The following is a 72,089-nucleotide window of genomic DNA, read 5'->3' on the forward strand; positions in this document are numbered from 1 at the left end:
AAATCCACACACCTATGGACACCTTATCTTTGACAAAGGAGGCAAGAATATACAATGGAGTAAAGACAATCTCTTTAACAAGTGGTGCTAGGAAAACTGGTCAACCACTTGTAAAAGAATGAAACTAGATCACTTTCTAACACCACACACAAAAATAAACTCAAAATGGATTAATCATCTAAACGTAAGACCAGAAACTATAAAACTCCTAGAGGAGAAGAAAGGCAAAACACTCTCCGACATAAATCACAGCAGGATCCTCTATGATCCACCTCCCAGAATATTGAAAATAAAAGCAAAAATAAACAAATGGGACCTAATTAAAATTAAAAGCTTCTGCACAACAAAGGAAACTATAAGCAAGGTGAAAAGACAGCCTTCTGAATGGGAGAAAATAATAGCAAATGAAACAACTGACAAACAACTAATCTCAAAAATATACAAGCAACTCCTGCAGCTCAATTCCAGAAAAATAAATGACCCAATCAAAAGATGGGCCAAAGAACTAAATAGACATTTCTCCAAAGAAGACATGCAGATGGCTAACAAACACATGAAAAGATGCTCAACATCACTCATTATCAGAGAAATGCAAATCAAAACCACAATCAGGTACCATTTCACACCAGTCAGAATGGCTGCGATCCAAGAGTCTACAAGCAATAAATGCTGGAGAGAGTGTGGAGAAGAGGGAACCCTCTTACACTGTTGGTGGGAATGCAAACTAGTACAGCCACTATGGAGAACAGGGTCGAGATTCCTTAAAAAACTGGAAATAGAACTGCCTTATGACCCAGCAATCCCACTGCTGGGCATACACACTGAGGAAACCAGAATTGAAAAAGACACATGTACCCCAATGTTCATCGCAGCACTGTTTGTAATAGCCAGGACATGGAAGCAACCTAGATGTCCATCAGCAGATGAATGAATGAGAAAGCTGTGGTACATATACACAATGGAGTATTACTCAGCCATTAAAAAGAATACATTTGAGTCAGTTCTAACAAGGTGGATGAAACTGGAGCCTATTATACAGAGTGAAGTAAGCCAGAAAGAAAAACACCAATACAGTATACTAACACATATATATGGAATTTAGAAAGATGGTAACGATAACCCTGTATGCGAGACAGCAAAAGAGACACAGATGTATAGAACAGACTTTTGGACTCTGTGGGAGAGGGAGAGGGTGGGATGATTTGGGAGAATGGCATTGAAACATGTATAATATCATATATGAAACAAACAGCCAGTCCAGGTTCTATGCTTGATACTGGATGCTTGGGGCTGGTGCACTGGGATGACCCAGAGGGATGGTATGGGGAGGGAGGAGGGGGGTTCAGGATGGGGAACACATGTATACCTGTGGCAGATTCATGTTGATGTATAGCAAAACCAATACAATATTGTAAAGTAATTAACCTCCAATTAAAATTTAAAATTTTATATTAAAAGAAAATTAAAATTTTTTTTAAAAAGCATCAATTCTTCAGCGCTCAGCTTTCTTTATAGTCCAATTCTCGCATCCATACATGACTACTGAAAAAACCATAGCTTTGGCTAGACAGACCTTTGTTAGCAAAGTAATGTCTCTGCTTTTTAATATGCTGTCTAGATTGGTCATAGCTTTTCTTAATCTATTTGCCATGAAGTGATGGGACCAGACGCCATGATCTTAGTTTTCTGAATGTTGAGTTTTAAGCCAACTTTTCATTCTCTATTTCACTTTCATCAAGATGCTCTTTAGTTCTTCACTTTCTGCCATAAGGGTGGTGTCATCTGGATATCTGAGGTTATTGATATTTCTTCCAGCAATCTTAATTCCAGTTTGGGCTTCATCCAGCCAGGCATTTCACATGATGTACTCTGCATATAAGTTGAATAAGCAGGGTGACAATATACAGGCTTGATGTACTCCTGTTCCAATTTGGAACCAGTCTGTTGTTCCACGTCCAGTTCTAACTGTTGCTTCTTGATCTGCATACAGATTTCTCAGAAGGCAGGACAGGTGGTCTGGTGTTTCCATCGCTTTAAGAATTTTCCATAGTTTGTTGTGATCCACACAATCAAATGTTTGCATCCCCCCAAATTCATATGTTGAAATCTAATCCCCAAGGTAATGGTACTTGGAGGTGGGGCCTTTGGGAGGTGATTGGGTCATCAGTGTGGAGCCCTCATGAATGGGATTATCACCCTTATGAAAAAGGCACCAGAAAACTCTCTCATCCCTTCTGCCAAATGCAATTGCAAACAACAATTCTGTAAGAACAGGGATCTCCCCAGACACTGAATCTGCCAGCACCTTGATCTTGGACTTCCCATAAGCCCGCCCAGGCTATAGTATTCTGATAGCAACCCAAGTAGATTCATACATCCATCACTGAGACTCCACCCCCTGGATGAAGTCCCAGAAGTGGAGCCTCCGTGATGGATGAACTTAGGAGGGACACATATGTTTAGTTCATCGCACCCATCATCTATGTCCACATTACCCCAGAGATTTCTCCTTTCCTTGAACTCACCATTCTCTTTTGTGTCTCCAACTGTTGCTCCTTCCATGTAGAACTCCTTCTCAAACAGGCAAATCACTGTTTAGCCTTCCAAATCCAGATCAAATGCCACTTGAACAGTGCAGCCTCCCCGAGCCTCTGAGGGAAAACAAGTCACCCCCTGATCTGTACCCTGCAACCCTGTGAGCACACATCTCACAATGCAGAACCGGGATTCTCTTTCGCTTCTACCCCATCAGGACCTCTGAGAGCAGAAACTGACTAACTCCTCTTTGCATCCCTAGGGTGTCTCACTCAGACCAAAGTTGAATTGAGACCTCGAGGATCTCTTCACCGTTTTCCTGGATTATTTTCTTCTGTTGATCATTTCTTCGAGGCAGAAATACTGAACTATAAATGATCCCTCTCTTGTTTCCCATTATCAGGGCATCCTATGGTTATTTTTTCCCCTCTGTAATTCAGTGTGAAAACCTCCCCACCCTACAAAACTCTGTCCTTCTGAGTTTCTGCTTTGCTGCACTGACATGTATTATTCAAACATTTCTGAAAACATGTTCTTATGCTTGTTTTTGCTCCCATCAACCAGACAAGCGCGTTTTGGCTGAGAAACTAAATTTAGTTTCTTCTGTAGAAGTTTAAGTGCCATTTAGAACAACTGCACAACTAATGTATGGTGGCAGTTCCAGCCTCATGTAGAATTTGCCAGCACAGCAATGTGGAAGATGAATGTGTCAGCCAATCACTCCCTAAACCCCATTCAAATGCACTCAGCACTTGGTCCTTGGTCTTCTGCAAAACGCTTGGCATTATTTTCTCTGTAAGAATGGATTCCCAAAGAGACAACGAGTAGGAGGTAGAAATCTCAAGTCAGTCCTTTAGTTCCCAGATATGTAAGAGATGTTTATATTTTCTATAATGTGATTTAATTTCTGACACTTAAGATTCCACTCTGATTGATTAGGAGAAAACTTTGCTTCAGCCTTTGCTGTGGCTCCCAAGCATGTACATGGGGTTGAGCCACAATTCTTGGATTTTATACAGGAGTGTTTTTCAAGAAGTCTTCTGGTGGTAAGGTTGGGGGTGGGGTGGGAGACAATGCAACTTGTCCTTGGTCAGAGGTCTCTGCATCTTAATGTTGCTGCTAAATCACTTCAGTCGTGTCCAACTCTGTGCGACCCCAGAGGCGGCAGCCCACCAGGCTCCCCCGTCCCTGGGATTCTCCAGGCAAGAACACTGGAGTGGGTTGCCATTTCCTTCTCCAATGCATGAAAGTGAAAAGTGAAAGTGAAGTGGCTCAGTCGTGCCCGACTCTTCCCGACTCCATGGACTGCAGCCTACCAGGCTCCTCTGTCCATGGATTTTCCAGGCAGGAGTACTGGAGTGGGGTGCCATCGCCTTCCCCGATCTTAATATTAGGCGGTCCCTAATTCTTGTCCACAGAGTCTGTCAGATCTGGTGGCTTCTAGGTCTTTGGTTTCATTCTTACGCTGGGGGTCTTTTGCAAGGCTCTCTGTTGTTCCCTGTGGCCGTTTATCCAGGGCTTTCATGCCCTCCTACAGTGACGGTTCGAATGATGCTCGAATCCCTTGACCATGACGCACAGACTTCTCCCTCCCCTCCCAAGCCCAGGGATATCTTTCTCTACTCTGAGATGAAGGAAGCCTTCTTTGATCAAGGAAGTATCCTCTTCTTCGGGTCTTCTACAGAATTCTCCTAGATCTTGTAGAAGTCCTACCATTGATCACGGTAAGAAAGCAACCTTACAGGCTAGTTTTTGCGATCGACCCAGAAACATACTATCCCTGAGGCAATGAGTCAGCATAGAATGACCCTTTGCCTAAACAAGAGAAAAGAAGAGAGTACATGCAGGGAGAAAATAATGTAAGTTCATATTTTGAAAGTGCCTATCCAGAGTCAGGGCAAGGGGTACAGAGATGCTTTCTCATCTTAACCTCAGTAACACATTAGATCAAACACTTCTGCCAGTGGGTATGCTTTCTTTATGTTTATATGTCCAGGTATGATGCCAATGATTTTTGTTAATGCTCAATAATTCCTTATGTGACAGAGAGACATCTGTGATGCCTGTGATGTAGTTACCATCGTAGCACAGAAATGCAGAAGAGGGACTGCCAAGCAAGTCCTAGGCTGTGTACTTAATGTTACAGTAACTTGCTGGTTACCCTCCAAAGACTTCCTCCCACTGACGCTTTGCTGGACTGTGTATGAGCGGCCCATGTCTCCCGCTCTGTCACAATGGGGCATCATGTTTGCAAGTGGGTTGCTGGATGGCATCACCGACTCGATGGACGTGAGTCTGAGTGAACTCCGGGAGTTGGTGATGGACAGGGAGGCCTGGCGTGCTGCGATTCATGTGGTCACAAAGAGTCAGACACGACTGAGCGGCTGAACTGAACTGGGACAGGAAAACTTTAAGATGATGATTCTCAACATAAGAAATGTAAATGACTCACAGCCATTGGCTTTGAAGAAGTAAGACAGGCTTACAGTTGAGAGCTAAAAAGGATGTTTGGAGTTGAAGGAAAGTTGTTAATTTCACACAAACAAACCAAAAAAAAAAAAAAGATAGAGAAGCATAGCAGACGATTAAATGGAGTTTTTAAAAATCTTGACTCAGAATTTCAGTTAAACCTCAGAACTTAGAGAAAGGCCGGGTAAGTACGTTGCTTTCTAAAGAGAGATGACCACAACTCAACTTTTCAGCGATCAGAAATAAAAGTTAGAGAGTCAATGGAGAGGATTCTTTGAATTCAAGTGAAGAGGACAGCAAAGTAAGATAGGGGAGATGATTGCCAGAAGGAAACCTAGCACCTCATTTCCAACTGGACCTTTGCTCAATTACAGAATATCCCAGGACCAGACGATTGCCCAGCAGAGTGCTGAAGGGAAACTGACCTGTGTCCTCTGAAACTTGTAGCTCCAGGGACCAGTGTCAAACACTCACCTAGGTGAGTCTCAAGGCAGAGGCTGCAGGATTTTCCCTCCTCGGAGAACTGGGAGAGAAGGTATCAATGAAGGAAGCTACAAGTCCACTCTCTGTTGGAGCAAAGGACTGTAAGTTTCCATGGACCAGGAGGAAAGCTCAGTTATTAGTTCTTAAAAAGACTATCACCTTTCAAACTGAGTATCAGTGGAGGGGTCCCTAGCAGGAAGGCTAGGGGAATCTCTAAGGCAAAAGACTACAGATCTTTTCAAAGAGCCCAGGAGTCATTGTGTGTGCGTGTTAGACAGAGCATGGCAGAAGGCATGGGTCCACCTTGAGAACTCCAGGGAGCACCAGTCAACCAAACAGAACTTCACCCCATTCCTTCTGTTCCTGTCTCCCAGTCATCTCCCAGAGGGCTCCCAAAACACAGCTACTGAGAGACAGAGGCCTCGATTAGGCTGCAAACTGGATGGAAGATTGAATCTTGATTTTGATGGTAGGAAATGTTAGAATACCAGAAAATTAGACACATATATCTAAAACAAGTTAGAAAAGCTGAGACTACATGAGGTCTGGATGGGAGAAAAAAAAAAATAAAGGTATTTCCTGACTGCAGATTTTCCAATTCAGCCTATGTGAATGTCCAGGCTTGGAAGATGACAGGGAAGAAGCTCGGTTAGAGATATCGTTAAACAGAATGCACACACGCTCTGCTGAGGGGCGCCATTTCTTGGGCTGGGAGCCATATCACCCTGAGCCATCACTTCTGCACCCACTGTGACATGATAAGAAATATATATTTGGTCTTTGCCCCTGGTTCCTGACACAGAGTTTTCAAAACCTTTGAGATTCCCTGGGTGATAGGAGCATCTTTTATTCTAATGAGGTGACTCTTGATGACCTGGAAACTTCAGAATGGGTTCCAAAATCTTTCAGAGAAGACCAGTCCCTGACTGGAAATGTAGAACTTTCAGCCCCGCTCCACATCTTCCAGGAGAAGAAGTGGGGGAGACTGAGTTAATGATCAATTATGCCTTTGTGATGAAGTCTCCAGAAAAAGCCCTAAATTACGAGGTTCAGAAAGCGTCCAGATTGGTGACCATATTCACGTGTCAGGAGTGGCACACCCCAACTCCACCCCAACTCTGTATTCAGGATTGTTCTGGGTTTTCTTTACCTGGCTGTTCACCTGTTCCTTTATAAAATCCTTTATAAGAAACTAGTAAATGTAGGTTAATGTTCCCCAGAGACTTGTGAGCCATTCCAGCAAATTATTGAATCTGAATCCCTAACTTTGTAGCCAAGTTGGAAAGAAGTGTGGGTAACATGGGGACAACGTGCTTGTGACTGGCATCTGAAACGGGGCAGTCTTGTGGAACTGAACTGTGCAGCCTGACAGTGGAGAACTGAATTAAATTACTGGACACCTAGTTGGTGTCCAAAACGTTGGAAAATTGGTTGGTGTGGGGAAAAGCCTTTCACCCATTTGGTGTCAGAAGAGTTGTGAGTAGAGAAGCAGATTACCTTCAGTTATCTTCCATCTTTACTACGTTCCCACTCCACTCCACCAGCAAAATGCAGTCACCAAGTCCTATCAGAATACTTTTGAAAGCTGGGTTTCGATCTTCCCCTCTAATTTTCACTACTATTACTAGCAAGGCAAACTCCTATTCATACTTCAACACCCACTCCTTAAGAGTCATATCTGAAGCCTTCATGGAGTCCTCTACGGTCATTTTCTATATTTGCATAGTATCTTGTATAAAGTTCTTTTCAGTGTAAAATATGTTTTACAGTAATTTACCTGTGTTTCTGATGACTCTACTATACTGTGAGTTCCTTGAGGGCAAGGAGTATGGTCGATCTGTTTCTCTAGCATTTGGTGCAGAGCCTGGGGATGGACAGGGAGGCCTGGCATGCTGCAATTCATGGGGTTGCAAAGAGTCGGACATGACTGAGCGACTGAAATGAACTGAACTGAACTGGCAGAGACAGGTGCTTAGAAAATTCACATCTAAATGAATAAATCAGTGAATGACATGGCGTTTTTTGGAACAGTGAGTATCACCATCTATTATTTCAGCTTTCTCAAGATCATTTGCCCAGCTAATTCCTGAATACTGAAGCTCTATCACTGAAGCGGTAGCCTCATTCCTAAGTCAGATGTGGAAGTTACTGTGGTATTGAGGAAAGCCAAGACCAGGCAGGAAGTAGCTTGTTTATGTGCACTATTAGAGAACAGAGATTGCAGGTGAGAACTCCAAGTATGTTTGTTTCTCTGAGGGCTCTGGGAGATTTTCATATGCCAAGAGCAAGTCTCTTGAATGTTCACTGGCTCTTGATGAATGATGAGACTAGCTCAGACTTGCAGCTTGGATAAGCAGCTAGGACAAGGGGCCAAGAGGGAATGGCCACTCACAACCCTCCCTGGGGAGAATGGGCTGCCATCAGTGAAATATCCACAGCGTTATTCGCATTGGGGAAATTTGAATGATTTTATGGAGTAATCCAAAAATAAGTGGGTTGTGGCGTTCTTTATTCTCAAACATGGATTATTTCCATTCCTTGAGTCCCACACGGGTCACAATCACTATTTCAACATCTAAATATCTGTCATGTCAATAAATAGATGCATATCTAAATAAGTAAGATAAAGATTAAAATGTGATGTGGTTATAGGTAGTTGGCTGTCAGAGAAATTAGACACAAGAGGTATGCACCCGTCTTGCTAGACGCATCTTTGACAGCAAAAGGTGCTCAGTAATGTCCAACTCTTCACAACCTCATGGACTATACAGTCCATGGAATTCTCCAGGCCAGACTATTGGAGTAGGTAGCCTTTCCCTTCTCCAGGGTATCTTCCCAACTCAGGGATCGAACCCAGGTCTCCCGGGTCGCAGGCAGATTCTTTACCAGCTGAGCCACAAGGGAAGCCCCAAGATGCATCTTGAGATGCCTATATAAAGAGTTTGGGGTTGCCCCAGGACCTGTGAGGAAGATATCTCAGGGCACAGCATCCTCCCTTTGCATCAGAGAGACCTCAGATGAATAGTGATCCTCTAGGCTTTGCCATATGGGGCAAGTCACTAAACCTCTCTGAATCCAGTTTTTCATCTATAGCCCAGAGATGATAATACCCGCCTTGCAGAATTGTTCACAGTATTAAAGGCAATGTGTACAAAGTGCCTTGTGCCACACCGAGAGCATGGAGAGGTACTGTCTGCACTCTACTCCCAGCTTAGTACATGCTGGGCACCACGCTCGCTGCATTCCATGTTTTATCTCATTTAAAAAGAATCAGAACCACCCAAGAATGTACATAGGCACACATAAGCAAGAGAAGTACTACATCTAGGAATCTGTCCAAAGGAAATAAGAAGTGTGCACAGACTTTAGTTAAAAGAGAGAGAATGAGAGAGAGATCACTTCAAAATTATTTAGTTAAAAACATCAGAAATAATCAATGTATTACAATAAAGAGAATGATTAAACAGATTATTGTATAATGCTTCACAAAAGTCAGGCACAGATAAACACACGGTAATGTTAAATTTTTAAAATCGATTTAAAATTTTGTACAAAATCAATGACTTTGTTTAAATGAACAGGTGTATGAATGAAATAACACATGGGCAGTGCTAATGATAAAGGCTTTGACTCTGTGGATCATGACAAACTGTGGAATATTCTTAATGAGATGAGAATACCAGACCACATTACCTGCCTCCTAAGAAACCTGTATGCAGGCCAAGAAGAAATAGTTAGAACTGGACATGGAACAACAGACTGAGTTCCAAACTGGGAAATGAGGACTTCAAGGCTGTGTATTGTCACCCTGCTTATTTAACATATGCAGAATACATCATGAGAAACGCTGGGCTGGATGAAGCACAAGCTGGAATCAAGATCGCTGGAAGAAATAGCAACGGCCTCAGATATGCAGATGATACCACTTTAATGGCAGAAAATGAAGAGGAACTAAAGAGCCTCTTGATAAAGGTGAAAGAGGAGAGTGGAAAAGCTGGCTTAAGACTCAGCATTCAGAAAGCGAAGATCATGGCATCTGATCCCATCACTTCATGACAAACAGATGGGGGAAATGTGGAAACAGTGCCAGGTTTCATTTTCTTGACTCCAATAACAATGCGGACGGTGACTGCAGCCACAGAGTTTTAAAAATAGCTATGACAAATAGCTATGACAAACCTAGACAGTGTATTAAAAAAGCAGAGATATCACTTTGCTGACAAAGGTGCGTAGAGTCAAAGCTATGATTTTTCCAGTAGTCATGTATGGATGTGAGAGTTGGACTGTAAAGAAGGCTGAACACCAAAGAGTCGATGCTTTCGAACTGTGGTGTTGGAGAAGACTCTTGAGAGTCCCCTGGACTGCAAGGAGATCCAACCAGGCCATCCTAAAGGATATAAACCCTGAATATTCTTTGGAAGAACTGATGTTGAAGCTGAAGCTCCAATACTTTGGCCACCTGACTGGAAGAGCTGACTCACTGGAAAAGTCCTTGATGCTGGGAACGACTGAAGGCAGGAAGAGAAGGGGACAGCAGAGGATGAGACGGTTGGATGGCATCTCTGACTCAATGGACATGAGTTTGAGCAAACTCGGGGAGAGAGTGAAGGACAGAGAAACCTGGCGTGCTGCAGTCCATGGGGTCGCAGAGAGTCAGACATGACTTGGTAACTGAACAGCAGCAGCAGCAACAAAGTGCACATGGTGATTACATAAGGATTTACGTAAAATTGGTCATTTCTCTCTTTGTCAATTTCCACATTTTAAGTTTATTTCCAGTGACAGTTTGCTGTTAGGTGATTTAAAAAAAAACATAACAAAAACATTAGTGAAATTTTAAAATGAGAGTGGGCACATTCACATCTTTCTGATGATTTTATCTAGTATGAGGTGAAATCATTTCATAGGCAAAACCTCCCTTTGAGTTTTATATGTATTAAGCAGGTTGAAAAGAGCGCTCCGATGAGGCCAGGTAGCTGCCGTTAACCTCATTTTAGGACCAAGTGTCCTGAGAGAGGCAGGGAGTCTGCATTTAGCCCATGTTTAACCAGCAGGACGTCAGACCTATTTCACTGCCAGCCTACCTGCCAGGCACTGTGAGGAAAATTACAAAGAAGACAAGATACAGTTTCCAGGTTAATCAGTTCCCAAAGAATTTGGATGTTAGAGGTCTATGCCCAATTGTCCGCCTTCCTCCTCCTCCCAGCGGAAGACTTGGTTGTCACGTCGTCCCATCTCATCCGTGATAGGAACTTAAGGGATGAGGAGAGGTGAGTATAGGATATTCTGGACAGGATCAAATATTTCCAGAGATACTGAGTGCCTGGCTCAGAGAGGGAGGGATCCTCTCACTCTGCCTGGGAATACTAATTCTCTCTTAATGAAAAAATATATATTTCATATTTTAAAGCTATGAAACATATCACATTTGCATATGAATGAAATTCTAGTGTACGTATTCTATGACTTACTTTAGTGATCATCCATGCAAATGCCAGTAGCTATAATTCATTCTTTTTCACAGCTACATACTATCCCAGCGTGTGTCTAAACCATAATTCATCTCTTTTATTTTTTAGGATATTTTTTACAACTTACTTACTATTACATGAAATGCTGTTATGAACTGGTACACAGATGAGAATATATTGCAAGTGTATAAATAAAATTAAAAGATTTATAAGATAAATAACTCTTCAAAATGACTAGATAACACTAAAGCTTTCTCCGGAATGATTTGATTAATTTACACTGTTTTTAGCCTTTGAAGACAGTTCTGACTTCCCCTTGTTATTTACTTCTTAACTTTGGTGTTCCCAGACTTTATACTTTTTAAAATTTTTGCCAGTGTTGAGGCAGTGCTTGTAATTGGCACTTTATTTCTGCTGGCTAAGCATCTTTTCACATGTTTACGGACCATTTGCGTTGACTGTTCTGTGAAATACTTTTCAAATCCTTGCCTCTATGTTTCTATTGGGTTCTTTGTCATTTTCTTATTGGTTCATGAACAGCAGTTCTCAATTTTGATGAAGATGATAATGATCTACATATATATCCATCCTAATGTCAGTATAAGCTGTCTTAATGCTGTAGTTTCATAATAAGTCTTGAGATAGTGCAAACTCTCTACATCCTTCTTTAAGATTGTCTTGCTAATCTCTTTGATTTCCATGAAAAAATAAAGAATTAGCCCGTCACTTTTTGAAAGAAAGGAAATAAAAATGACTGCTAGCACTCGTGAGCATTTATGTCAGAGAAATAAAGACTTAGACTCACACAAAAACTTATACACGAGTGTTCTTAGCAACTTTATTTCTAATAGTTGAAAGCTGAAAACAATAAGCTCAGTTCAGTCACTCAGTCGTGTCTGACTCTTTGCAACCCCATGAGCCACAGCACATCAGGCCTCCCTGTCCATCACCAACTGCCAGAGTTCACCCAAACCCATGTCCACTGAGTCGGAGATGCCATCCAGCCATCGCATCCTCTGCCTTCCCCTTCTCCTCCTGCCCTCAGCCTTTCCCAGCATCAGGAACTTTTCAAATAAGTCAGCTCTTCGCATGAGGTGGCCAAAGTATTGGAGTTTCAGCTTCAACATCAGTCCTTACAGTGAACACCCAGGACTGATCTCCTTTAGGATGCACTGGTTGGATCTCCTTGCAGTCATGGGACTCTCAAGAGTCTTCTCCAACACCACAGTTCAAAAGCATCAATTCTTTGGTGCTCAGTTTTCTTTATAGTCCAACTCTCATGTCCATACATGACCACTAGAAAAACCATAGCCTTGACTAGATGGACTTTTGCTGACAAAGTAATATCTCTGCTTTTTAATATGCTGTCTAGGTTGGTCATAACTTTCCTTCCAAGGAGTAAGCATCTTTTAATTTCATGGCTGCAGTCACCATCTGCAGTGATTTTGGAGCCCCCTAAAATAAAGTCAGCCACTGTTTCCACTGTTTCCCCATCTATTTGCCATCAGGTGATGAGACCAGATGCCATGATCTTAGTTTTCTGAATGATGAGTTTTAAGCCAACTTTTTCACTCTCCTCTTTCACTTTCATCAAGAGGTTCTTTAGTTCTTCTTCACTTTCTGCCATAAGGGTGGTGTCATCTGGATATCTGAGGTTATTGATATTTCTCCCGGCAATCTGGATTCCAGCTTGTGCTTCCTCCAGCTCAGTGTTTCTCATAATGTACTTTTCATATAATTTAAATAAGCAGGGTGACAATATACAGCCTTGACGTACTCCTTTTCCTATTTGGAACCAGTCTGTTGTTCCATGTCCAGTTCTAACTGTTGCTTCCTGACCTGCATATAGATTTCTCAAGAGGCAGGTCAAGTGGTCTGGTATTCCCATCTCTTTCAGAACTTTCCACAGTTTATTGAGATCCACAGTTGCCCTTCAATCAGTAAACAGTTAAGTAAACTGGTAATCCATACATGGAATACTACACACAGTAACAGGAGACAAATTACTGATATACTTACCTTCAATGAATCTCAAGGGATTTGCGCTGAGTGAAAAAAGCCAATATCAGAAGACTGCATACTGTATGGCCTCATTTCTATAACACCCGTGAAATGACCAAATGATAGAGGTCTAAAATAATTTAGTGGTAGCCAGGGCTTATAGATCACAGCCTTGTCATGATGAAGGCGTTTGCACAACTCAGTGAAGTTATGAGTTATGCCCTGTATAACGTACTGTACAAAATAAACAGAGCTTAATAAAAAGTTCTTAAATTAGACATTATCAAGGAGATGGCCAGAGTAAATGCAGCAGTCATAGGAATCAGTGACTTAAAGTGGATGGAGTGGGGGAATTTAATTGAGATGACCATTATATCAACTACTATGGGCAAGAATCCCTTAGAAGAAATGGAGTAGCACTCATAGTCAACAAAACAGTCCAAAATGCAGTACTTGGGTGCAATCTCAAAAATGACAGAATGATCTCAGTTCTTTTCCAAGGCAAACCATTCAACATCACAGTAATCCAGATCTATGCCCCAATCGCTAAAGAAGCTGAAGTTGATCAGTTCTATGAAGACCTACAAGACCTTCTAGAAGTAACACCAAAAAAGATGTCCTTTTCATCATAGGGGACTGAAATTCCAAAGTAAGAAGTCAAGAGGTACCTGGAGTAACAGGCAACAACAAGACAAGAGACGACTCTACACACGGATGTCACCAGATGGTCAATAGCAAAATCAGATTGAGTAGATTCTTTGCAGCTGAAGATGAAGAAGCTCTATACAGTAGCAAAAACAACACATGGAGCTGACTGTGGCTCAGACCATCAGTTCCTTTTTGCAAAATTCAGGCTCAAATTGAAGAAAGTAGGGAAAACCACTAGGCTATTCAGGTGTGACCCAAATCGAATCCCTTATGATTGTGCAGTGGAGGGGACAAATAGACTCAAGGGATTAGACCTGATAGAGTGCCTGAAGAACTATGAATGGATGTTTGTTACTTTGTACAGTAGGCAGTGATCAAAATCATCCCTAACAAAAAGAAATGCAAAAGGGCAAAATGGTTGTCTGAGGAGGCCTTACAAATAGCTGTGAAAAGAAGAGAAGCTAAAGGCCAAGGAGAAAAGGAAAGAGAAATCCATTTGAATGCAGAGTTTCAAAGAATAGCAAGGAGAGATAAGAAAGCCTTCCTCAGTGTTCAATGCAAAGAAATGGAGGAAAACAATAGAATGGGAAAGACTAGAGATCTCTTCAAGAAAATGAGAGATACCAGGGAACATTTCATGTAAGAATGGTTACAATAAAGGACAGAAATGGTATGGACCTAACAGAAGCAGAAGATATTAAGAATAGGTGGCAAGAATACACAGAAGAACTGCACAAAAAAGGTCTTAATGACCCAGATAACCATGATGGTGTGATCACTCACCTAGAGCCAGACATCCTGGAATGTGAAGTTAACTGGGCCTTAGAAGTGTTACTAAGAACAAAGCTAGTGGAGGTGATAGAATTCCAGCTGAGCTATTTCAAATCCTCAAAGATGATGCTGTGAAAGTGCTGAACTTTTATGCCAGCAAATTTGGAAGCCTCGGCAATGGCCACAGGACGGGAAAAGGTCAGTTTTCATTTCAATTCCAAAGAAGGGCAATGCCAAAGAGTGTTCAAACTACCTCACAATTATACTCATTTTACATGCTAGCAAGGTAATGCTCAAAATCCTTCAAGCTAAGCTTCAATAGAATGTGAACTGAGAAATTCCATCTGTACAAGCTGGGTTTAGAAAAGGTAGAGGAACCAGAGTTCAAATTGCCAATATCTGATAGGTCATAGAAAAAACAATGGAATTCCAGAAAAACATCTACTTTTGCTTTATTGACCACACTAAAGCTTTTGACTGTGTGGATCATAACAAACTTTGGAAAATTCTTAAAGAAACGGGAATACCAGACCACCTTACCTGCCTCCTGAGTATGCAGGTCAAGAAGCAACATTTAGGACCAGACATGAAACAACAAACTGGTTCAAAACTTGGAAAGGAGTACATCAAGGTTGTATACTATCACCCTGCTTATTTAACTTATATGCAGAGTACATCATGAGAAATGCCAGGCTGGATGAAGCACAAGCTGGAATCAAGATTGCCGTGAGAAATACCAATAACCTCAGATACACAGATGACACCACTGTAATGGCAGAAAGTGAAGAGGAACCAAAAAGTCTCTTGATGAAGGTAAAAGACAAGAGTGAAAAAGCTGACTTAGAACTCAACATTCAAAAAACTAAGATCATGGCATCTGCTCCCATCACTTCATGACAGATAGATGTGGAAAAAATTAGAAACGGTGACAGACTTTTATTTTCTTGCCATGATCTTAGTTTCTTTAATGTTGAGTTTTAAGCCAGCTTTTTCAAGCTCCTCTTTCATCTTTATTTTTGTATTGTGAGCATTAAGATTGGGCCTGGCCAGAGTGGGCAGTTTCACTCGGTATTTGCCATAACACAACCACTTGATTAGAGGGTTGGAAGCTTCAGTTCCATCCTCCTGACTTCCTGTGAGGAGAGTGGCAGGAGGTTGAATCAACTGCCAATGGCCAATGATTTAATCAATCATGCTGAAGGGTAGCAAAATTTGCCATTCTAAAATATGTCTCTTTGGTATACGGATTATTTTAGGCTGATTATTTTTAAGCAGACATAGGACAGGCCTTCAAACTAGACTGCTTGTGTGTGTGTTTAGTCGCTCAGTGTCCAACTCTTTGTGACCCCATGGGCTGTAGCCAGCCAGATTCCTTTGTCCCTGGGATTCTCCAGGCAAGAATACTGGAGTTGGTTGCCATTCCCTTCTCCAGGGGATCTTCCCAACCCAGGAATCAAATACATATCTTAGGCAATGGCACCCCACTCCAGTACTCTTGCCTGGAAAATCCCATGGATGGAGGAGCCTGGTGAGCTGCAGTCCATGGGGTTGCAAAGAGTCGGACACGACTGGGCGACTTCACTTTCACTTTTCACTTTCATGCACTGGAGAAGGAAATGGTACCCCACTCCAGTATTCTTGCCTGGAAAATCCCATGGACAGAAGAGTTTGGTGGGCTACAGTTCATAGGGTCACAAAGAATCAAACAGGACACACACACACATCCCTCTCTATACCAAGAACAGAAGGATTACTCTAAATCTCCAGAAACTCTTACAATTGAAGAAGGGAGGACTTAAATCTGCATGACAATCCTATCATAGTTGACTGTGCTTTTCCTGGTAGCCTCCCCAAAGTTATCTCCCCTTCTCTTCCAAGTCTTCTTTTGGTTTTAGTTGGAGATTAATAAACTGTGGAAAATTCTGAGAGAGCTGGGACTACCAGACCACCTGACCTGCCTCTTGAGAAATCTATATGCAGGTCAGGAAGCAACAGTTAGAACTGGACATGGAACAACAGACTGGTTCCAAATAGGAAAAGGAGTATGTCAAGGCTGTATATTGTCACCCTGCTTATTTAACTTATATGCAGCGTACATCATGAGACACGCTGGGCTAGAAGAAACACAAGCTAGAATCCAGATCGCCGGGAGAAATATCAATAACCTCAGATATGCAGATGACACCACCCTTATGGCAGAAAGTGAAGAGGAACTAAAAAGCCTCTTGATGAAAGTGAAAGAGGAGAGTGAAAAAGTTGGCTTAAAGCTCAATGTTCAGAAAACGAAGATCATGGCATCTGGTCCCATCACTTCATGGGAAATAGATGGGGAAACAGTGGAAACAGTGGCTGACTTTATTTTTGGGCTCCAAAATCACTGCAGATGGTGACTGCAGCCATGAAATTAAAATATGCTTACTCCTTGGAAGAAAACTTATGACCAACCTAGATAGTATATTCAAAAGCACAGACATTACTTTGCTGACTAAGGTCCATCTAGTCAAGACTATGGTTTTTCCTGCGGTCATGTATGGATATGAGAGTTGGACTGTGAAGAAGGCTGAGCACCAAAGAATTGATGCTTTTGAACTGTGGTGTTGGAGAAGACTCTTGAGAGTCCCTTGGACTGCAAGGACATCCAACCAGTCCATTCCGAAGGAGATCAGCCCTGGGATTTCTTTGGAAGGAATGATGCTAAAGCTGAAGCTCCAGTACTTTGGCCACCTCATGCGAAGAGCTGACTCATTGGAAAAGACTCTGATGCTGGGAGGGATTGGCGGCAGGAGGAGAAGGGGACGACAGAGGATGAGATGGCTGGATGGCATCATGGACTCGATGGACATGAGTCTGAGTGAACTCCGGGAGTTGGTGATGGACAGGGAGGCCTGGCATGCTGCGATTCATGGGGTCACAAAGAGTCGGACACGACTGAGCGACTGAACTGAACTAAACTGTCGACAAAAGAATGTTGCCTACATTGACATGAATCCGCCACGGGTGTACATGAGCTCCCAAACAAAACCAATACAGTATTGTAAAGTAAAATAAAGTAAAAATAAAAATTAAAAAATAAATAAATGAAATAAAATTTCACCTAAAAAAAAAAATAGAATGTTGCCTGTCATCTAGTTCTACATGGATCAAGTCCTTAGCCATTGTAGTCACTGAACTTCAGTACATCCTGTAAATAATTTAGTTTGAACAACCAGGATGAAGCAGTCTATGTTTTAAACATATGAGCCAGGAGCTAGTTAATAAGCATATGAAAGGAAGACGTTCAGTGACAGCAGACTCCTGCATCTTTCTTTATACACACAAGCACTGAAATCATTAACTTGATACATCTGGGTTTTTTTGGTGATTGATGCCCAGAATTTGACCTCTATGCCCTGGTGCCGAATTGAATCTCAGCGTTTTGGGTGAAGTAGTAAAGATTAACTTTACTGATTCTCCAGGCAAAAGGGGACACAGCTGGCTCATCGTGCCCTTCAAAAACTGTGTCTCGACCTGGGGGAATTTGGTGAGGAGTTTTATGGAGATGGTTCAAAGGCGGGGTTGCTGTTCAGGGCCAGGGTGCATGCAGGGCCCTCCTCCCTGGATCTGGCCTCAGGCGGCCTCTTGGTGAGCTTCTGCGGCACCTGTAATCTGGCATCACTCGCTCTCCTGATTCTCCTGACAACTGAATTGAGGAATTGCTTCATCAAGCAGTTAGCATCTACCATTTGCTGAGGGAGTGTCCTGCTTGGTTTCATGATTAACAGGAATTTTTACCAAGATCTATGCTTAACTACTTTTATTTCCCAGGTAAAAATATTCATATATATTTTGGCTCCTCCCCTACCTCTTTGAAGCAGTTCCTCTGAGTTATCTGAGAGGTTGTCTCCAGGGCTATAGTCCTCAGCAAGATCTCTGAATAAAACTGAAACTCAGCTTTTACAATGTGCATTTTAAAATTTCACTCAGCGTGTCACTTAAAGCGGTCGCTTTTGGGCCAGTTGGGGAGCTACTCCGTTTTCCTGGTTGTCTTCCATGTATGTGAAGTACACATATTATTGAACTTCTGTTTGTTTTTTTTCTTGTTAATCTGTCCTTTATTACAGATTAATGTCAACCAAGAACCTCGAATGTTTGAGGGAAGTAATGAAGCTTCCATGAAAATCCAAAAGGAATGGGTTTGAGGAGCTTTCAGGTTGGTGAACACATGGAGATTTGGGGAGAATAAGGCATGGAAGTTCAACCCCCTTTCCCTATACCTTCCCACAGGCATCTCTTTCAGCTGGCTGTTCCTGAGCTACATCGTTTTTTGTTTTTTTTTTTTAAAAGTAATCTACCCAGTAAAATATTTCTCTGAGTTCTGTGAGCCACTCTAGGAAATTAACTGAACCCAACTTATTAGGGGTTCATGAGAACCTCTGATCTATAGCAGGTAAATCAGAAGCACAGGTGACAACCAAGACTTTGCACTGACGTCTTATTTGTGTGTGCAAGAGCAAGTGTGGGTGGGGGAAGGAGGGGCATTCCTGTAGGGCTGAGCCCTTCACCTATGGATTCTGATGTTATCTCCAGGTAGATGGTGTCAGAATCGAGTTGAATTATAACACCTCCAGCTGTTGTTGGACAATTTGGAGATATATAGTGAAAAAAAAAAAACAACTCTGCATTTATCAGAATTTGGTACCAGACTATTAAGGACTCAACTACTTTGAAAGTTGGAAAGTTGCTGGGAATTTTCCCAAGGGTTAGCTACATACTGAGTATCTCCAGCAACCCTGCAAATTGCTGTCCAATTGTGCCCAAGTGACACCATGACCAATCCATATTGAGCTGTCCAGTCATATTTTATCATGTTGGAATTTGAATGCTGGAATGAGGTCTTTAAGAGATGGAAGCAAAATGAGGCTACACCTGGTTTAGACCCCTATTCTAGTCCTATTCTAGTGAGGAGTTGTGAAAATCTCTGGAGTGAGACCATGTCTGCTCTTTCTAAAGCCTGGTGGGCCAGCTCATTTTTTGTAACCAAAGAAACTGATTCCCAGGAGCATGGAAAAAGTGTTAATCTCTCAGTCATGTCCAACCCTTTGAGGCTCCATGGACTAAAGTTCTCTAGGCTCTTCTGTCCATGGGATTCTCCAGGCAAGAATACTGGAGTGGGTTGCCATGACCGTCTGCAGGAGATCTTCCTAACCCAGGGATAGAATTGCGTCTCCCATATTGCAGGCAGATTCTTTACTGTCTGAGCCACCAGGGAAGTGCTTAATGGGTCATTTACTGAGTGTCTACCATGTGTCAGCAATTAACCTGTGTTATGTAATCAATACTGACAAAACTCTCTGGGATGGGTGTTATTATCCCACTAGATAGATGAGAAAACTAAAGTTTAAAGATGACTGCTTCCAAAGTCCCTCAGCTGGCAAGTCATGAGGTTTAAGCTTTTTTCTAATCCTGTGCTTTTTTGACTCATACTTAGACCAGATACAAAATGGGAAATTACAATTATGCAAACAAGGAAAGAAACAAATACAGATAGAAAAAAATCACAAGGAAATAGATTAAAATGCTAGCCATTCTTCCACTAGGGTTTGGGACAGGGACTTTTTTCCTTTTCTGCATTTTGCTAATTTATTTAATGTACACTGATCACTGAAATATTTTATCACCCTGCTTATTTAACTTATATGCAAAGTACATCATGAGAAATGCTGGGCTAGATGAAGCACAAGCTAGAATCAAGATTGTTGGGAGGAATATCAATAACCTCAGATATGCAGATGGCACCACCCTTATGGCAGAAAGTGAAGAAGAACCAAAGAACCTCTTGATGAAAGTGAAAGAGGAGAGTGAAAAAGTTGGCTTAAAACTCAGCATTCAGAAAACTAAGATCATGGCATCTGGTCCCACCACTTCATGGCAAATAGATGGGGAAGCAATGGAAACAGTGACAGACTTTATTTTGGGGGGCTCTAAAATCACTGCAGATGGTGACTGCAGCCATGAAATTAAAAGACGCTTACTCCTTGGAAGGAAATTTATGACCAACCCAGACAGCGTATTAAAAAGCAGAGACATTACTTTGCCAACAGAGGTCCATCTAGTCAAAGTTATGGTTTTCCCAGTAGTCATGTATGGATGTGAGAGTTGGGCTAGAAAGAAAGCTGAGTGCTGAAGAACTGATGCTTTTGAACTGCGGTGTTGGAGAAGACTCTTGATGGGAAGAGTCTTTGGCCAGCTGATGGGAAGAACTGACTCACTGGAAAAGACCCTGATGCTGGGAAAGATTGAAGGTGGGAAGAAAAGGGGACAATAGAGGATGAGATGGTTGGATGGCATCACTGACTCGATGGACATGAGTTTGAGTAAGCTCCAGGAGCTGGTGATAGACAGGGAAGCCTGGTGTGCTACAGTCCATGGGGTCACAAAGAGTCAGACCCAACTGAGTGACCGAACTGAACTGAGTTAAACGAGACCACACAGCTCCTGGGAGTGTTCTGGGGTAGGAGCTTCTCTACACGTCCACATGAGTACCTCTGCCTCTTAAGCTGCATTGGCAGCCTTTCACCCACTGTCTGGGAAAAGATCTTTTCCATGAGTCACCTCACTCCAGATGCAAAGTAGCTTCTTCCTCCAAAAGGTACTGCGATTTAATCACAAATAATTGCTGCTCAGAAAGATCGGCATTTTACATCCCTCAGATTCACTGTCTCTCAAATCAAACATCTCAGTGAATCATTAAGCAAGTCAGTATAATAGAAATTCTGTTTAAAAACCCACCTCTCTCCTCCGTGCTTGCTGAAGCTCCTCTTCATGGTATTGATTGATCATGATGAAAATACTTCTCTCCCCCTATCATTATGCCATAGAATATGTTGATACAGACTCAGGGAGCTCAGTTCCTCTCCTGGTTAGAATGAAGGAACTAGCATTTATCAAACATCTGCTTTATGTCCCAAGTTACATGCTTTCAACACAGTATTTCATTCATAACAAGGATGGGAGAGAGGTGTGAACGTTACCATTTTGCATGCAGGTAGGGAGATGAAGGTTGAAGGAGAGGTTCCAAGAGGTGAGCAAGTGGTCTGGTAGAGGGCTGCTGGCATCAGTCATGACATTAACTGGATAAGATCTTGACCGTGATCTCAGGCAGGTCACTCACTTTCCTGTAGCCTCAACTGTAAGGGAGGGAAGAATAATAAAAGTACCCTCATCATCACATTGTTGCAAGAATTAATTTATGATGCTGTTTATTTAATGCTATTAGTACAATGATATTTAAAGTGTTCTTTTTATAGAACTTGTACTTTTCCCACTAGATTTATTTCTGAAGATTTTAGGTTTCTTTTTGCTATTGTAGACTTAAAAAAAAAATCACAACCTAAAAGTTGAGGGTTATATTTTATTCAGTGGAAATTTTTAGAGCTTCAAGCCCCAGAGATAGCATCTCAAGTAACCCTGAGAGAACTCCTCTGAGGAGGTGAGGGGAGGAGCCAGATTATAGAGAAGTTTTGCAACAAAGGGCAGGTCGTTTGAACATCAAAAGATTATTGTTAAAGACAACCAGATATCCCAAGTTATGGAATTTAGCACTTTTCTAAGTACAGGAAGATGAAAGAGTTGAAATCATTCCTCTGATATGCACGTCACCTATTTGGGGACAGTATCCTATTTTCACATCCTGTGCTTCCCCAGGGCTCACCATCTTACCATCCATGGTGGTTGCCATTGCAGGTGACTGAGTTGGACCATACAGAAAGCTGAGCGCTGAAGATTTAATGCTTTTGAACTGTGGTGTTGGAGAAGACTCTTGAGAGTCCCTTGGCCTGCAAGGAGATCCAACCAGTCCATCCTAAAGGAAATCAGTCCTGAATATGCATTGGAAGAACTGATGTTGAAGCTGAAACTCCAATACTTTGGCCGCCTGACAGGAAGAACTGACTCACTGGAAAAGACCCTGATGCTGGGAAAGATTGAAGGCAGGAGGAGAAGGGGACGACAGAGGATGAGATGGTTGGATGGCATCACTGATTCAATGGACATGAGTTTAAGTAAGCTCCGGAATTTGGTGACGGACAGGGGAGCCTGGTGTGCTGCAGTCCATGGGGTGGAAAAGAGTCGGACACGACTGAGCCACTGAACTGACTATGATGTCCTTGTTTACTGACATGGCAGGAAATAGTCCATTCCTCAGTATTATGAACTGGATGCATTTTTACCACTTCTGGTTTAACTGATTAGTGCTCAGCTTCTCTTTTTAATGTTAAATTTATGCAGTGAGAATGTAAACACCACAGAAGGAAAAACTTTATTCTACTCACTGCTGCTTCCTGAATTCTAAGACACATGCCTGGCATATAGCAGGTATTCATTAGATATTTCTTTAATGGCTGAACTTGACAAAATTACCAAATTCTGTTATTGATCTCTTAGTTTCTGCAGTTGATTCACTTGAGTTTTTAATAGACAGCAAATTGTCTGCAACTTATAATGATGTTTTCCTTCCCGATATTTATGCTTTTCATATGAAACACTATTGATCTGGGTAGACATCTCTGTGGTTGTCCTGTATTAACTGAGACTCTTTCTAATGTTTCAATATTAAGTATGGTTTTTGGCAAGGTGGGGGTTTCTGACAGCAGCCTGGTATCAGATGGCAAAAGTTTCATTCTCTACCAACTTCCCTAAGGCTTGTTTTATATTTTATTTTCCTTTTTTAAGTCAGGAATGAGGGTTGGGCTTCATTATCTATGTTCCTGGTATCTATTGAGATGATCGTGTTTTTTCTCCTTTTATTAATTGATAACCATTTCCCATGAATGTGCATATGGAATAATATTTTTTTAATGCTCTTGAAATAATACACACATGCATGGTGGCCATCCAAGCACATTCCTGCTACTCATCTACCTATCTACCTGCCTGTGTTGCCACACCTCCCCAGGGCCATCCGTACCCTGAGCAGGAGAAGAAGCTCATCTATGTAATTATAATGTAAGACATTTCCTGGGTCTTACTATGGGGCAGAGAGAGTAAGCATCCATGAAGCATCCTTCTGGGTCCCACTACCTCTCTCCGTGATCCTCAGCTGCTTTGCTCCGTGGAACGGGGTGAGCAAGGACCATCGCTTGGTCTCAGGCATCTTTGTCTTCCATTCCTCTCTTGCAGGAGACTGAGGGTAGGTGGAGTTAGAACTGGGGGGCAGAGCAGTCATCTTCTGTCCTCCTTGCAACTCCCTTCTTACGGCTTCAGGGGATGGCAAGAGTCTAGCCTTAGGAGTCTCACTGCAGCCCAGCTTTCTCATAGTGCCCTTCTCAGAAGTAGGAAGCCTGCATTTTATGATCCACTTGCTTTCTACCCCTTGTGCCTATCTTTTGGGAAGAATGATGGCTGAATTCTTGGGTTCCTACATACAATACCAGGGACCTCAAAATATTTTGGAGTAAGGTACTGAAGCGACACTGTAGTGGGAAGGACAGAATCTGTCTTCATTCTGGATCTCTTCTTCAGCTTTTGCTTCCCACTCCTTTGTTACTATAATCACTAGAAAGATGCTGTCTACGGCTGCAAGTGTATGTCATTACCTGCTTGCGGCGTCGGGGGGACCCTGTATCTCTGTCTGAATGTTTAACTAAAGTGCCTTTGTTCTGCCCACAAGGAAATACCCTGACTCTGCCCACGGTGAATGGCGTCAGGAAAGAAGAAATTAACAGGTTCCCTTCTCAAGGCGGGCCAGACCAGGGCTTGTTTTGTAAAACTGACGGCCTTTTTACTTTCTTTCCTCAGCTCTTCTAGTCTCTTTTCTTTAGAAGAGAAAGGTATCCAGACCCTAATAAAATGGTACTCTAGGATTGTAGTCTGCCATCTTCTCAGACATCCAGTTTTCTGAATAAAGTCGCTCTTCCTTGCCTCAACGCCTTATCTCATGGTTATTGGCCTGTTGTGCTGTGAGCAGCCTGAACTTGGACTTGGTAACAACTCTAACAATATCCTCCAAAAACATATGTTCGAGTCTTAACCTCTGGTACCTGGGAAGGGGAACTTATTTGTAAGTAAGATCTTTGTGTGTGTGTGTGTGCTCAGTCATGTCCAGTTCTTTGTGACCCCACGGACTTTAGCCTTCCAAGCTCCTTTTTCCATGGAGTTTTCCAGGCAAGAATGCTGGAGTGGGTTGCCATTTCCTACTCCAGAGGATCTTTCCAACCCAAGGACTGAACCCAGGTCTCTTGTGTCTCCTGCATTGGCAGGCAGATTCTTCACCACCGTACCCCCTGGGAAGCTGCAGGATCTTTGTAAATGGGATTAATTAAGGATTGTGAGATGAAGTCATCCTAGGTGGTGGGCCCCAAACCCGGTAACTGGTGTCGCTACAAGAAAGGAAGGCACACAGAGACACAGAGGGGAAGGTCATGTGAAAATGAAGGCAGACGTTAGAGGGATGCCGCTACATGTGAAGGAACACCAGGAAGTGCTGTGGGCCACCAAAAGCTGGAAGAGGCAAGAGGAGGTTCTTCCCCAGTCTTTAGTGGGAACACGGCCCTGTTGACACCTTGATCTCAGACTTACAGTCTCTAGAAATGTAAGAGAATAAATTTCTGTCATTTACGCCACTCAATTTATAGTACTTTGTTATAATAGTCCTAGGAAATGAATGTTTCCAGTGTTCATTGGAAGGACTGATGCTGAAGCTAAAACTCCATACTTTGGCCACCTGACGGGAAGAACTGACTCACTGGAAAATACCCTGATGCTGGGAAAGACTGAAGGCAGGAGGAGAAGGGGAGGACAGAGGATGAGATGGTTGGATGGCATCACCGACTCACTGGACATGAGTTTAAGTAAGCTCAGGGAGTTGGTGATGGACAGGGAGGCCTGGCGTGCTGCAGTCCATGGGGTCACAAAGAGCTGGACCTGACTGAGGGACTGAGCTGAACTGAGGAAATGAATACAAGTATATCAGCTTGAATGTTTAATTTGGAGAACATTTTTTACTATCATAATGAGAGAGTCAGTTCCTAGGCCGGTTGATAAGAAGTCCAGGGTCCCAGAGGAGGAGATAAGGGTCTGGAATTCTCAAGGAGGAAAGGACAACCATTCCGTTCTTTTTTCTCTACATTCCTTAGTCTTAGTCACATAACACGGTTTAAACTCTGCACTGAGGATTATATAACAACAATGTATCCTGCTTGAGGATAGTTTCTCCTTCCTGAAAACCTTCTGACTAATCCTGATATCTTAGAATGTATATTATGGGAGTGGGTCTGGTAAGATCTTTCCATTATTAAATTCTAATCCTATTATCCTAAAATGTAAATTATGGGATTGGATCTGGTAAAATTTTTACAACCTTGAGATATTCTTTTGATTTATTGTAATAACTAATTTAAAAAAGCATATAATTCCCTTGCTAAATGCTAGCAAGCGGGTCACTGTCCGCCCCCTTCTGATGTCTATGTCACAAACTTTCTCTGTCCTTTTCATACTTTAAGAAAACTCTGCTACACAAAAGCTCCTGAGTGATCAAGCCTGGTCCCTGGTCCCGAAGTTAAATCTTCTTTGGAGATCACGAATCTGACATCATTCACCATTAAGCTCTCAATAACATAAATAACCACAGCTTAAAACTGTTAATGCAGAAAAAAGTTATTATTTAATAATAGGAAAATTTCTGAAGCTTTTATTTTTAAATGTCTAGCTATAGGAAATAGGTTAAATCACTCACATCAATTTATTGAAATATATTCTATGGGATAATTATTAAAACTATCAAATAATAAAATAAAATATGTATGTAACAATGTTGAGGACTACTATATCACAGAAATTTCTAGTGGGATATGCATAATTATTCTGCATATGTACCAAGATGAAGCTTCCCTGGTGGCTCAGTGGTGAAGAGCCTGTCTGCCAATGCACGACACAGGTTTGATCCCTGGGTCAGGAAAATCCCCTGGAGAAGGAGATGGCAATCCCCTCCAGTACTCTTGCCTGGGAAACCCCATGGACCGAAGAGATTGGCAGGCAACTGCAGTCCATGGGTCTGTGCAAGAGTCAGACACAACTAGGCACCGAAATATTAGGAATGTCCAAAGACTAAAGGAAAACTAGAGAAATGAAAACATCTTATTTGACAGAGCAACGGATTGTGTGTAATTTAAATTTTTTTCTCAGGTTCGTATAAATATTTTTTCATAATAATTTTAATTAGAATTCTATGGATCTTTTCTTAGGAGTATTAAATAATCCTAGGACAATCATATAATAAAATGCATCCAGACTCCTGAAGTTACATGTCACTAACTAATCAACAAATTGAACAGGGAATAAAAAAGATTTTGTCACATGAAATTTTACTCTAAGATCAATATTCCCCAGGCTGCTGCTAAGTCACTTCAGTCGTGTCCGACTCCGTGCGACCCCATAGACGGCAGCCCACCAGGCTCCCCGGTCCCTGGGATTCTCCAGGCAAGAACACTGGAGTGGGCTGCCATTTCCTTCTCCAATGCATGAAAGTGAAAAGTGAAAGTGAAGTCGCTCAGTCGTGTCCGACCCTCAGCGACCCCGTGGACTGCAGCCTTCCAGGCTCCTCCGTCCATGGGATTCTCCAGGCAAGAGGACTGGAGTGGGGTGCCACTGCCTCCTCCGTTCCCCAGGCTAGTCATATTGAAAACCATACACAAGAACATTTCCTGTTCTCCTTTCCCCATGGTGCTAGGGTTGCAACATCCAACCTCACCCTCAGCACACATGCCCAGGCCTGAAAACATCTCCCGTCCTGGTCTACCCCAGTTTGGGAAATCCCCATGATTTCAGAGCCCTTCTGTTGAGTGAAAGCATCGCATCTCTGATGGTTGAATCAAAGTGGGTACCACGTTTGTACTCGTACATATTCTCATGTTTTTATGAATTCACTCAGTTAACAAAGCACTGCTGGGCAGGGAATGGATGAGAAATGGTCCTTTCCTCCTGGATTGTATAAGGGTTATTAGATAAGAAGCTGTCTTTTGGGAAAGCAGAGACCAGGTTCTAAAGGTATGTTGGAGTGGGCATTTACCTGAACCATGGATAAACAATTGACTTGGCTCCTTCTTGAGGCAAGAGGCACATGAAGGACAAATTGAGGAGGCTTAAGAAATAAAACCCACTTAATTCTACCACAAAGCTGAAGTACTAGGTATGTTCACAGAAACAGAAACACACCAACATGCTTTCAACATCTAAAACTAAAGAGTAATTTGTTCTCTTAAAATAGTTTCAAACTTTAGTCTTTTATGCACATACACACACACACACACGCACAATTAATATCCACTCCTCCACACTCTTTAACTATTTTAAATCAAAAAGGTTTTACTGTACTTCTAATTCTATATTCTATCTCTAACACAAGTTCTCTACAAAAAGACATACAAATTGGGAACCTAAACTTTTTTTTTCTGTCTTCTAGTTAAAAATTACCTTGAGAATTCTTAGTCATTTCTGAATTGGTCTCGTTAAAAACTTTATCGAGCACCTATTATGTGTGAGGAATGAGTCTTGAGGATGTGTGAACATTGAGTAAAGGAACCAACTGGACGCGACATACGCCCGGATCTTGGCATATTTAGAACAGAACAAAACCCAAGGCAGGGGTGAGGTCTTCAGTGGGATTGAGCATGATCACGAGGCCATGGAGAAGGCCCTGGTTCCTGGGATTAACCCTAACAGGAGGGTGCCAGGAAAGCTTCATTCAGGAAAGTTGCTTTACCTGATGGAATGGCAAAGACTGCACCCTGGACAGAGGACTTTCCCAGCGTCAGGTTGTAGCCTACAGGGCCAGGCGCTGGTTTCCCCATCCCAGTGCCCCAGGACCTCACACGCCAGCCAGCACAGGGCAGAGTTCATCCAGGTATCCTCAGGCTTGGTCAGAGCTGGGTGCCAGATTGCCAATCCATAATACTTTGCTGAAATTAGTAGAGAGCTGGGGGGTCTCAAAATTCATTGTCGACAGGGTCAAAAAGGTTACGGCGATAAGTGAAGCTGAATTCATTAGACAGTGGTCGGGACTGGGGCCAACTAAAGAGTGCCACCATGGTGGAATGTGGGCTCAGTGTTGCTGAGTCTTCCAATTTTTCAAGGAAAGCAAAACAATAACAGAACCTAACAAGATTTGCATGTGACATTTTTAGCTTTTTGAAACGTTAGGGTATCAAGTAGAACATACCTGAGAACTATATTCCCCTCCTGGCCCACCACTGCATGACTGGGAGCAGAGTGTGTAGTGGGAACTGAAGGGAGACAAGACTGAACTGGTCGTTTGGGACTACATTCAAAACAGTCTGAAATACCTGGAGTTTTGGTTTTGTGGGTGGTTGGGAGATTCTCAGCACGTTTTTCTTAGCAGGGAAGTGGCAGAGCAGCTCTGTCAGTTCAGTAGAGGAAATGGATAAAGGAACAGGAAAGATCAGAGGGTAGGACACCCAGAGGCCCCTGATGTATCCAGGTGAAAGATGATACATGCGGTGGCCACCGTGAGCAGGAGAGGCATTTAGGAGGCAGAATGGAAAGGACTCAGTGAGCAGTGGAGAGAGGGAGCAGGAGGCAGTAAGGTTGGCTTTGGCCTCATAGCTTGGGTAATACAGTGATAGGAACATCACTTACAAAGCAAGTTATTTTCCCTCCTGCACTCATTCCAAACAGTCCACCCCATGAAAGGACCACCTGCCTCCTCCTGCTGGTTTTCTTACTTCCTCATAGAGCGTTGCTATTTTTAGCACCTCTTCCCCACCACTGTGAAGCTCACCCCTTTGCTTTTTTCTTTCTTCTCTCCCCTCCTTTCAAGGCTCCATTTCCTTCACAGGGTTGTCATTTCAACCAGCTTCTCTTTCCCCAGCGCCTTCCGCCTACGGGTAGCCCTCCCACCACACCTCTTCCCACAAATGAGGCTTTTAACGCTAATTACTGAGGTTTTTGGATCCAGCACAGAAGCCATGCACTTAAAGAAGTGAGACCAGGTGACTGGAGCTTATTTTTAGTGGCTGCAATTTGTCAATTGTGCCATCTGTTGTCACAGTGGCACCCAGAGACCAGAGCTCAACTCCAGAGCCCAGTGCCTGAGGATTTGTAAACCCTGCAGTTAGTTAGCTAAGTAGCTAACAGAAGGGTTAGCCCAGTGCTAAAGTCATAACCTGTGCTGTGCTGGAACCCTGCCCCTTCCAGTCCTCCCTGATGAGGATAAGAAATTATCAGGGACAGGATTGCAAATAGAGAAGAAGAAAAGGAGAGAAAGACGATGGAACACGAGTTAGTCTGCACACAGAGCTCACTGTGTCCATCCCTTTTCTTGCACACCCCATGCTCCCATCTTCTACTCTCCAGATGAACACCTGGGGTCTCAGTGTCCACTCTGCTCTCAAAGGATGGAAGAAGACAGGGAGAAAGTGACTTCTTGTTCCTAAGATAGATTATCTTCTCAAATCAGCTTCATGCTCAGATCTAAGAGACCCACTCCCTGAAACCAGGGGAACTGTGAAAGTGTTAGTCATTCGGTCGTGTCTGACTGTTTGCCTCTCCGTGAATTATAGCCTGCCAGGCTCCTCTGCCCATGGATTTCTCCAGGCAAGAACACTGGAGTAGGTTGCCATTTCCTACTCCAGGGGATCTTCCCCATCCAGGGTTCAAACCCAGGTCTGCTGCATTGCAGATAGATTCTTTATCGTCTGAGCCAGAGCATTTATCCCTGTAGGCTACTGGAAAATGGAGGTTTTCAGTACTCCTTAGGGGAGCTAGAGGTTCATCCATACTTGGGAACACTACTCAGCAATAAGAGGAAAATCTTGGTACATGGAATAGCATGGGGGATTCTCAAATGGCTTCTGTGGGAGTGACAGAAGCCAGTCTCAAAGGGCTCCATAGTTGTATTCCATTTATATGATAGTCTGGAAAATTCAAACTCATGGGGAGAAAATCAGGTCAGTGGTTATAAGGGAATGTTAGTGAGAAGGGGAGGCTGGTGTCCAAGGAGCACAAGGAAAATTTCTGGGGTGATGCAAACAGGCCTGATGATGGTGATGGCGACAGGACTGTACACATTTTGTCAAGACTCAGAACTGTGCACCTATAAACAGCAGATTTTACTCTGTAACTCAAGAGCACAAACCAAAAATGAAACAAAAAAGCAGAAGAGCTGTAGTCTGATGCTCTTAATTCAGATCCAACCCCTAAAGCAAATCATCAGTTTCCATGTGAACAGCACTTTGTAGCTCAACTGATGATGAACAAAGTCTTTGGAATCCCTTCCAGCTCTGCTTCTTGCCATACATGTGATTTGGGGTAACTTAAGCCACCTGTAACTTACAGCACCAGATTAATGTATTCATCCATAAAGGTAGGATAATAATAGCATCTGCCTTATACAATTGGTGACCTAATTAAATGAGAAAATACAATACATGTGAAGGGGTTAACCCAGTGCCTGGGGTATTATTTTGTAAGTTTAAAATAAATGTTCTCTACCCTTGTGGCTCAGCTGATAAAGAATCCACCTGCAATGCGGGAGACCTAGGTTCAATCACTGAGTTGGGAAGAGCCCCTAAAGAAGGGAAAGGCTACACTCCAGTATTTTGGCCTGGAGAATTCCTGTCCGTGGGGTCGCAAAGAGTCAGACATGACTGAGAAACTTTCACTTTCAGTATTACTCTTGGCTAACAGTCTCATATTCACTGATTTTAAAGAACCTTGGAAAGTTAGGAACATGACTTTCCCTCCAGTTAAAATATTTGGGAGAATCTTCATTGAGATTTAGGGAGATGAAGTTACTTGCTAGAGGGTACATGCCTCAGCAGGGAAAGGTTAGGGTCTTGAGCCTTTTGGAGGTCAGGCTCATGGGTTTTCCATTGCCTCACAGTCCTTTGCTTCAGAGGAGCCTGGTTGTGTGTTCTTAGGGTCCAATATCCCACTGCTATTCACACCAAGATAGGAGCAGAGACCTATGGGTAGATTATGTATATAAACATGAAGAAGCCTGCAGGCCTTATCTGGGTCCCAGAAAGTTTGAACTTGAGACTTGGCTTTGGTAAGACTCACTGTGAAATTCTATCTTGGGGTCTCAGCCTTCTTTTCCATTTACAGGGCAGCATCATTCCCACTCTCCATTCTGAAGGATCTACAGTAGGAACCAAATGTTCAGCCTTGAGAAGGGCTATAGTAATGCAGAAACTGTCATTACAAATCCTGTTAGAGATTTCTAAAGCTCTATTAGAAATCCAGCTAAGAGGGAAACAAACACATAAAATGTTTCTTCTCTTGATAGCATCATTCACTCTGCTATGTATTCATAGATTTCCTGCGATGTATCCCAGTCTGAGATGGTGGGTACACTCACAAGCTTCCAGAGGGAAAGAGACTTTCATTCTGCTCTTGTTAGCGGATCTCCATAGATCTTAGCCTTGGAAGTATCCCCTGGACCACTTCATTCATACTGTGCCATCACCTCTACTCCATCCCCACCACCCAGGCCAGAAATTGTATTGTCTTTATCTTTGCCTCTAAAGAGCTTGGCACAGATGACTGAGTTGAATAGAGGAGGCATGTGCTTTATTTGAAACTCAGCACCTGATTTTTCACAGATGGTCTACCCTCATTTCCTGGCATTCAAATGCCACCATACATATCCTCCTGACCTATACCCTTGGCTCCTCTTCTCCCAGCCTCTGCACCTAGCCATCCCAGCCTAGCCCTTCCCACCCTGCATCAGGGTTGTTTCTTTATGGGTTCATTTGCCTTGGAGGAACAGAAGCTCTTCCAGATTTATGAGCATGTCTCCAGTTCATCTCTGTTTCCCAAACAATTCAAAACAGTCTGGCACATGGATGTTCAGAAGAGCTCTGTTGATTGGCTGGCTGGCTAAATCAGTATATAAATAAAGGTCTTCTAGGTAACGACCCTCAGGGCCCTTTCTGTGCTGTCGCCTCCTTGGTAAATTCCTTACTAATCTTCCCATTCGTATTGTATTTGTTGTGGAGAGTGATCTCATTGCTGCAGCTGAGGAACGTAATTGGTAGTTTAATCGCTAAGTCTTGTCCAACTCTGCAATCTCATGGACTGTAGCCTGCCAGATTCCTCAGTCCATGGGATTTCCCAGGCAAGAATACTGGAGTGGGTTGCTATTTCCTTCTCCAAGCGATCGTCCTGACCTAGGAATTGAACCCAGGTTTCCTGCATTGCAGGCAGATTCTTAACCAACTGAGCTATGAGGGAATCTTGATAGTTCCTGGTTATAGGAGGTGCATTTTGGATATCCATATCCTCAGAGTGGAGGAGATGGTGGGGAGAGGGGTAGAGTAGAAAGTCAAGCCCATGGATGCCTCTAGCCTCCATTGATGTAAATAGGCTTTGAGATTCTCCACTTTCATCCTTTCCCCCTTCTATCCACTCTCCTGCTGCAGTCTGAGAGAATTTTCCAAAATTTGATCATGTAGTTAACTTCCCAAGGTATCACCAGACATCCTGTGGTAAAGAAAAGCTAAACTTATTACGACTACTGTAGTAATGAAGAGCACCATCTAGAAAAAATCTTTACAGTTTCTCAGAAGAGGGATGCAAGAATACATTCACAGGGTGTGAGGGTCTGGGTTTAAGTGTATGAGGCAGTCTTTGCAAGGTGAGAAACTCACTGGGTAGGCAAAATTAGTGGTATGACAGAGTAGGGTTGGTAGAAATAATGAGACAGGGTCTTGAAACAGGTCTTAGTAAGCCAACTGTTGCTGGATAAGCAAGGTGTTTGCCCAAGTTAAATACTGTATTGGAACTGATTTACAGGAATTCCCTGAAGCAGACAGTGGACATGTTTGTTGATTTTTAAAAATTATTCATTTATTCAGGCCACTCCAGGTCTCAGTTGTGGCGCCTGGGATCTTAAGTCTTCATTGCAGCATGCGGGGTCTTTAGCTGTGGTGTGTGGGATCTACTTCCCTGACCAGGGATCAAACCTGGGCCAACTGCATTGGGAGTGCAGAGTCTTAGCCACTGGACCACCAGGGAAGTCCCTGTTTATTGATCTTTTCCAAGCAACATAAATCATGTTAACACAAGTGGTCTCCATTCTTAGGCCAAATAGCTTATGTTGTAGTTAATACAAGAGGTCATAATTCTCAGTGTCATCAAGCCTCTACCCCTTCTTCCAAAAAACGAAGTCCCCAAACTTCTCATTACTTTTATAATAAAGTCCAAAATTCGTAAGCATGTGGTGAAGTTTGGACTCTTTTGCGTTGCTCCTCCTGCTCGCAGAGCTGCGTGGACCTTGCTTTAGTTCCTTGAATGTGCATGTTGCCTGGAATTTTTGCAGGCTTCTCTGCTTGAAAATATACAATATTGCATTTGATTCTTATACCCACACACACTCCTCTATGAAGTAAAAACTAATTATCTGCACTTTAATGATGACAAAGCTGAGGTACAGAGAGGTAAAATCGGTTTCCCACGGCCCCATGGTTGACACGTGGATGTACTGGAAATCAGCCCAGGTCCTCTGGCTGCAGAGCACACATGCTCAACCGTTCCACCCTCCTAAAGCCTGTGTGCTCCCCAGAGATGAACTGCTGTCTTCTTGGCTAATTTTGTTGTCTCCTCTCTTTCTCTTGGACTCAAGGCTGCCATTATAGGGGATGCAGTGGCAGGTGGGAAATCCTAGGTGGGGCCCGGGGGTGGGCAACAGAAGTAACTTCACTCTGATGTTAATGAAGTTTTAACAGCAACATTAAGGGTGGGGTGGTGGGAGTCCTCTGCTTTGGGTACAGACAATAAAGGGGCACACTGTGTGCAGAGAATTTAAACAGTAAAACCAACTAAAAGTGTGTCTGCTTTTCTCTACACCCGTGCTCTGGCAAAGCTAAATGAGAAGGCGATAAAGCAGCCCTTCTTGCTGGGCAAACGGGCCACTGTCCGAACCCCTTGGTAGACTGCTAAGGATAAGCTTAAGCACCCCTTCCTTGCACAGGTTCCTTCTTAGGCCTGGGACTAAGATCTCTTGGGGGCACTTTGAGAAAGCAGTATACTTAACCACCATCAGTAAAGACCACCATCTTTTCCCACTCAGTTTCACCTCCATCTTCCTTCCCTTCGTGTAGCACAGCTAGAGTGGTCCAGGGATCCAGTGAAGATAAATTAACATGGGGACACACTTAGGTGGTCTTGTGCTAAGTTGTGTCTGACTCTTTGTGACCCCGTGGACTGTAGCTCACCAGGCTCCTCTGTCCACGGAGTTTTCCAGGCGAGAATACTGGAGCGGGTTGCCATTTCCTCCTCCAGTGACTCTTTCCAACCCAGGGATCCAGCCCACGTCTCTTGTGTCTCCTGCATTGGCAGGCGGGGTCTTTACCACTGCACCACCTGGGAATCCCTAGGTGATCTTCGTGCGATAGATTCATCTTCCACAGTCACGTCCACATATTGTTATTGGTAGCTACCTTGGTATTAGAATAGCCTCCAGAATACTGACTCACCTAGTGTGACTTGCTTACATTATGGTAGGTTTCAGAGAAATAGTCCTTTGGTACCCAGCACAGGATGTCTGTGATTAATTGGGACTGAAGTGTACAGAGCCAGATGCTAGTGTGTGGAAATTTTTTCCAAATCTTTAAGCTGACTTTTGAAAAATATAAAAGCAAAATATCCACAACCAAACAAGATTTTCCCCAAATCTGTTAAAAACCTTTCAAAATTACATGAAGTGACTAATAGACTTGTGAAGCTAAAAAAAAAAAAAAGTCATAACTGACAATAATACAAATCTAATTTCTTCAACTATGATAGTGGAAACACGGAATTATCTTCTGGGTGTTTTGATATAGAAAATTACGAAGTGCTGTAATTTAAAATAGTAGTTACAAGAGGATTATAGAGATGTGTTAGGCAATTCATTAATACAAATATTATGTTATTGTCTGGATTTGTGCTGCTAATGTATCTGTCAGTGTAGCATAATAAAAAGAAAATATCTGGTCTTTGTCCCCTGCTCCTGTCACAGAGCTTCAAAAACCTGGAGTGCTATGAATGTCTGTGCTAATGAGGTGACTCGTGTGAGTCCCCGGGTAGCTTTAGGATCAGGGCCGGTCATCAGAAAAGCCAAATATGTGGTTAAAGGATTGGGACTCTCGGCAGCCCAACCTCCAGGGAAGGGGCTGGATATTGAGTCAATCTGTTGTCAGCTATTTAATCAGTCAGGCTTGTAATAAGACCTCAGTATCAACTGTGGACACCAAGGCTCAGTGGAGCATCCCGGTTGGTGAGTGCATCAACACGCAGAGGACGACGTGTCCTGAGTCCGTGGGGAGACTGCACAGGTCTCAGTGTCCCTCTGAGACCTCTCCCTAAGTATATCCTTTATCATAAACTTGCAAGTGTAGCGCTTTCCATGAGTTGTTCTAGAAAATTACTAAAGATGAGGGCACGTGAGAATCCCTGATTTGTAGCCAGTGGGTCAGTAGTATGGCTGGTCTAGGGATCCAACTTGTAGTTGTCATCTGATGAAACTTTGGATGAAAATTGGTCTGTTAAAGGGGCTTTATGTGACGTGGCTGTAACTCTTTTACCTTAATGTATTATGGGGATAGATAGTGTCTACCTGGAGAATCTAGCTTCTCCTACCTAGTATTGTGAAACAGAAAGCATATAAAATCTACCTTTCAAGAAATGTTAATTGGACATGCTAAATGGAAACCAGTAAGTTTCCCCAAGTCTGCACAGTATAGAAGAGAAGCTAGAATGCTAGTAGAACACATTTTTTATATGGCAGCTTGTATGGAGTGTAGACTGAGGCTTACGGCAAAAAATCTATGATTGTCTACGTCCCAGTGACACCTGCTGGGACTCTGGACCAGAGAATTTCCATTTGAGAACAAATTCTAGCTTGCTACTGAGCATTAGTTGAAATCTCCTAGGACTGAAGGACATAAAATCATCTTGAAACCTGAAATGACTTGATGAGGACAGAGAAACACTGTAATGGGGAGGGCAGTGCCCAAGACTGCTCCGCTCTAAGCTGGAAATGGCTTTTCCAGAAACATGCTGCCAGGGAATGTAGGTGATGGTTCTCACAGCAGGGAAGGGAGGCTCTCTTCCCTAAGCTGACTCTGGAACCGGCTGAGGAGCTGCTCATCCTTGGCCACCAAATCCTTGGGCAGTGCCCGCTGAACAGCCCTGCCTGACCAACAAAGAGCTGCCTGCTGTGTGCACAGCAGTTCCTGTTTGGAAGGTGGACAGCTTCCTGTTTGGAAGGCCGCCACTCGGATAGAAAGTCAAGACGAATCAGCTTAGTGGACTGATTTGCATGCTCTTGGCCCCTATATTGGGGTTTTTACCAACTCACGGGCAGGGGCCAATGGCCTGGCCATATGGTCAGGCAGAGGGCAATGGAAAACTGCGCTGTTTACAGGATGCCCGTGTGGGTGAGTCCTGTGGAAACCACTGTAGAGACTGGAGGGGTGCACTAAAGTAGAACACGTGATGCCCATCAGAAGAAGCCCTTCCAGGAAAGGAAGATGATCCGAATAATGAGTAGCCGGTTTCCTCGTGTTCTCACTCCAGGACTTCCCCTGGATCCATGAAGCGCGTGGGCACTGGTGGTCTGCGTTTCCCCTGTGAGGCACAAAAGATGAACAGGAACTCCCAGCCACCAGCAAGACAAGCAGACTTCCAGGGGAAGGCCTCCCATGTCGGTAGGTGGCGAGTGAGGCCAATGCCAGTAAACCCAGGATGGGGGGACAAACAAGTCCAAACAGGGGCCGAGAGTGACTCTGGCTGGGCTCGTCCCAGACTTCAAATGCTGAGTGCTAGTGAAGAAAAGGAGCAGGAGATACCTGTACCAGCTTGCACTCCCAAGTCACCTTTCTTTAGACTAAGGCACATGCTTTCAGCCTCAGAGTAATGGTTTTTTAGAGCATACGGCCAGGCAATGAAAACACTGTCTGAAACAGGGGAGAGAGAGGCCTGGGGGGCTGGCTTACACTCCTGCATGAGTGTGTGTGCACACTCAGCTTGACGGGGCCTCGGGAGTGTGATCCCTAAGTAAATATTTGCTTTCCTACTTAATTTTGTGTTTATAACCGCATTTATTTGTATAGAACACCCACCCCCCCCCCCCAACTTAGAATAAGGCCTCCCCAGCTGAGCTCAACTTCTGTTGTGTGAGTTTGATCTATATTCACATTACCTTCATTTTTTATGGTGATCTGGAACCTTTTCAGTATTTCCTTTGAACAAAGACAACTCACTATTCACGTCATAACCATCGACCTGTCGGGCTGACCTGTATTATATCACATAGTTTTCAAGACAAGCCCAGATATAAGGAAGGATGATTGTCACCCCCATTTTACAGCTGGAAAGACTGAGGCTTGGAGCTGGTAAGTGCACTGCCTATGGTCTCATTAACAGGCTGTGGCAGAGACAGATTTTGAGTTCAGACAGTCTAGCCCTGTAGTTCCTGCTCTCTCACTACGTTCTCCTGCCCAAGGGAAGAGAAGTTCTCTGGAACACCTACACTGCCGCTGGCACTTCACATGCATTGTCTCATTTAATCCCAGCCACCTGGGAGGTTGGTTCTTCTTTGTACAAAGAGGGCTGTTGAGGCCCAGAGCAGTGAGGCGACCTGCCCCAGGCCCACGGCATAGGAGTGGAAGTGACATTCGGATGGTGCTTGATCCAGTCAAGGTCCATTTCTGCAGCAGCATCCGATGGCTGCCAGGGGACAGCCTGAGCTCTGATGCCCTGTCCTGCACCCTGCTGACGATGCCCTGTCACTGTCCTCAGCCCCCATCCAAAGCCCACGTCTCCCTCTTCAGCAGAGCAAAGCACCGGGATCTGAGCCCCAGCAGACTTCCCACACAGCCCATCTGCCCATCACCAGACGCCACAACAAATCTGTTAGGAATCCTAGGACACCTGGCCTGTAGAGAAATGAGACCATTCCCGTGTTAAAGCAGGAGTTGTTTGCTTGTTTGTTTGTTTTCCCTATAGGCAAACACAACAGGCCTCCTGATTGAGCTCAGTTCTCCTGGATGGGAGGATGGTGATGGGGCTGCTTTTGGCTGGGTGCTCCTTTCCCAGTTTGGCCTGACTCCGCAGAGCCGGATTTCAGAATTCAGAGGTAGGAAAGCAAGCATTGCTTCGTTAAAACTTGGATGCCTGTTTGATTCATTAATCATTTTGCCCTAATACTCCCTGATAAGTCTGTTTGTTGTTATTAGTCACCAGGCTCGTGGGAGGGAGGGAATGCCGGTTGTCACTGCTTTTCTCTTAACCCCTTGTCTGCTGTCTCTGGAGCTTGTGGAAGGTGGGCTCAAGGAGTGGTTGGGGTTGGAGAGGGCAGTGGGGGCTTTGTCCTGGGGGCTTTGGATGCTGAGCTGTTCTGTCTTGTTAAGGTCGTGATCCTTCTCACCTCTGCAGCAATGTGACGGGGACCTGTCCCTGGGAGTCTGACACGTGTCAGAGGGCAGGTCTCATTTACTAGAGCTCCCCATTATCCAGATGACGAAACTGAGGCTCAGGAGTGGCTTGCTCAAATTCACATCTCTGGTCAGGGCTGAGTGAGGATGGGAAGTGAAGGATGTTGGGTCCAACTGCTCTGAGCTGCAGAGGGAGCCCCTGTCCCCGCTGCTGTCCCTCTTTCTGTCCATCCGTAGGCTGCTGGGTAGACTGGGGAGAGTGTGTGCTTTAGAGACAGACCCAAAGGAAAAGCCCAGCTCTGCCACTTTTTAGGTGACCTCCAGGCCCTTGGCTGGGTCATTTATACAATGGGGATAATAGTATGTTTCTCACAGGGTGGTAAGGGTTAAATGAAAAGCTGTGGGAAGAGCTTTGCACAGAGCAAGTCCCAGAAAATCGCAATTTTCTTCAAATATCCCCTCCCCTTTAGAGGATCTGTGGCCACTTCTCTCCCAAGAAAAGGGTTTGACAACTTCCTTTGGATTAAGTGAGTGGACTGTAATGTCTAATCACTCTCCTCAAGTCCCTTCCCAGCACAAACTTCCAATACAGTGTTCACAGAAGGCATACATCAAGCCCCAGTGCCTTTGCACAGTATGTGCCATCTTCCTGGAACACTCAAGCCTGACTTGCACTCCACCACTACCTGTCAGATTCCTACTTATTCTTCAGACCCAAGTCAGCTCTCTCCTCTGCTTTCTGATGCCCCCATCAAGAATTAGTTGTTTTCTCAGTCTGGGGAGAAAGGAGCTGATGGATACAAAGCTTGCCATCAACCAAGCCAGTGCATCTCCCGCTTGCTCTCTCAGAGACTTCTCTAATTAATTGCCCTGTCGGAACGTGTCTGAATTTTCCGGGATCAGTGAGAACTAATGAGGTGTCAGGGAGTGGGGCTGCACAAAGGAAGCACTTGAAAGTTTGTTCTTTTTATTTTTTTCCCAAGATCAAACTTTCCCCAGACTTTGAAAACACTCAACTCTTTCCTTTTAGTGACTTAGATTCATGGACTTTTCAGCACAGATTTGCTCTGGGATTTGAATTTGAAAACACCCACATCCCCAAAGTTTAAAAATTTCCATTTATTAATTAATTTGCTTACTGATTCGTTTATTCGATTAATACTAGTCACCCAGTCTGTGCCGGTGCTGGAGATCGCAGCTGGCCCGGTGACTTAGCACACAGCCTAATTACCCAGACCTGACCTGTGCCTTAAAAGGCAGCCCTGGGAGGGAGCCGCTTGCTGCCCTATTTGTCTGATGGTTCCTCCTGACTATACTCAGGATCTCATGATGTTGTGATGGTTGGAGAGAAAATATCCCCGAAGCGACGCTAGTCTTTTGAAGTCACTTGCCATGTTCCCCTCTGTGTGGTTATGCCGCCAACTGGACACACTGTTCAGGCCCATTTATTTCATTTAACTCTGTATTTTAGGAATTTATTTTATATTTAATTTTGTCATATCTTTATGTAAAATATGTATGTGTTTCCTAAGTCAAATCTGCGAAAAACACTATAGTCAGAGAAGTCTAGTTGCTATCCCTGGCCATCCACGTGGATCACTCTTCCTCTGTAAGGAAGCGTTTTAAAATTACGGTTGATCTTTCCATTATGTTTCTGAATATTAACATGTGTATACTGGTATATATACACACGCTTCTAAACATATGCACGTTGCTTTATTTGTATTTGCACTGTTGTGTATTTTTTAAATCCTCCTTTCAATGTGTGTGTGTGTTTGCGTGTGTGTGTATTCACACCCTTTCTTAAATGACCAGTCGCATATTACAGGCATTTTGTCTGCCTTTTACTTTTCATCTAACAGTGCATCCTGGAGGGCCACGTGGGTGTAAATAGAGGTCTCAAATTTCTCTTCACTGTGCTGGACTCCACAGCTAGCTGTGCCCTCGTTTCTCCAGCCAGCTCCCTCAAATGGGCGTCTGCGGGGTTTCCAGTCCTTCGTTCTCTTCTATAGCCACCTGACTTATTTTTCCTTGCATTTGTATCTTTTTTCTACATCTTTCAAAACGATTATTTTGTTTTGATTCATCTCTTGTAAGTGGTATACGTTTAGCTTTGACTTTATTAATCCATCTCTGGAAAATCTTTTTTTAACAGATGAGTTGAAACCATTTGTATTTATTTATTGATGTGATTGATCCATTTGACTTCAGTTCCGTCGTACCGTTTTACATTTCTATAAAGTCACGAGTGAGTGTGTTTTTATACAGTATACGTGTTTCCTTTATTCTGTTTATCTCTGTTACTTTCTTTCTGTCTATACATTTTTTTAAAAAATTGTTAATTGGTGGATAATTGCTTTTCAACCTTATGTTGGTTTGTCACATAACAGCGTGACTCAATCCTAAGTATATGCGTGTCCCCTCCCCCTTGAACCTCCCTCCCATGCCTCTAGGGCGTCCCAGAGCACCGGCTGAGCTCTCTGTGTTATACAGCAGCGTCCCATTCATTATCTATTTTACACGCGGAAATGAACGTACTCCAATGGGTTGCCACTTCCTTCTCCAAATGAGCATACGCCAATGCTACTCTCTCCATTCGTCCCACCCTCTCCTTCCCCTGCTGTATCCACAAGTTTGTTCTCTAAGTATGTGTCTCTATTCCTGGCCTTCAAATGGGTTCATAACTACCATTTGATTAGATTCCATATATATGCATTAATATACGATATTTTTTCCTTTCTGACTTACTTCTCTGTATAACAGGCTCTAGGTTCATTCATTTCAATAGAACTGACTCGAATTCATTCCTTTTTATGGTTGACTAAAATTCCATTGTATACATGGGCCACGTCTTTACCATCCCTCTGCTCATGGCCATCTAAGTTGCATCCACGCTCTGGCTATTATAAACAGTGCTTCAGTGAACAAAGGGGCACCTGGCTCTCCTCCACAGGCATCCCCACCACAGAGTTCCTCCCTCCCGGGGACTGCTCTCCAGCTCCCTGCCGCCGTGTGCTCCCACGGACTTGTCTCCCTGCCCTGGGTATGGGGTATGTTGGGCCCGTGGCACAGATTGTGCGGGTCTCTCTCCATTCCGACAGTCACGGATCAACGGCTTCACTCTCTGACAGCCTCAAAGTCCTCCCTTCTGTCCCAACCAGCTGCCCCCCAGGCGGGACCCTCGCCCTGCTTCAGCCCCCCACCCCTGGGTACAGGGTCCAGTCTCACTCCCGCTCCTCCTCTTTTTCCCTTTGCTCACCCTACCAAGTTTTGCATGGATCTCTGGAGGGCTGCAGTCCATGGGGTCGCGAAGAGTCGGGCACGACTGAGCGACTTCACTTTCACTTTCCACTCTCATGCATTGGAGAAGGAAATGGCACCCCACTCCAGTGTTCTTGCCTGGAGCATCCCAGGGACGGGGGAGCCTGGTGGGCTGCCGTCTGTGGGGTCGCCCAGAGTTGGACACGACTGAAGTGACTTAGCAGCAGCAGCAGCAGCATATAGTCCATCCCGGGGGTCAGGGACTCCCGCCAGCACTCAGCTGGTGTTCTGCGGGACCTGTATCTAAAGGTGTGCTCCTGGTGCCTCCAGCAGCGAGATGCACACAGCCACCGACGCCTCCACCAGCTCCTTTCCTTCTGCCGATACGTCTTGATATTTAGCAAACTCTGAATTTTTGTTGTAATAGTTATCTTTGTACCTTTATGTATGAATGTCTTTTGCTCCCTGTTCTCTTTCTCTCTCCTTTCTCTCTCTCCTTTCTCTCTCTCCTTTCTCTCTCTCCTTTCTCTCTCTCCCTTCCTTCTCTCCTTTCCTCCTTCCCTTTCTCTTTCTTCCTTGCTTCTTTCTCTCTCTTTCTCCATTTTTGGTACTATCTGTTGGGTCTCTACCATGAACTGTATTGACATTTGCTGGGAACCTCTTCTTCCCCTTTATTCTCTCTCCCCAACATGTCCTTTTATTCTCTGTGTGAGTGCTAAGCCACTACAGTCGTGTCCGACTCTTTGTGACCCCATGGACTGTATGTAGCACAGCAGGTTCCTCTGTCCACGAGATTCTCCAGACAACAATGCTGAAGTGGGTTGCTATTCAACATCTACATGGCAGGAAGTGAGCATCTTCCTTCTCCCTCCATTTCTTCATAATTTTCTCCCTTCCATCTTTAATATAGTCCTAAGGGATTGTAGGACTGCAGAGCTAAGTTTTATCCCTCGTAATGTATAGATACAGATATACATATATATTTACATGTACTTATAAGTTTTAGTATGTGTGTGTACATATATACTTTTCTAAAAACTGGTAGTTGCCTATTTGATGTTCCTCAAAGCCTGCAGCTGTGGTTCTCTAGTTCTTTAGCTTCTGAAGCTGATGCCTTGGTAGGTGTTCCTGGGTTCAGAAACCCTAGTCCTGGCATGCTTGCGACAGTTTGCCTGCAGCCTTTGTACCTGAAAGTCCATGTTGCTGCCTATGACATTCATGATTACCCCTCTTTTCTCTTGAGCACCTCGAACATGTTTATTCATATCTTCTGGGATGAAACAATACTTTGAAAGTCAGCAGTGTTTAATAACATAACCTCAGATGTGATACTCTCTTGCTTCTGCTCTATTCTATTAATTAAAAGTGAGTGAACAGATCCAGCTCAGACTCAAGGAAAGGGGGCTACACAAAAGCCTGAGCACCAGGAAATGGGGATCCTTTAGGGTCAGCTGAGAAGCTGCCTACCTACCACAGCATCCTATTAACTTAGAACCCCCAAATGAAGCAACTCTAAACAAGTTGGAGAATTCAACTTTTCAATAATGCTGCCTCCATGTGTCTACTTAAATTTGCTTCAAATACAGAGATAATGCCTTTTTTCACCTGTTGGTACTGTTTTCCCACTCTTTGGCTTTTTATTTATTTTAGTCTTTGCATTTTTTTTAATGTAATTTTCTTTCACATTGGATGGATGAAACTTGTTTGCCAACAGTAGAGGAGCCATCTCATCCTGAAACAGAAAGCTTCCCTTGGATCTACAAACACAGCAGCCAGCCATGTGACATCAGGGCTTGTTATTTATTCTCTTATTCTGCGGGTGTTTTATCCAGGGAAATTAGAAGAAGGATGTTTCAGACCCAAAGTTCCTTAACCCTTGTGCTTTCACATCCATCTTATCTTCTTAACCCCCTATGAGGTCAGCGATGTGTCCTGTTTTATAGATCAGAGGTAACTTGATCAAGGCCACATAGCTGGTACAGTGGCAAATAGAACTCAAAAAGCAGATTTGGGGTGGGGGTGATGAGGGAGACTAAATCTGTCCTGATTTCCACTTAATTATTGTTTTGCTTAATACCGTTGCTTGAACCGTTGCCTCTGGTAGAGTTTTTCCTAATTTGGATTTCAAAAAACGTTCCCCGTCCAAAAAATTAAAATTGTAGTTTTTTTATTCACAGTCGAGCTGGCATTCGTAACCTTATTAATTATGGCTTCATGTCTCTTCTAAAGGTTGTTGAGCAAGGGAGGAAAAATTGAGTGAGCCCTACCATAAAGCTTGGCTGATGAAACGGATAGCATTCCTCTAGGGTGGACCAACAGAGGGATTCAGCAGGCTGAGAGCCTCCAAATATTTTAGTAGAAGGCAAAATCCAAACCACATTTATAAGAATTTTCTCTTAAAAGATCTTTTAAGTGTGTGAGCCCCTTAAAGGAAATTTTATCTGCTAATATATAATACTATATATAATAAATGTCTGATTATTTAAAATGACCAAATGTTATCTGATTATATACGCATATATATATTATCAGATAGGGCTTCCCTGGTGGCTCAGTGGTAAAAAATCTGCCCACCAATGCTGGAGACAGAGGCTGGTTCAATCCCTGGGTCGGGAAGAGCCCCTGGAGGAGGGTGTGGCAACCCACTCCAGTATTCCTGCCTGGAGCATCCCATGGACTGAGGAGCTTGGTAGGCCACTGTCCAGGGGGGTCACAAAGAATCAGACATGACTGAACCAACTTAGCACATTATCAGACAGAATATATATATTGTCAGATAAAATCTGATGATTTTTTAATCCTGGTTACTGTTCTATTCTCAGGTACTTTGGATGCTGATACATTTAAAATTTTAATTGAAACATGATGCTGTTAAAGTGCTGCACTCAATATGCCAGCAAATTTGGAAAACTCAGCAGTGGCCACAGGACTGGAAAAGGTCAGTTTTCATTCAAAGCCCAAAGAAAGGCAATGCCAAAGAATGCTCAAACTACCGCACAATTGCACTCATCTCACATGCTAGTAAAGTAATGCTCAAAATTCTCCAAGCCAGACTTCAGCAATATGTGAACCGTGAACTCCCTGATGTTCAACCTTCTTTTAGAAAAGGCAGAGGAACCAGAGATCAAATTGCCAACATCCACTGGATCATGGAAAAAGCAAGAGAGTTCCAGAAAAACATCTATTTCTGCTTTATTGACTATTGCAAAGCCTTTGACTGTGTGGATCACAAGAAACTGTGGAAAATTCTGAAAGAGATGGGAATACCAGACCACCTGACCTGCCTCTTGAGAAATCTGTATGCAGGTCAGGAAGCAACAGTTAGAACCGGACATGGAACAACAGACTGGTTCCAAATAGGAAAAGGAGTATGTCAAGGCTGTATATTGTCACCCTGCTTATTTAACTTCTATGCAGAGTACATCATGAGAAAAGCTGGACTGGAAGAAACACAAGCTGGAATCAAGATTGCTGGGAGAAATATCAATAACCTCAGATATGCAGATGACACCACCCTTATGGCAGAAAGTGAAGAAGAACTAAAGAACCTCTTGATGAAAGTGAAAGAGGAGAGTGAAAAGTTGGCTTAAAACTCAACATTCAGAAAACTAAGATCATGGCATCCAGTCCCATCACTTCATGGGAAATAGATGGGGAAACAGTGGAAACAGTGTCAGACTTTATTTTTTTGGGCTCCAAAATCACTGCAGAAGGTGACAGAAGCCATGAAATTAAAAGACGCTTACTCCTTGGAAGGAAAGTTATGACCAACCTAGATAGTATATTCAAAAGCACAGACATTACTTTGCCGACTAAGGTCCATCTAGTCAAGGCTATGGTTTTTCCAGTAGTCATGTATGGATGTGAGAGTTGGACTGTGAAGAAGGCTGAGCGCCGAAGAACTGATGCTTTTGAACTGTGGTGTTGGAGAAGACTCTTGAGAGTCCCTTGGACTGCAAGGAGATCCAACCAGTCCATTCTGAAGATCAACCCTGGGATTTCTTTGGAAGGAATGATGCTAAAGCTGAAGCTCCAGTACTTTGGCCACCTCATGCGAAGAGTTGACTCATTGGAAAAGACCCTGATGCTGGGAGGGATTGGGGGCAGAAGGAGAAGGGGGCGACTGCGGATGAGATGGCTGGATGGCATCATGGACTCGATGGACACGAGTCTGAGTGAACTCCTGGAGTTGGTGATGGACAGGGAGGCCTGACGTGCTGTGATTCATGGGGTTGCAAAGAGTCGGACACAACTGAGTGACTGAACTGAACTGAACTTACTTGATTTTATTTTTTTAGAAATATTAATAATTTTTGCTTACCAAGCACTTTATACAGGTACCTCTGCTAAGCAAGGAGACACACATGGTCTCGTTCTAGCTAAGAACGCCAGCAGGTTGGTAATAAACTATTTCCTAGTTTAAATATTGAGACAATTGAGTTTAAGGAAGCCGGCAAAGGTTACGCATTAAGTGGCATGACCAGGACTTGAACTGAGGTCTGCCTGATTCGGGGGCTGGCCCCTGACTGAGTGGCTGTGTTGACAGCCCTGAGCTGAAAGGAAGAGAGACATGAGCAGCTGGTCCACTTCATGGTGACAAATCTCATCTAGAAACTCACTTCTCTATTGGCCTCTATTCACTAAGACGAAAGTTCCCCACTGCCACATTTCCTCCCTTTGAAGACGAATCTAGTCTCTGTACCCATGACGCTGACTTGCATCTCAGAGACAATAGCTTTATTAGTTTGCCAGACCAAGGGGGCCACAACCGGCCCACGCTCTCAAAGCTGTGTCCTGCCCTGGAGAGAGCAGTGAGGACTTTCATCGCAGTGGTTCAAAGAGGGCATGACCAGCTCATCAGCACTCTTCTGTCTGGCTGGTGGCAAAGGTAATGGGTGGTGGTTTAGTCACTAAGTCATGTCCAGTTCCCGAGACCCTGTGGACTGTAGCCTGCCAGGCTCCTCTGTCCATGGGATTCTCCAGGCAAGAAGACTGAAGTGTGTTGCCATTTCCTTCTCCAGAGGATCTTCCCAATCCAGGAATCAAACCCAGGTTTCCTGCATTTGCAGGCAGATTCTTTACCAACTGAGTCACAGGGGAAGCTCCAAAAGGGCTTTCCCTGACTGGGAATGAACAAGGTCTGGGGCAGTAGCATCAGTGGGAGTCAGGGTCATCAGATTTCTGGACTCAACTGGTCTGAGTTCTTTATGCTTGTGAGCACCATACAGTTAACTTCTCCCGCCTGGTGGGGGTTTTGTATATGCAAAACAGCTCAAAGGTATTTTATGTATATCCCTTCAGGGGGATATACCCCTGCCCAGGAGGTCTATAGTTACTGCTCATCCCTTGTCTCTACCTCCCCTCCCTTCAAAGGAACTCAGAGAAGGACATGGAGGCTGTTCAGTTCACCTCAGTCATGTCCACCTCTTTATGACCCCATAAACTGCAGCTCACGAGGCTTCCCTGTCCCTCAACAACTCCTGGAGCTTGCTCACACTCATGTCCATAAATTCAGTGATGCCATCCAACCATCTCATCCATTGTCATCCCCTTCTCCTTCCACCTTCAATCTTTCCCAGCATCAGGGTCTTTTCAAATGAGTCAGTTCTTCACATCAGGTGGCCAAAGATTTAGAGGTTCAGCTTCAGCGTCAGTCTTTCCAATGAATATTCAGGACTGATTTACTTTAGGATTGACTGGTTGGATCTCTTTGCAGTCCAAGGGACTCTCAAGAGTCTTCTCCAACACCACAGTTCAAAAGCATCAATTCTTCAGCACTCAGCCTTCTTCACAGTCCAATTCTCACATTCATACATGACTACTGGACAAACCATGCTTTGACTAGACAGACTTTTGTTGGCAAAGTCATGCATCTGCTTTTTAATATGCAGTCTAGGTTGGTCATAGCTTTTCTCCCAAGGAGCAAGCATCTTTTAATGTTATGGCTGCAGTCACCATCTGCAGTGATTTTGGAGCCCAAGAAAATAAAGTCTGTCACTGTTTCCATTGTTTCTTCATCTATTTGCCATGAGGTGATGGGACTGGATGCCATGATCTTAGTTTTCTTAATGTTGAGTTTTAAGCCAACTTTTTCACTCTCCTCTTTCACTTTCATGAAAAGGTTCTTTAGTTCTTCTTCACTTTCTGCAATAAGGGCGGTGTAATCTGCATATCTGAGGTTACTGATATTTCTCCCAGCAATGTTGATTCCAGCTTGTGCTTCATCCAACCCAGCATTTCACATGATGTACTCTGCTGCTGCTGCTACTGCTGCTAAGTCGCTTCAGTCGTGTCCAACTCTGTGCGATCCCATAGATGGAAGCCAACCAGGCTCCCCCATCCCTGGCACTCTCCAGACAAGAGTACTGGAGTGGGTTGTCATTTCCTTCTCCAGATGTACTCTGCATGTAAGTTAAATAAGCAAGGTGACAATTTACAGCCTTGACGTACTTCTTTTCCTATTTGGAACCAGTCTGTTTTTCCATGTCCAGTTCTAACTGTTGCTTCCTGATCTGCATACAGATTTCTCATGAGGCAGGTCAGGTGGTCTGGTATTCCCATCTCCTTAAGAATTTTCCATAGTTTGTTTTGATCCATAGAGTCAAAGGTTTTGGCATAGTCAATAAAGCAGATGTTTTTCTGGAACTCTCCTTTCGATGATCCAACAGATGTCAGCAATTTGATCTCTGGTTCCTCTGCCTTTTCTAAATCCAGCTTGAACATCTGGAAGTTCATGGTTCATGCACTGTTGAGGCCTGGCTTGGAGAATTTTGACCATTACTTTACTAGAGTGTGAGATGAGTGTAATTGTGCAATAGTTTGAACATTCATTGGCATTGCCTTTCTTTGGGATTGAAATGAAAACTGACCTTGTCCAGTCCTGTGGCCACTGCTGAGTTTTCCAAATTTGCTGCCATATTGAGTGTAGCACTTTCACAGCATCATCTCTGAGAATTTGAAATAGCTCAATTGGAATTCCATGACCTCCACTAGCTTTGTCCGTAGTGATGCTTACTAGGGCCCATTTGACTTTGCATTCCAGGATGTCTGGCTCTAGGTGAGAGATCACACCATCATGGTTATCTGGGTCAACAAGATCTTTTTTGCATAGATCTTCTGTGTATTCTTTCTACCTCTTCTTAATACCTTCTGCTTCTGTTAGGTCCATACCATTTCTGTCCTTAATTATGCCCATCTTCACATGAAATATTCCCTTGGTGTCTCTAATTTTGTTAAAGAGATCTCTAGTCTTTTCCATTCTATTGTTTTCCTCTATTTCTTTGCATTGATTGCTGAGGAAGGCTTTCTTATCTCTCTTTGCTATTCTTTGGAACTCTGCATTCAAATGGTATATCTTTCCTTTTCTCCTTTGCTTTTTGCTTCTCTTCTTTTCACAGCTATTTGTAGGGCCTCCTCAGAGAGCCCTTTTGCTTTTTTGCATTTCTTTTTCTTGGGGCTGGTCTTGATCCCTGTCTCCTGTACAATGTCATGAACCTCCATCCATTGCTCATCAGGCACACTGTCTATCAGATCTAGTCCCTTAAATCTGTTTCTCACTTCCATTGTATAATCATAAGGGATTTGATTTAGGTCATACCTGAATGGTCTAATGGTTGTCCCTACTTTCTTCAATTTCAGTCTGAGATTACAGTCAGCTCCCAGTCTTGTTTTTGCTGACTGTATAGAGCTTCTCCATCTTTGGTTGCAAAGAATATGATCAATTTGATTTTGGTGTTGACCATCTGGTGACGTCCATGTGTAGAGTCTTCTCTTGTGTTGTTGGAAGAGGGTGTTTGTTATGACCAGTGCATTCTCTTGGCAAAACTCTATTAGCTTTTGCCCTGCTTCATTCTGTACTCTGAAGAAAAATTTGCCTGTTACTCCAGGTGTTTCTTGACTTCCAACTTTTGCATTCTAGTCCCCTATAATGAAAAGTACATCTTTTGGGGGTGTTAGTTCTAAAAGGTCTTGTAGGTCTTCATAGAAATGTTCAGCTTCAGCTTCTTCAGCGTTACTGGTTGGGGTATAGACTTGGATTACTGTGATACTGAATGGTTTGCCTTGGAAATGAACAGAGATCATTCTGTCGTTTTTAAGATTGCATCCAAGTACTGCATTTGGACTCTTTTGTTGACCATGATGGTTACTCCATTTCTTCTAAGGGATTCTTGCCCACAGTGGTAGATATAATAGTCACCTGAGTTAAATTCACCCATTCCAGTCCATCTCAGTTTGCTGATTCCTAAAATGTCGACAGTCACTGCTGCCATCTCCTGTTTGACCACTTCCAATTTGCCTTGATTCATGGACTCAACATTCCAAGTTGCTATGCAATATTGCTCTTTACAGCATATCCAGTCACATCTGTGACTGGGTGTTTCTTTTGCTTTGGCTCCATCTCTTCATTCTTTCTGGAGGATTTCTCCAGTGACCTCCAATAACATTTTCGGTGTCTAACGACCTGGGGAGTTCACCTTTCAGTGTCCTACCTTTTTGCTTTTTCATTCTGTTCATAGGGTTCTCAAAGCAAGAGTATTGAAATGATTTGCCATTCCCTTCTCCAGTGAACCACATTTTGTTCAGAACTCTCCACCATGACCCATCTCTCTTGGGTGGTCCTACATAGCATAGCTCATAGCAACCCACTCCAGTATGCTTGCCTGGAGAATCCCATGGATGGAGGAGCTTGGTAGGCTACAGTCCACGGGTCACAAAGAGTCGGACACGACTGAGCAACTTCACTTTCACTTTACATGGCATAGCTCATTGTTTCACTGAGTTAGACAAGGCTGTGGTCCATGTGGTCAGTTTGATCAGTGTTTTGTGATTGTGATTTTCATTCTGTTGGCCCTCTGATGGAGAAGGTATGGGATAAGGTGCAGAGGTATGGGTCAGCAGTGGACTGCTGCAGGGGCAGAGGCTCTACGTACAGCAGATCTGGCTATGGCATAAGCCCTCTTGGAGGAGGTCGCCATTAACCCCACCATAGAGCTGCCAGAACTTACACAGAACTGGGGAAACAGACTCTTCGAGGGCACAAACAAAACCTTGTGTGTACCAGGACCCAGGAGAAAGGAGCAGTGACCCCACAAGAGACTGACCCAAACTTGCCCGTGAGTGTCCAGGAGTCTCCAGTGGAGGGTCAGCAGTGGCCTGCTGCAAGGTTAGGGGCATTGAGTGTAGCAGTGCATGGGACCTTTTGAAGGAGGTCACCATTATCTGCATTACCTCCACCATAGTTTGGCCTTAGGTCAAATAACAGGGAGGGAATGCAGCCCTGCCCATCAACAGAAAATTTTATTAAAGATTTATTGAGCATGGCCCCACCAATTATGGAGGCTGAATTATGTCTATTTCTTATAATCAAGAAATGGGGGACACAGAAAATCTTTTGTACCCAGGAACCCCACAGAGTCCTGCTGGACTTCACCATCTGTTGCCTTCGGTCATTTTCACTTGGTCTGCTCACCTCCACCTCCATTGGGTCAGTTAACCAATATGAGCAACACTGCCTAGAGTTTAGGACAAGAATTACTAACCTTGACTCATAGTACCTGTGTGTCTTTCGGCCAACTATTTAATCTTGTTGAGCTCCAGTTTTTCTTTCTCTAAAATAATGATAATAGTAACACCTGTCTTACCTAATTGTAGAAGATTAAATGGAATAAAATATATTTAAAAAGCAAAGCACATGGCTAGTGGTAAGTGCTTATGAATAAAAAGTAGCATTAAAATGATCTGTTTATCTCTCTATTCATCTATCTGTCTATGTAGATATGTCAGATTTGCCAAGAAAATATTACAGGAAGCAGAAATAGACTTTGCACCTCTTTAAATTATCACTGTATTCACTGATTAAAGGACAAGTCCAGTTTCAAAACACAAATTTATTTTATTTTCTGAGATGCAGCTGCTTTTTCAGTCCTCCACTGTGATTCCAGGGAGAGTTTTGCAGTTTTGTCCCAAGTGGGGTGAAGTGGGATCAAAAGAGAAGGACAGCCAGCACTGGGGTGTGGTTTTTGCATCTGCCCCAGCATGTCTTCTGAGATGGCTGCAAATACGTACGAAGGCACTAGGCAAGGATGACACCCAGCCTGTTTGTGTCCCATAATAGTGTTGTCTAGAGCTGATGCCCATTCTGACTCCATGTTCTGGGTGTTAAACATCCCTGGTTCTGGGTGATCTCCATGGTTCTATAGATTTCACCCCTAGCTAGCACCCAGAAATTTGGCAGTGAAAGCAGAAATCTAGACCATTCTGTCATGGCAGTCCAAACAACCTGGAAAACAATTTCCAGACACAGAAGAGTTTACTAAGAACGAAGAACAAAGATAATGAGGGTGATGAAGCATAGCGGGTTGACCTCTTGACATACCAGGGAGAGTCCAAGGGACACCGTTAGAACAGCTCTCCACTCAAGGGAGTGCTGATGCTTTTTGTGGGTTAGTAGTCAAGGCAATGGCACCCCACTCCAGTGTTCTTGCCTGGAGAATCCCAGGGGTGGGGGAGCCTGGTGGGCTGCCGTCTGTGGGGTCGCACGGAGTCGGACACGACTGAAGCGACTTAGCAGCAGCAAGCAGTCAATATGTGTGGCCTCAAGACAGAGAATTCCTGCTGGAAGGGTGGCATTTGGTGATGGGTTAGGGAGCTATAGGATGAGTACCAGGCTGGGCATTTTTACCTAATATGGGGTCAGGAAGCTGGCCTGTAAGGATCAAGGGGTTTGGGGCAATGGTTACAATGGAGCTGAGTCAATTCTGGAGATGATATTGGCTCTGGGCCCTGCTTCTGTGGCCTTGGTTCAAGGCCTAACACCTGTGACCTTAGTATGGGACTCCACACATTCTTCAAGTGCTGCCGTCTGGAAGGTGAGATTAGTCCTTGAGCTCTCCACACTACTCTTTTCCAACTTGACCAAACCCCAAGGATGTGCTCCTGAGGTGGAGTGATACCAGGGAGGAGTATGGCTCCCGTAATTCCTACAGACCATCAGAGCTGAAAGGGAGTCTCAAGGACTCTTTCATCAGGCCCTCGTGCACACACGGCACCCTGGGAAAACCTCACTAGGGTGATCTAGTCAGTGTTGAGCTGGGGCCTCAGGAGTACACATTCCTAACAAGCACACTGTCCAAAGACCATCAGGTGTTCCTCACACTGGTGGTATTAGACCACTTGAAGAACTACCGACCTCATGCAATGGTCTTATTTTGTAGATGAGGAAAATTGCTCACGGCCACATAGTAATGGGAATTGGATTCCGAGCTGCCAAGCTCCCTGAGGGTCAACCATGATTCTCACCAGGCTAGTGCAGGACTCTGCAGGACGGAAGGTCCCAGGACTGCAGGGCCCCAGGACTTGGGAGAGTTGATAAATGCAAAGACTGAGAGAGAAAAACAGGTAAAGAACAAACAAAGCCTCTATAGGAAGTGCCGGCTGAGCTGTAACTGAGGGGGCACTGAGGAGGCCCAAATCGTTACTGAGGGCTCACTCTGCCCCGCTTGCTGCTCCCCGTGGCCCTGAGAAACAGCACCTAGTGTTCAGTTGTGCAAAAAGGAAAAGGAGGCCTGCAGAGAGAAAGTGGCTTGCCCACGAGCACAGCAAGAGTAGTCAGGGAAGCAATCAGGAAAGTGGCAATGATGGACGCGATGTGAAACAGTGGTGGGGACATTGGTGATGATGGTGGTGACAATGGTGATGATGGAGGCGTGGCTGATAGCCATGAAGACATGATCGCAACAGGGACGATCACGAGGGTGACAACGATATTAGCAAGTGAAGGTAACGACTGGCTTTTCCAGAGCTTGGCCCTGGATCAGCCTCTATGTTAAGAACACTGTAACCACTATGTTACTGACTCTGTAGCCAGCTCTAAGAAATAGGTGCTTAGCACCAGGCATTTTTTGCTCAAAATTCAGAAATCATGATAACATTAACTATACTATCTTCTTGCCATTAAGGAAAAAACAAATCAGGGGAACAGGGTCATCCTTATCTTGTACTCCTTTAAAACTTTGGGGAGAAGAAACTATCGGTGAGTTGAGAACCTGGAGGAGTTCTGACAAAGTTAAAGGAACTCAAGTGAAGAGAGGAGCAGGTAGTGATGGAGTCTGCTTGCCAAGACTATATAAATAGCAACTTGTACCCACACCGCACCTCATCTGCACACATCAAAAAGCACATTAGAAGAACATTAAAATGTCAAGTAGGTTAGATCTGAAATGTGACCTACCTTATTATCTTGTGAGGGGGGAAAAGCTGTCAAGAACTCAACTCTTCCCGGCTGCTTTGGGCTCTTCTGGGGAGACTCACCAAGGGCCACTCCCAAGAGAGCTGGAGCGGGCAGGGCACTATCTTCTTTCACAGTCACAGCTCTGGCCTGAGAGTTTGGGGTTGTTACTGTAGGGAGCCTTCTTGGGGTATCTTTTCTATGAAGGTCTGTGTTACTCCCAGTGGTTCCTTTCTTGAGGCTGCAGGTGGGAAACAGTTCCCTGACCGCCCCCTCCCCTCACTGCGGCCTGAAAACCATCCTTTGGGTTTATATCTGATTAAGGTTGCACCACCAGGTGCTTTGGGAAATTCTCCCTGGAGGCTTATAAGTTTCCAGTCAGAGACACTTGTGAGTCCAAACATCTCAAACAACCCCATAGCCACTCTCCCTTCTCTCTGATGGACCCCCAAATTCTGAAACACTGGGGAGAGTGTTTGGATTTAGCAGAGTCAAAAATTCTACTGAGAAGATCTGAATTCAAGAAAGTCTGCAAATCGGAGAAATCATCCTAAAGAGACTTACTCAGCATACCTGGCCGAAATAGGTTCATGGTGTATTTTGCCCAGGGTCTGTCAACAAGCCATCAGCCCGAGGGTCCAGGAGAGGAGCCTGGGATGTCTGAAGACTGCAGGGCTGTGTGCTGATGGTTTCCCCTGTGGACGCTGTGGGGATGAGACAAGCTTCTGATCGGCTTAGGGGGTGAGTGGCAGGAAAGGCAAGTATCTAGTAAAGACCCAGGTGTTGCGGTGGAGTGCCGTCTCCCTGCCGTCCACCCCCTGTACAGCCCTTCTCCTCTGGCTCCACAGACAGAAGCTGTAGACAGGCTCAACTCTTCAGTCCCAGCCCAAGAAGAACACAGAACACTGTGTCAATTCCCTTCCATTTCCAGTCAGCATGTTTCAGATGTTTTTGGCTGAGTAAATAGCAACAAAAGACTCGATGTGATTAGGTAAAGAAGGTACTCTGTCAGCTCACGTGACTGAAAAAGTCCAGAAAATGGGCTAGCTTCAGCTGAGGCTTGATCCAGGCCTTGGAAGCAATGGGTGACGAGGATGATATAGTAGCTAACATGTACTGAGTACTTTCCTCTTTGCCGGATATTCTCCTAAAGCTTTTCATGTTAATGCTCAGGAAAGCACTATGAAGGGACCATCACATCCTCTCTTTAAAGTGGAGGGATAGCGGCATAGAGAGGTCAAGCAATGTGTTCAAGCTCACACAGCTTACAAGCGGAAAAGCTGGACCTGGAACCTTGCTCATCTGGCACTAGAGCACCAAACCTCAACTCTGTGCCTCGCCTCTGCACTGGACCAAAGTGGAATTTTGTGTTACCCTTGAAGGACTCATGTTTCAGCCAGAGAGGCAGGAAAAGAAGATAATGACAAAGCAATGTGAGGCGTGTGATGCCTTGTGGAGAAATACTGAGGTGAACACAGCCCTGCAAATCTATCTGACAGCTCCATCCTCCCAGCAAAGCAAATCCAAATCATCCTAGACAAGCAGCCTTTCAACCAACTGGAGAAATCCTGGTGGTACTGGCTTCAGAAGTCCCCTCTTCAGCTCTCTATTTAGGCTATATATTAAAAGGCTACATTGCTCATAATTACCTGTGTCTCCTTCAAGACAGGAAAACCTCTTGCCCACTGGGAGGTTTTGCATTTATCCCCCAAAGAGATTTTAGCAACCTCTTCTTGACATGGTAGGGAACTGGGGCATCAGCAGAGCCCTGGGTGATGAAGGCATCAAAGCAGATACAAGCGGAGCATCCCATGATGTGAGCAGGACAGAGTGGCAAGGGTAGGGCCCTGGACAGATCAGTGTGGGATGGGATCCCAGCTTGACCACTTACTAGCTCTGTGACCTTGAGCAAGTCAGGTCTCCTCTCTGAGCCTTCATTTTCTCACCTGAAAGGACAACACTAATACCTGCCTTTATCAAGTCAGGATTAAATGTGGTAAGATGTGCAGATTCTTTTTTTTTAATGTTTGGCTGCACCCCCAAAGCATGTGGGACCTTAGTTTTCCAATGAGGGATTGCATGCATACCCCTTGCATTGGAAGGCAGAGTCTTAACCACTGGACTCCTGGTGAAGTCCCTAGATTGTTATGTTTTTTTTAATGAAACAGACACATTTTAGGCATCACCTGGTGCATATTAAATATTCAATACATGCTAGTTCTTGCTGAAATTGTCATTTATCCCCTGAAGAATGCCATGATATAGAAACACAACAGACCCTCCTCTTTCTTGGAAATGACATTTGAGATCACTGAGCATGTAGTCTCAATCCCTGGCTCAGCAGTTGAAATCTGAAACAACTTTTGTTGTTTACTAGTCACTGTTGTGAATACAGTAGCTCATTTTAGGGCCTGGGAGGTCCATTCACATCATACACTTTATGGAGAAGTTTGTACGCATCAGCTGCATTCATAAATCTAGGAACTCTCATGATTAACTGCAAGGATGTTAGGCACCTAAATAGCCAATAAATTAAGCACAAGTACAAACGACTAGTTGGTTGTTTTAATTTGATAGTTTAGTCACACAGGGAATATTGATTGTCTGCTCTATGCCAGGCGCAATTCTTACTCCTGAGGACACAATAGTAAATCAAATAGGCAGAGTCCCACGTCTCACCAAATTTAGCTTCTCAGAACTTTTCCCTGTTTTCCAGAAGAGGGTGAAGGCTGGAGGGGCAAGGCCAGCAGGGAGGCCGGGTGAGAAGCTGTTTTGCTGAAAATGTTAATTCCTAGTGAGATACGGTGTGATTTGAAGTAGGATGATAGACCTGGTGGGGCGGAATGAGGGTGGGGAGCTGAGGGTCAGCAAGGAGAGACAGGAAGCTATCCAGAGAGTGACCGTGGTGAGGCGGATGGGGAGCTGCCCACTGACTGCCTTTGTGCCCAGCACTGGGATGTCAGGGGCAATCTGGGCCACTAGCTGTGCAATGACATGCCTCCACCCCCAAGAAAACTCTTAAAAGTTAAAATTCGATCACATTCAACAGGAAAAAACTGAAAAGTTCTATACTTGCTTCTTACACAATGAAGACTCACATTGAAGTTTAGTACTTAAATCCACCTCCTGTCTCTCTAATTTGTCTCATCTGCCCTTTGGAAGCCACAGATGTCTTTCTAAAACATAAATTTAATCAAACTTGTCTCCATTTTTTAAAATGCCTTCTGGAAAATACCCAACTTTATTAAAAAGCTCACAAGGTTTGCTGCTTTCTGCCTCTATTTCTAGCCCTCTCTCCCCCACCTGCTCTGTGTCTAACCAGCTCCATCATGCCCTGCTTGCAAGGGCCTATCCCACCATGCTCCTTACTGGCAAACTCCTATCCACCTCTCAAGACCCAGCTCAAAAAACCCTCATTGCAATATGTTCTCAGATTCTTAAAAGCAGAGCAAAGTACTCCCCAGTTTGCATTTCCATGGAGGTTTGTGCCTCTTTCAGGAGAGAGCTTCCTGCTGTTCTGTCCTCACTATGCGGCTGCAGCTTATAGGGTGCCCTGGGCCTGAGGTATGTGTGTGTAGGGGGTGCGGAGGCGGTGAGAGGTGGTATCACAACCACAACAAATAGCAGGTGAGGGTGAGAAGAAGGGGCTGGATGGTTTAACCAGTGCTGAGTGCTCTGGGGCCATTGAATTGAGGCCCCAGTTCTTTCCCTCAGGGATGGTCCCATCTCCCTGGAGGAAGTGGAACAAAGTCATGAAGCAGGCTTTCAGTGTTTTAGGAAATTCTGTGCTTGGGTTACTAACGGCACCACAGCATCACAGGGTCAGGGCAGCTGTGTATTCCCACGGGGCCTGGATTCCCAAATTTTGTGATTTGATTCCTTATGATTGTATTTGACCTCATGACAATGCTTCCTTCTTCCACTACTGAAACATGCCTCCTCACACACACACACACACACACACGCACATTCATTTTCTAAATTAAAGTGAATTAACTGATATGGAAAAGTGCCCACCTTTTGGGATAAGTGGAGATAACCCAGAGGGTCACATAGTCAAGGCAGGGAAGCCAGCCGGCAGTCATGGCAAAGCAGAGGAAACAGATGTCAAAGCTTCCTTTCTGCCCCCACCTTGCATCCTGCCGGTAGCCTGAGGACCAGCATGCCGGGCCTTGGAGCTAGGCAGCTCTCAGCGCAATACCCAGCCCTCTTGAGACCCTCAGTCTTCTCATCCGTGCATGGGGAACAGTGAGGGAGTACCACCATCTGCAGGTGAGAATGGAATAGCACAGGGAAGGCCCGTGGCACGGGGCAGGGGGTGAGGCGGAGCGTGTGGAAAGAGCTCTATAAAATGGTAGCTGTTCATAGTACCGTCCCAGATCCCAGTTCTTGCAAGATTCCCACACGCACTTTTCGACCATGACTTCTCCAGAGTCATGGGCAAAAGGGGTGTGGGTGCTGGTCACCTGAACTTTTAGATCGGATAATTGTATCATCTGCTAGAGCTGCTTTAATGAAGCACTGCAGATGGGGGGCTTAAACAACAGAAATTTATTTTCTCACAATTGCAGAGGCTGGAAATCCAAGATCAAGCTGTCAGCAGGGTTGCTCCTTCTGGGGGCCTGGGCTGGCAGACGGCCCTCTCCTGCTGCGTTCTCACCTGTCTTCCCTATGTCCTATCCTCCTTATAAGGACACTGGCCAGACTGGACTGCCGCCCACCCGACCGCCAAAGACCTCATTTTAACTTAATTACCACTTAAAAGGCATTATCTCCAAATAGAATCACATTCTGGGGCTCTGAGGGGTTAGGACCTTAACATACATATTTAGGAAGACACAACTCATAATCCATCAGTTCAGTTCAGTCGCTCAGTCTTGTGTGACTCTTTACAACACTATGGACTGCAGTACGCCAGGCTTCCCTGCCCATCACCAATCGTAATCCATAATCGTAACTAAGTCAGCAAGGACCGACATGGCATGCTCCAGTTCTCAGGCAGAAGCAAAGTGCTGGGGGAGGAGGGGACCAAGGAAGAGACTCTTGGGCAGCACTCGGCACCTCTGTCCCTACCAGGGCCCCAGCCCAGCAGCGGGTGGGCAGCCGGGCCCCCGCTGGCACTAGGCCACCTTGTCGTTGTTTCCTGTTGGAGATCGAATGGCTGCAGAATCTGTTCGATTCAAAGGGATGCCTTTCTGTCATGCCCCCAAAGAACGCTCAGAGCAGATGTCTGCTCCTGCAATGAATGATAAATCAGTGTCTACAATGGAAGAGGCAGGCATCCTTGGCTCTGTCTATCTGCAAAGGCTTTCAGTCCTCAGAAGGGCTGAAAGGAGCCAAATTAGAGTTCACTTTGAAGATTCAAAAGCTGGAGATGAAACTATTTAGAGGTGGTTTTTTTTTTCTTTTTTGTCTTTTGCCTCCCCCAGCCCCCCCACCTCATACCATTACTGCCATAGGCAAGACTTTTGAAGAGCAATTTTCTTTTCAATAGAATTCCTTAAGAATATAAAGTACACATTCCAATTTGCTCAACACTTTTAGAGAACCTGTAACATACCAGGGACTCGGCTAGGGCTTTCATTCCTGTTATGTCACTGAATGCTCAGAACAGCCTGGAGAGAGAGATGCTGCGATTCTGATTTTACAGCTAAAGGGAATGGAGGATCCATGGGGGGAATCCATCTCAGTCACTCCCTTTGGCAAGCTGACTGAGCCAAGACTTGAGCCCAGGTTTGCAGAATTCTAAGTCCCTTATGAGAGTTGAACCATAAAGAAAGCTGAGCACTGAAGAATTGATGCTTTTGAACTGTGGTGTTGGAGAAGACTCTTGAGAGTCCCTTGGACTGCAAGGGGATCCAGCCAGTCCATTCTAAAGGAGATCAGTCCTGGGTGTTCATTGGAAGGACTGATGCTGAAGCTGAAACTCCAATATTTAGGTCACCTGATGCGAAGAGCTGACTCATTAGAAAAGATCCTGATGCTGGGAAAAATTGAGGGCAGGAGGAAAGGGGGACGACAGAGGATGAGATGGTTGGATGGCATCCCCGACGTGATGGACATGAGTTTGAGTAAGCTCCAGGAGTTGGTGATGGACAGGGAAGCCTGGTGTGCCGCAGTGCATGGGGTCGCAAAGAGTCAGACAGGACTGAGTGACTGAACTGAAACTGACTGGAGTCCTTTGTGGTGGCCTAGCCCCTAAGTCATGTCCGACTCTTGCGACGACTTCCAGGCTCCTCTGTCCATGGAATTCTCCAGGCAAGAACACTGGAGTGGGCTGCCATTTCCTTCTCCAGGGATCTTCCTGACGCAGGAATTGAACCTGGGTCTCCTGCACTGCAGGTGAATTCTTTACCGACTGAGCTCGGAGGGAAGCCCTCTAAGCCCCTGACTTGATGCACTTGGTCTGGCTTAGTTTCTCCTCACCAGAAGTACCTGGGCACCAACCTGTTGCCTTGAGGTCAGCACATCCAGAGCACAGACCAAGGGCAGAGCTTTGAACTCACAGCTGGCTTCCACTGAGGACTGCTCTTTGCTCCCACTTCCATCCTTTCACTCTGAGCATCTTTCCACATTTTCTTTCCTCCTTTGACCTCCTTGTGTTCTCTCCGTACTGTAACAGCTTGACGATGTGGGCTCAAATACATCTGCTTCTCCATAGCTCCCCTCTAGGGAATAGATTTATTCCTCAAAAGTCTCCTACAGCTTACACATCAGCATTTGTAATTATGTTTGCCGTTGGTCCTTAGCATAAAATCAGAAAGGTGTTTTGAGAAAGGGATAAAAACAAGCCAAAAAATTAAAACCATATTTCACAATGCAGAAAGCTTTGTGAAATCATCCCTTTCTGAGAGAAGAAAGAAAGATTTAACAAAGCATGATTATTGCTAGAAAAATACATTTTAAAATAGGGTAGCAGCGCGGTTAGATTTGTTTCATGAAATCATCTTCCTGGCAGCCACCATCCATGGGTCACTTAAAATGTGGTGGGTTCTGTCTAAGACTTCTACATGAATTAACTAATTTGCTCTTCATCACTACTATATAAGGAGGCATTGCCATTAGCTCTATTTTACAGAGAAAGCTAAAATCCATAAAGGTTGAAAAAGTACTCAAGTTCAAGCAGATGTAAAGTGGCAGGGACAGATTTTGACTCAGGTGATCTGGCTCCAGAGCCCATGCATTTAGTCATAAAGCAGAGTGATTGCTGTGTTACTTTGCTGAGAAAGTTTGAAGCCTGCTGTTCCCTTGAAGGTGAGACTATAGAGAGGAAAAAATTGCCTAAAAATGGATATCTCCCTGCCACCTCCTGACCACAACTCCAAACATGCTGTTTTCTGTACAGTGATCATGAAGGAAATTCAAAAAGCGTAGGAAAAACATGGAACCAAGGGAAATGCAATTGCCCATCCCTCAAGAGTTTTACCATTTAAATCCCATGATGAACTGGGCTCATATTCACCTTAAAGATAGAGACTGTCTCAAAGATCGGGAAAGAAGAAAAAAAATATCTATAGCCTCGAAGTAAGAAGGAAGACTGGTCAGTTTCTAACTTGAACTTGAAAGATATCGACCAGGTAGGAGGCCAGGTAGAAGAGAGAGAGAGCCTTGAGCAGTTGACTCCCACGTCAGATTATTGTGGCGATCAGCACTCACTTGAAACCATAATCATTTAGTCACCCAACTAAGTCCACATTTGGATCTGGCTTCACTATGCCCAGTTTGCATAGACTGATTCTTCAACCCTGGTCTGGCACACCTTTCTGTATTATGGAGGCAGGAAAGCTCTCAACTACATTTTTCCCTTGCTGTTAGGGTTCTTTCTGTAATTCAGGTCCAGCAAGAAGATTCACTGAGGCAAGTATCAGAAGATGGGAGTAAGCATCATGGCACCGGGGGGAGCAAATCCTGGGGCAAGCATGATGGCAAGGGAGTTAGGCTCTTTCAGGGAAGTGATGGTGGAGGGTTTGGTCAAGTCTCATTATACCTAAACAGCATCAGATACTGCAGTGGGATTTCCTTTCAAATTATCTCACAGTATGACTGGTGCTATGGTCAGAATGTTTTTGTTCCCTCAGATTCATATATTGAAATCTTACTCTCCCCTACCCTCTGCCCCCATCCTCAAATTAACATGATGGGGCCTTTGAGAGGTGATCAGGGCATGAGGGTGGAGCCCTCATGAGTAGGCTTAGTGCTCTGATAAAAGAGGCCCCATGGAGCTCCCTCCCCCACCCCCCTGCCATGTGAGGATTCAGTGAAAATCTACAACCCAGAAGGAGGGCCTCTCTCTACCATACTGGCACCTTGATCTCAGATTTCCAGTCTCCAGAACTCTGAGAAATAAATTCCTGTTGTTTATAAGGTATTCTTGGTGTTTGGTGTTTTGGTATAGCAGCTTGAACTGATTAAGACAAGGGGGTCTATCCCCTAGCTACTTGGGCCCAGCTCTATAGCATCTTGACAGGCCTCCCTGACCCTTCTAGAAATTCAGAGCGCCAGTCTGAGTGAAGCCTGCTACTGGAACAGATAACCCTTCAAGTGTCTCAATGGCTTAATACAAGAGAAGTCTATTTGCCTCTTACATCCAAAGATTGGTGAATGGTATCAATGTTGATCCCAGTTGTGATATAGTACGACGGTGTTGCAAGATGTCTTTGGGGAAAACTGAGTAAAGGATACATGGGAATCTCTTTGTATTAGGCCTTCCAACTGTATGCAAATCTATAATCATAATAAAATTAAAAACACTAATTTAAAACCAGGAATGATCCTCCTTACGTCACTGATGAGCGAGTAGCCGTCCTTCTAAGCAGTTATTTAGGGACCCAGGCTTGTTCCATCCTCGACACATGGCCTCTGCATTCACGATGGTTGTCTGCACTGAGGTGATTAAGGTGAGGATCCTGGAGGTTTGCTCGTGGGTGGTCCATATGGTCCAGGTCTGGGAGAGGAGCAGCTGGTGACTGCTCACATACCATTGGCTAGCACTTAGCTACCTGGCCACACCTATCCACCTGGGAGGTTTAAAGGAAGCCTGCATGTGTGTACGAAAAACTAAACTAAATTAAGCAAGTTTGGTGACTCGTTGAACGTGTTCTACAGTGCTCCCTGTAAACCACCTCTGCTCTGTGATAAACTCTGTTCTGCTTCAGCGGGCTAGAGTCGCATCTGAGGCTGGCAATCAAGAACCTTTTTAGACCAGACCCCCTTCCCTGTTTACCTTGGGTCCTTGGGTGCAGAGTGATTAAAATGAGACTGTAGTGTCCAATCCCCATACCACTGTATTTCTCAGTTTGCTCCCCTGAATTCTCATTCTCCTGTGAAAGACACATTGGACAGAAAAACTTGTTTTGCTTACTTCCTAAAAACTAGCCCAGGGCACTGGCAGATTCTCTTGAAAGGATATGCCTCATATAAAACCCAGGAAATAAAAGGAGTTCTGTATTTCCTCCTGTTGGCCATCTAGGAGCCTATTAATGAAGCCAAATGGCCAGAGGGGGAAAAGCATGGACGCAGGGAGGCTGAGTCAGCCCCACACGAAAGGGCACACCAAGAGCGCTGCGGACATGTAAAACTGTCATCCTTCCTCTTCCCGGAGACTAACCTCATGCACAACTCTTTCTGGGAGTCTGGTTTTTGTTAAGATTCAAAAAATTCACAGAGCTAGAACAAATAATTTCACAATTTGTATGGAAATACAAAAAACCTCAAATAGCCAAAGCAATCTTGAGAAAGAAGAATGGAACTGGAGGAATCAACCTGCCTGACTTCAGGCTCTACTACAAAGCCACAGTCATCAAGACAGTATGGTACTGGCACAAAGACAGAAATATAGATCAATGGAACAAAATAGAAAGCCCAGAGATAAATCCACACACATATGGACACCTGATCTTTGACAAAGGAGGCAAGAATATACAATGGATTAAAGACAATCTCTTTAACAAGTGGTGCTGGGAAAACTGGTCAACCTCTTGTAACAGAATGAAACTAGAACACTTTCTAACACCATACACAAAAATAAACTCAAAATGGATTAAAGATCTAAAAGTAAGACCAGAAACTATAAAACTCCTAGGGAAGAACATAGACAAAACACTCTCCGACATAGATCACAGCAGGATCCTCTATGACCCACCTCCCAAAATATTGGAAATAAAAGCAAAAATAAACAAATGGGATCTAATTAAAATTAAAAGTTTCTGCACAACAAAGGAAACTATAAGCAAGATGAAAAGACAGCCTTCAGAATGGGATAAAATAATAGCAAATGAAGCAACTAACAAAGAATTAATCTCAAAAATATATAAGCGACTCCTGCAGCTCAATTCCAGAAAAATAAATGACCCAATCAAAAGATGGGCCAAAGACCTAAACAGACATTTCTCCAAAGAAGACATACAGATGGCTAACAAACACATGAAAAGATGCTCAACATCACTCATTATCAGAGAAATGCAAATCAAAACCACAATGAGGTACCATTTCACACCAGTCAGAATGGCTGCTATCAAAAAATCTACAAGCAATAAATGCTGGAGAGGGTGTGGAGAAAAGGGAACCCTCTTACACTGTTGGTGGGAATGCAAACTAGTACAGCCACTATGGAGAACAGTGTGGAGATTCCTTAAACAACTGCAAATAGAACTGCCTTATGACCCAGCAATCCCACTGCTGGGCATACACACCGAGGAAACCAGAATTGAAAGAGACACATGTACCCCAGTGTTCATCGCAGCACTGTTTATAATAGCCAGGACATGGAAGCAACCTAGATGTCCATCAGCAGATGAATGAATGAGAAAGCTGTGGTACATATACACAATGGAGTATTACTCAGTCATTAAAAAGAATGCATTTGAATCAGTTCTAATGAGGTGGATGAAACTGGAGCTGATTATACAGAGTGAAGTAAGCCAGAAAGAAAAACACCAGTACAGTATACTAATGCATATATATGTAATTTAGAAAGATGGTAATGATAACCCTGTATGCGAGACAGCAAAAGACACAGATATATAGAACAGTCTTTTGGACTCCATGGGAGAAGGCGAGGGTGGGATGATTTGGGAGACTGGCATTGAAACGTATATTATCATATGTGAAATAGATCACCAGTCCAGGTTCAATGCATGATAGACGATGCTTGGGGCTGGTGCACTGGGATGACCCAGAGGGATGGTACGGGGAGGGAGGTGGGAGGGGGTTCAGGATGGGGAACACATGTACACCCATGGCGGATTCATGTCAATGTATGGCAAAACCAATAGAATATTGTAAAGTAATTAGTCTCCAATTAAAATAAATAAATTTATATTAAAAAAAACACACACAAAAACTGGGCTGTTCAAAGGCACTCATTAAAATTCTGGGACCAATTAAGAATTTGAAATTTCTCCACAAGCTCAGAAGCCACTCACGCTCACAAAGATTTGAAGCAGAACTTGGCGTTGACAAACAAGTAGGTTCTTAGCTAACGAACAAGTTGTGAGTTTGTTCCTTTGGGTGCACAGTGCCTGTGTGCTGTTGTGTCTCAGTGCTCAGTCATGTCTGACTCTTTGTGACCCCGTGGACTGTAGCCCGCCAGGTTCCTGTGTCCATGGGATTCTCCAGGAAAGAATACTGGAGTGGGTTGCCATGCCGTCCTCCAGGAAACCTTCCCGACCCAGGCATCTTACCCAGGTCTCCTGCATTGTAGGTGGATTCTTTACCGTCTGAGCCAAGAGGGAAGTCTGAACATAGTGCCTAATTTTATATATACTAAATAATACAATTGACTTATTGCAGCCTGCTTTTCCTTATAACTGATTTTCTGTCTACTTGCCTCCTATTTCAACTATGATCAGACTTTACTTTTCACTCCCCCACATATTATTTAATGATGCTGCCCTAAATAGAACCCCCTATTAGCAGAGAAATAACACCATTTCTTGAAGACCTACAGTGCATTAGCCCCCAGCCAGATGCTTCTATGCGCATCATTTTATCAATCTGTAACTCAGTTCTGTGATGTAAGATGATTATTCCTATTTCTAAATTAATTTTTTAATTAATTTTTTAAATTGAAGCATAGTTTATTTACAATGTAGCATTAGTTTCAGGTGTATGGCCAAGTGAGTCAGCATTATATATACACACACACATATATGTCTAATCTTTTCCAGATTTTTTCCTTTATAGGTAATTACAAAATACTGAGCAGCATTCCCTGCGCTATAGAGTAGTTCCTTGAAAGTGAAAGTGTTAAGTAACTCAGTCTGGTCTGACTCTTTTCAAGCCCATGGACTGTAACTCACCAGACTCCTCTGTCCATGGAACTCTCCATGCAAGAATACTGGAGTGAAAAAAAAAAAAAAAAGACTAGAGTGGGTTGCCATTTCCTTCTCCAGGGGATCTTCCCAACCCAGGGATCAAACCCAAGTCTGCATTACAGGCAGATTCCTTATGGTCTGAACCATCAGGGAAGCCTCAGATAGGTCCTTATTGATTATCTATTTTATATATAATAATGTGGATGTGCTAATCCCAAACTCTTAATTTATCTGCCTCCCTCATTTTCCCCTGGGTAAACATTAAGTCTGTTTTCTACGTCTGTAGGTCTATTCTGATTTGCAGAGTTCATTGATATCTTTTGTGTTTTTTTAGATCCTACATATAAGCAATGCCACCTGACATTTCTCTTTGTCTGGCTTACTTCACTTAGTCTGACAATCTCTGTTGTTCTTTAGTCACTAAGTTGTGTCCAGCACTTTAGTGACCCATGGACTGTAGCCTGCCAGGCTCCTCTGTCCGTGGGTTTTCCCTGGCAAGAATACTGGAGTGGGCTGCCCTTTACTTCTCCAGGCAATCTTTCTAACTCAGGAATCACACCTGCATCTCCTGCATTGGCAGGCAGATTCTTTACCACTGGGTCACCAGGGTGGCCTGAAACTCTTTGGGCCCATGCATATCACGGCAGAAGGAAAAATTTCATTCTTTTTATGGCTGAGTAATATTCCACGGGGGCTTCCCAGGTGGTGCTTTGGTAAAGAATATGCCCGCCAATGAAGGAGACAAAAGAGATGCAGTCTCCATCCCTGGGTTGGGAAGATCCCTGGAGTAGGAAGCGGCAGCCCACTTCAGTATTCTCGCCTGGAAGGTTTCATGGACGGAGCAGCCTGGTAGGCTGCAGTGCATGGGGCTGCGAAGAGTCAGACACGACTGAGCACAGCACACATTGCAGCAATATTCCATTGTGTGTGTGTGTATATACATACCTGTATGTATGTGTGCATGTATATATGTGTATATATAGTATGTATATATCTATTTATATAAACACCACATCTTCTTTATCCATTCATCTGCCAAAAGACATTTAGATTGCTTCCATGTCTTGGCTATTATAAACAGTGCTCCTATAAACATTAGGGTGCATGTGTCTTTTCTTCTTTTTTTTAATTTTTAAACAATTTATTTGAGCTTCCTATTAATGTATTCTATTTTCTTTACATCAAAATCAGAATTTTTTAAGGGACTCTTAAAGAAAGATTTTCAAACCAGTGTCCATAGGCATTAGAGAGTTGATTTTGGAAGTTTTTCGTATGTTAACAAAAAGGCATTTATTTGAAAGACAATTGAAAATTGCAAAGTTTAAAAACAAGTTATGAAAACAATGATTAAGACATTTTGTGGCCCAGAAACATGCTGGTCTTGGTGGCACGTGCTCTGCTCCGTTTGCGAGCTGATTCGTGTACACACGGTTAGCCAAAAAGTTTGCTTTACATTGCATCATACAGAAAAACCCAAACATATATTTTGGCCCACTCAATAGTTCTAGCTGATATTGTCCTTGCCAAGGAGGTCATGTTTTTGTCATTGATAGACGAAAATGAAGCCACTTTCTCTTTTTGCAGAGCCAGCACAGGACAGTGGGGAAAATTTCAGTTCTAGAGTCAGACTGCTGGGGTTAAAATCAAAGCTCTTCCTCTATCAAATTCTGTGGCCCTGGCAAGTTAGCTGACCTCTCTGTGCCGGTGTTGCATCTGTATTATTAAAACAGGAATGACAATAATATGACCTATCTTGTGGGGCTATTATGAAGATTAAAATGAAAGAATCATGATAAGCATTTGACACATAAGATCAATATATGTAATTCTTCAAAATTTACATGTAGTCATATTCACCTTTCTCTGGTGTACAGTCCTATGAATTTTTTAAAATTAATTAATTAATTAATTAATGCATCATGCATCAAACCTGGACTGGCGATCTATTTCACATATGATAATATACATGTTTCAATGCTATTCTCTCAAATAATCCCACCCTCACCTTCTCCCACAGAATCCAGAAGTCTGTTCTTTACACCTGTGTCTCTTTTGCTATCTCGCTTATAGGGTCATCATTCCCGTCTTTCTAAATTCCATATATATGCATTAATATACTGTATTGGTGTTTTTCTTTCTGACTTACTTCACTCTGTATAATAGGCTCCAGTTTCATCCGCCTCATTGGAACTGATTCAAATGCATTCTTTTAAATGGCTGAGTAATAGTCCCCCGTGTCTATGTACCACAGCTTTTTATCCATCATCTGCTGATGGACATCTAGGTTGCTTCCATGTCCTGATTAGGGTTTTCTCCATATACATGCACAGGAGTGGGATTCCTGACTCACATGGTAACTTCATTTTTTATTTTTTTAAGGAACCTCCATATTGTTCTACACATTGTCTGTACTAAATTAAATTTCTATTTGGTGGTAATTATAGACTTGGGTGCCGTAGGAAGAAATAATTCCAAGAAGTCCTTTACTCAGTTCCCCCCATTATGCATCTTGCCGAACTGTATACTATATCACAACCAGATCGACACTGACACAGTTCACCAGTCTTTGTCAGAATCCAGGTTTAATTGGACTCGTTTGTATGTATGTGTGTGTGTGTGTGTGTGTGTGTGTGTGTTGTGTGTGTTGTGTGTGTGTGTGTGTGTTTGCATCTTTGCAGCTTTATCACACATCTAGGTTCATAGCCACCTCCATGGTCAAGACACAGAGCAATTCCCGCACCACATGAATCCGTTCTGTAGCCCTTTGATACCCCTGCCTGCTTCCTGCCTGACCCCAGCTCCTTAATTTCTGACAACCACTAATCTGTCCCCTGTTTCTATAATTTTCCATTTGCAAGAATGTCATTGTATTAGGCAGGGTTCTCCAGAGAAGCAGAACTATGAGTGTTATTGTTTGCAGAATCACTCTACCCTGAGTCCTTTGGTAACTATGAACTAACGCATTAGAGCAATTGGAACCCACTGTTCTTGACTGGACCAGGTTTTTCTCGTGTAGCATCCTTTCTGCTTTCTCCTGGAGTTTCTCTTTTCGATCATCCTCCTGTGAGTTTAGAGTTTTTCCATCTTCTTATTTCTGCATTTTCTATTGGTGCAGGAGCTATGTGGGGCAGGGTTTTGTTTTCCCTTCTCAGTATAGTTGAAGAGTAATATAACAGCAAGTCCGTAATGCAACTGAAAGGGAAAAATGTCTAGTGTTTCGTACTAGACATTCTGACATGGTACAGTTTCCTGCAGGTTATCTGTCGTCCACCTGCACGCTGCCGCCGTGGGAGGCCATCCAGCAGGGTTCAGCAGGCCAGCCCTGGAGCCGCTGCCGACATTCTGCGAGGCCTCTGAACTCACTGAGCTGCCATTGCTTCCTGTGCTCAGTTTCCGATGGCAAAAATGATGCAATAAAAGGACCTACTGCATAGCATTGTTAGAAAGACGTAAAGCATTTAGCCCAGTGCTCGGCACAGCCTACTATGAGCTCTTGCTATTTTGATACCAGAGAAGAGGAAGAAAAATGGATGATGGAGTCAAAAAGTAGCAGTAAAGAGGAGCTTCAGAGACGTAGCTTAGGGGATGCACTCTAGCAGGTCACTGAAGCAAGACCATAAGATAGCTTAGACCTGCCAAAAGGATGTTCAGAGATGCATGGGACAGACCTCAGCCTTCCCTTTGGAGAGCACTTTGTTATCCCTTCTCCTGTTCACAGCCAGCCTCTGCAGCAGGCATTGTGGGGAATTCACTGGTCAGGATGCTAAATAGGAAATGGCATGGCTGGGAGATACCTGTGATGAGTCCGATTAACCAGAACAGATGGGGGAACCCTCAGATGGGTCTGGATGGAGCTGTTTGGTAAAGCAGTGAAGATTCAGAGCTGAACAAATGTTACAAATGGAAGAAGTGTTGCCAGTGTAAAGAGAGCTGCCCCGGAAAGTTCAAATCCAGTGGTGAGTTACGCCAAATAGTAATGGAAATAAAATTATTTGCCATTAGTTAATCAGGGCTTCTTTCATGCCAGACGGTTTTTTAAAAAGCTTTTTTAGGGGTGTCTCTCATTTTACAGATGAGGCATCTGAGGCTGGTGATGATGAGGTTAGTGATGAACCTTTAGAGTTTCCAGATGGTGTGGATTCGAAACTCAAGTTCTTAATTCCTGTGGCCCAGGGGAGGGAAGAGAAGAAAGGGGGTTCTGGAGGATTCACCCCATCTCCAGGCATTTTGAGAAGGATGCCGAACATTTTGCCTCTAAATTGGTTACTACAACTGTTCGGCAGGGAGGCACTCAGAAGCCATCAGTGGGATGTGCTGATGGCAGGAGGCCTCAGTTGTGTTCTTGGGCCTCTGGCTGTCCCCCAAACTGAGAAGTACTGGCGTTTGTGGGAGCTATAGAAGAGAAAACAGTCGCAGTCAAATGCAAGCATCGATAATAAGAATCATCAAGGCCAGGTCTACCATTGCTTAAATTACCCAAAGATTTGAAAGATTCTTGCTAGAAACATCACTGTCTCAGTTAAGGATGCAGGGCAAATGTTTTCAGATACACTGCTTTTGGAAACAGAATACTATTTTCTAAACACATCCACAGGGAACACTGTATATGTATACATGTTGGGTGTGGCAGGGATTCCTCTTTATTTTTTCTGATTCCCTTCTTTTGGCACTTGGGAGGGTCACCAAGCATCCCAGGTTACTTAGCTCAGTCTGGTTTCTGCCTGTTGTCCTGGCTTAGTTATGAAGACACCCCTTTCATTCCCCCCAAATAATTCCAGTTTGGAGGATAAATTATATGCTCATCTCAGGTCACACTGAGAAGGGTAGACCCATGTCCTAGGTGAGACTCAAGTTCACTTGGACACAGCATGGGTCCAGGGCTGAGACCATGCCCAAGCAGGGTCAATCTGTATCCTTCCCAGGATGGATCTGCGAATGTTGGGAGAGGGAAGTACTTTTTGGATGTTATTTTGTAAAAAGTATGCTTGGAGCCACTGATAGCTGCCTAGAGTGGGCCTGGCCAGAGAGTGAGTGAGAGTGGGCTGGTATACAAAGATAGCAGAGCTCAGAGTCAGAGAGAGAGAGACAGAGAGACAGAGAGGCAGGATGGGGGGCAACTAAGCATGGGGACTTGAGGACCCCTCCAACCATATGCCATGCTGAACCTTAAAGCACCTAGTTATATAAGTCAATATGCTTGCTTTTCTTTTTTGTTGTTTTAAATTGGATTTCTGCCATTTGCAACAAAGAAAAAGATATGAGCATTCTGAATGGGAGTGGGCCTCTCTCAAGTTCTTATCGAAGGTACTTTATATGATCTATGTCATCCAATCTTGGCAAACGTCATGTCAGGTATGAATCATTAACCCCCCTGTGTAACTGGAAAATCTAAAATTCAGACATCAATGACTTGTTCAAGGTCAAACATAGCCGGGAACAGCCTAGCCGGGATGTGCTGGTACTTAATGCAGGGCCTGTGACTCCTTATCACACCATGGGG

At 43.9% G+C, this 72,089-nt stretch overlaps 1 non-coding gene across 1 annotated transcript; it reads right to left on the minus strand.

The window, feature by feature from the left end:
* Positions 1-33,313: 33,313 nt before the first annotated feature.
* TRNAG-CCC (transfer RNA glycine (anticodon CCC)) lies at positions 33,314-33,386 on the minus strand. The gene has a single exon. It is a non-coding gene; the product is annotated as a tRNA-Gly (tRNA).
* Positions 33,387-72,089: the final 38,703 nt, after the last annotated feature.

The sequence above is a fragment of the Ovis canadensis genome, chromosome 7, assembly GCF_042477335.2.
Source record: "Ovis canadensis isolate MfBH-ARS-UI-01 breed Bighorn chromosome 7, ARS-UI_OviCan_v2, whole genome shotgun sequence".
Taxonomy (NCBI): domain Eukaryota; kingdom Metazoa; phylum Chordata; class Mammalia; order Artiodactyla; family Bovidae; genus Ovis; species Ovis canadensis.